Source organism: Giraffa tippelskirchi, chromosome 1 (genome assembly GCF_054371585.1).
Source record: "Giraffa tippelskirchi isolate mGirTip1 chromosome 1, T2T-mGirTip1v1.2.pri, whole genome shotgun sequence".
NCBI lineage: Eukaryota > Metazoa > Chordata > Mammalia > Artiodactyla > Giraffidae > Giraffa > Giraffa tippelskirchi.
Genome location: NC_137275.1, coordinates 195,080,646 through 195,152,734, shown reverse-complemented (window position 1 = coordinate 195,152,734; position 72,089 = coordinate 195,080,646). Strand labels below are relative to the sequence as shown.

Below are 72,089 nucleotides of genomic sequence, written 5' to 3'. Positions count from 1 at the left end.
GGGGAAAGAAAAGAGATGATGGCTTGGCTAGAGTTGAATTAAGAAATAATTTTTCAAAAGTTCAAGAGTCGTAACACACAGCTGAGTCCCAAGAAGGCTGGGAATCTAACTAAGAGCTTGTCTTATGGTCTCCCATGTCCTTTCTAGAAAACTATGAAGAGATTTCCCTCGTATACAGTTACCCCTGACACTTTGGAGAAATCTCTAAAAATGTTTCTGGATGGATTATGGTAGGTTCCCAACCTTGTTGCTGTTTACATTTTGGGTCAAAATTTTCTTTGTTGTTGTGGGCTGATCCAAGTGAGCACTGTAGGATGTTTAGCAGCATTCCTGGCCTCTACTCACTCACACCAGTAGCACCTCCCCACTGAGCTGGGCCACTGCTGCTCCCTCCTCCAGGGGACCCTTGAAATGTCCAGGTGAGGCTGAGGTCTCTGGGACATTAAGTGTGGAAGCCACAGTGCTCTGGGCAAGAGTGGAGAGGCTCCATCTCCTTCTCCTTTGTACTTTATCATCTGAGGGATAAAGCATATGGTGGTACTTTATATCTTTCAGAAGATTGTGCAGTATTCCTTGAATGTTTCCTTGATCCGGAATACAGTTTGAACCAATTGGGGCTGCCTCATAGGACCACTTTCCATTACAGACACCATCTTGCTTTTCTGATCTCCTTCCCCTCTGAGGAGCTTGTCCTTGACCATACTCTCTTTGATTCTTCCCACTCCTTCTTCTCAACCTCAAAAAGACAGAACTTAGTGTTCCCAGGTCTCAGGGGGTTACAGAGAAGGAAGAGAAGTTTCATGAAGAAACCTTTTTGCTGATTTTTGTTATTTAAAAATCTCAACTCATAATATAGGCTATGCTGAGTTCTCTTGAGAGAAGGGAGAAATATTTCCCAGGGAGAAGGGCATTAATGGTCTGTGTTTCCAGGGGTGTTTTTTTTTTTTTTTTTCCCAGCAGTGCCCCCAGGGAGGTCAGAGAATCTCCTAAGGAGGTGTACCAGATGTGCCTAAGGAGTTTTAGATTCTACACAACAGAATTCCTGCCTTGACAGTGATTTCTAAAGTATAGAGCCACTTGCCTTTATAACTCTGCCCATGTGACCCTCAGGGGGCAGATTGTATGTTCCAAAGATGGTCACAATGATATCTTCCATCTTGTACTCTGTTCTACAATGTGGTCTTGCCTATGTCTTACCAAAAAGTGGGATCTATTTCCTTTCCCTTGAATCTTGCTTGCCTGGCCATATGACTTTACTGAAACCAACAAAACGTGGTAGACATGATGCTACCTGACACCCAGAGTTAGATCAGAATAGGCTGTGTGACTTCTGCCTGGTTGCCTTGTTCAGTGGGAAGTACATGTAGAAAGTCCAACTGCCTTGTGATTTCCATATACAGGAAGATGCATGTAGATGCTCCAGTGGACATCCTTGCTGAGCTCCCTGTCACTACTGCCACCATGTGCTGTGGCATCTCAGAAATCCAACCCAGTGGAGTCTTCAGATGCCCAAAGCCTAAGTCATGTTTGACTGCAGCTTCCCTGATGGCTTAGATGGTAAAGAATCTGCCTGTGATGCAGGAGACCCAAGTTTAATCTCTGGGTTGGGAAGATACCCTGGAGAAGGGAATGGCAACCCACTCCAGTATTCTTGCGTGGAGAATCCCATGGACAGAGGAGCTCGGCAGGCTACAGTCCATGGGGTCACAAAGAGTTGAACATGACTGAAGGACTAAAACACATGTGAGAAAAGAAGAAAGAATGGCCCATCTCAGCCCTTTCCAATACCTGAATTATAGAATCATGAGCAGGAGAAAATGACTGTGTTAAGCCATTAAGTTCTGGGGTAATTCATTATGCAGCTATAATAACCTGAGTAACCTCCCTGAATTCTCAGCTCTCTTTGACAGCCCATAGCCCTGGGGATAGAAAGCAGGAACCTCTTTAAAACTCTTTGGGATTTCCCAGCCCCTCTTATACATTAGAGGGCTGAGTCAGATTGATAAGATTTTTACTTTTGATAAAATAATGGAACTTTCCCTCCTTCCATGAGCTTGTAAGGGAGAAGTCACATTTGCTATATTATGCTCAACTCTCTTTTCCCTTATAACAAGTTCTTCCCTTGTAACTCTTTATCCTTTCTGCACATGGGTTGCTGGATGGCCCACCCCAGAGCCTCATCTGACCTGGCAGATATATCTGAAATCTGCACCCAACTCCACTGAGACTCCAGCTGGAATCTCAGCTGCCCTCTCCACTCATGGGTTAAATAGAGAACTGGCACAGTCAGTCTATCTCGGGATGCCACCAGAACCTGATGCCCAAGGTGTCACTGAACCAGACGACAGCATGGACCCTGGTCATCATCGCCCTGTCTACTGAGCATTCTATGCATCTGACACATGCCTAATATTTAGCAGTCACTCAGTAAATATTAGTTGAATGCATAAACTAATGTTGAGAAAAAGTGAAGAAAATATGGAATAAGTGCGTGCATGCTCAGTTGCTTCAGTTGTGTCTGACTCTTTGCACTTGCATGGACTGTAGCCCATCAGGTTCCTCTCTCCATGGATTTTCCAGGTAAGAATACTGGAGGGGTTTGCCATGCTCTCCTCCAGGGGATCTTTCCAACCCAGGGATCGAACTCATGTTTTCCTGTGTCTCCTGCATTGCAGTGGATTCTTTTTTTTTTTTTTCATAAATTTATTTATTTTAGTTGGAGTAATTACTTTACAATATTATAGTGGTTTTTGCCATATGTTGACATGATTCAGCCATCCACTGAGCCACTTGGGAAGCTGGGTATAGCTGGGAGCCACCTGGAATAAGTAATTTAGGTTAAATTGAGGATTTAGAATTGAGGGCAAAAGAGCTAACAAATACTATATTTTTTAACTTGCAATTTGCTTTAGCACATACACACACACAAGTTTTTAATCTTTGTACTTCACCTAGAGGAGCTCCAGTCTTCATCCAAAAGGGAAAATAAGAATCCTTCAGCCTCTAGGGTTATTCATCAGTTGAATAATCCAGTAGTAACTTCAGATTTGTTCTTCCATTTCTATTTCTCCCTTTGTAAAGCTGATTACTTTACCTAAAATGTCCTTTCAACTCAAAGATCATGTTTCCCTTTAGAAATTGCCCTAGGTCTGTATTTATTGTTAAGCTTAATTGAAAAATAATACCCCAGGTTTCTGAAGCATTCAGGTTCCTACTTATATGAAGTTTAAATGAAATACGTAATTTTTTCTCTATAATATTCCTGCTTAGCGAATAAGTCTGAGTCAGCCATGTGCTACATTCAGATCAGGTTCCTTTCAAAGAGTGTTGATTATAGGTCTGGAAATAAAAGTGTTTATACAGTGAAATATTATCCACATAACTAACTTTTTACAATCATGGTTTTTGTCACTTTTATTATTGTCAAAAATAGTTCAGTTGTAATTCCTACTACTATCTGTTTATTTTCAACTTGAAAGAAAATTAAGTAAGTCAAGGAGAGGTTTAAAGCAATATTTACAGGTATGCCCTTTGTATGAGTAGTATTTGCATTCTAGTGTTTTCATACTTGATGTTTTGTGTATATTCTGTCAAGAATGGGGATGATAATGCCTCCTTCTTAGGATTATGATATGTGTATACAGAAATTAATTTCTTGATTTTTTTCTTGACCTTGTGCTGATGAATTAAATTTCTATCCTTTGAAATTTCTGCATTTTCCTGTTCTCATTAGTATTACCCAATGCATTTACAGTCAGCAGTGCACCGTTATTAATTAGATACCATCTTGTATTGTTTGTTAATATGTAAACTTTGTCCATCTTGATTTTGCAACTAGATTATAAAGTTTTAGACTTTTGTAGTCTCAGGATGAACAATATCAGGCCTCAATAAATACTTGCTGTTATTTTTCTACCTTTTTGTTTTCCAATCTGTGGGCTTGAAATCAAAAGATATTCTTGAATTAACCCCCCTCTGACTTAGTCAGTGAAGTGAAAGTCACTCAGTCGTGTCTGACTCTTTGTGACCCTGTGGACTGTATGGTCCATAGCGTTCTCCAGGCCAGAATATTGGAGTGGGTAGCCTTTCCCTTTTCCAGGGGATCTTCCCAACCCAGGGATGGAACCCAGGTCTCCCACATTGCAGGTGGATTCTTTACAAGCTGAGCCACAAGGGAAGCCCAAGAATACTGCAGTGGGTAGCCTATCCCTTCTCCAGCGGATCTTCCTGACCCAGGGATAGAACCGGGGTCTCCTGCATTGCAGGCGGAATCTTTACCAACTGAGCTATGAGGGAAGCCCCCTCTTTTATTTTGGTAAGCCTCGGAAAGGATGTGCCTTGTCTCCCAGCTCTTAGATACATGTTAAAGTGGAGTCATTGATATGCTTCATGAAACAAACAGAATTTTCATTAGGAAGGTGTTTATTAAATGAATATGTTTTGAAGAAAGCTGAGGAGACATATGAGCTAACTCTCATCGTTAGCAGTAAGACCTCTGACCCTGGAAGGGAGGAGCCAGAGCCTTCAGCCTGCCAAGAAGTGCTGAAAGTCAGCCTCAGAACAAGGAGCTAGAAAGAAAATGTGTCAACAGTGTGTGCAGCCAGACCCATTTCCAGATGAGACTTCTGAGGAAAACATGTGTGGTGAATCTAAGCGCATCTTCAAATAAGAAAGAAACAGACTTTTCACTTGCAGTCTTATGGCAGGGACTGTCTCCTAGGGATGGTCTTCTGGACGTGGTGGCCATGTTGAGCACTGAAATCAGTGTCCTTATGCTGCATCTTCATTTGGGCTTTCTGTTTGGGACCCTTAGTGCTGGAAGCGGTGCAACCGAATGATCCTGGTCATGGAGTTTTGGAGTCACTCTCTTTGGGGCTAGACATTTTACTTCCCTACTTCCTACCTGTCTAACTCCAAGAACTTTGTCTAATCTCTCTTCACCTTAGCTTTATCATCTATCAAATCCAGCTGACACTAGAAGATCGTTGGGATGATTAATTAGGGTAACATGTATAGGACTGTTCTGGTAGGTCTTGTCAATAAATGATAGTATTGCATGTATTGTGTCTGATTGAGATCTGCTCCCATGGTGCAAATGAGTTTTATTCTGTAGTGTCTCCAGATAGAAAGCATCCTGTGCAAAACTATAAAAGCCACCAGCCTAGATGCTGGGCTAGGCTGGCTATGGTGTTTCAAGCAGACTTTGGGAAGGGGAGACTTTCTAATACCAAAGAAAACAAGTTGTTTCTCTGAGGAGCTGAGATATTTTCTCTCTTTGTAACAAAAAGCGGCTCTCTGGACCTCTTCAAATAAATCATAGGACAAAGAGACTTCAGAACAAGAGATGTCATTCAGTTGCACTTTTTTTGTTTTTCCTTAGGGAAAAATGCTTTCATGGGATGTGTTTTATGAGAGATATTGAAAGGGTTCTGTTTATGATGGTAAATCTGCTTATAGAATACACTTTATTTCAATTGCTTATTCAGGCTTTTTCCCCAGACCACCTGGATGGAAATAAGCATTTGGGTTTTAAAAGTTGAGAGCATTTAGTCACTAACACATTTAGCTACCAAAGCATTTAGCCACTCCCACTCAGCCTCCTTTGAACCACAAATATGACTTCTCGTAGGGAAACCCCATCTCCTCTTCTTTCCTAGGCAGTTTAGCAGGGCAAGATGCTGCCATCCTTTTCTTTGAGTTTGAAATAAGCTGCCTGTTTTCCTTTTCATCACATCTATGGAGATTAGGGGCAAGCAAGGAGCTGGGTGCGCTCTCTGGGGAGATACTGGAAGTCTTGGTAATGAGTAGACTAAACCTTTAGTTTGTATGGGGTTTATGTAGAACACTGGGAGCGGGCTGAAAACTGAGACTTTCTGCCTATGTAGACTTCCTATCTTTGGTAGGTATACCTGATAGATCTTCAGGCAGGGTGAAACCACATTAACTTTTTTAGAAAATGAGGAGGATGACATTAGAGCAGGATGACTTCAGGGTTAGATGATGAAGGGAGAGAAATGGAGCCAGTGGAGGCTATGGGCATTGTGTGTGTGCTTTGGAGGCCCTCCTAAGCATTCTGGTTTTATCAGGTTGCACGAAAGCATCATCAGTTATTGATCACTGCTTTCTCTTGGGTGGAGAAAATCCCCCAATCTTGGTGCACGTTATTTTGTTTTCAGTCTCTGCTCAAGTGCAAAAAGCCCTGGATTCCTCTTTGCTCTTCTGTTTCTTTCCTACTGATTCTGTAAGCCTTCTTATGCTTCTCTGCCCCAGGTATTCAGGGATCTGTAAGAGACATTGACTGGGGGAGTGATGATTATCTCAGAAAATGTTTATGAAGAAAATAAAACATTCCTATAACAAGGAAGGATTGGGGGCAGGAGGAGAAGGGGACGACAGAGGATGAGATGGTTGGATGGCATCACTGACTCGATGGACATGGGTTTGGGTAAACTCCGGGAGTTGGTGATGGACAGGGAGGCCTGGCGTGCTGCACATGGGGTTGCAAAGAGTCGGACACTACTGAGCGACTGAACTGAACTGATAACAAGGCAGGAGGAACCTGGAGCTTCCATGACTTTTGGGTACAGTTTGTAAAGCATCTTGGGTCCTCTGACCCAGCCCAAGCTGCTCTTCTAGCTAAAACATAGTCACTGACCTATTGATTGCTGAGATATGTTTTTAAAAACATCTGGATCTGGGCAATTAGTTCCCGTTTAATGTAGAATGTTAAATCAGGGTCTCTGATTCTCTAATTGATCAATAAATTCATTATTTCCCTTGCATGGTTGTGTGGACTCAGGCCAATGGGAAAAATAAAGTAGAAGAAGAAGTGGATCCAAAGATTTATTAGCCCCACAAAGAAACACATTGTTGATCCATTCATTTCCCAGTAATTGCTTGTTTATTAAGGTGACCACTCAAAGAGAAAGTCAATAGCAGAGATTGTCAATAATAAAGAAGGGTTGTGTGTTTACTGTAAGTAGATGGTGTTGTGTTTCAGATATTAGAGTTCCCAGATCATAAAAAGCACAGTGAGAGGGCATACACTACAGAGTTAAATGTGGGCTATAGTCCATTATGAAAGGGAATTTCACTGGAACCCATGGGCTTTCAGAGAAAGCTACTCTGGGTAAGGGGAGTTACCAAATTGATAGTTATTTTTTAGAACCTGAGAGGTAGTATGTTACATTGCAAAGAGTGCAGGATTTTAGGTCAGTCAAATGTGGTTTCAAACATAAATACATCACGTATGAATTGCATTAACTGTGTAATGGACTTTCTTTAGCATCTTTGATCATCCTTATCTGAAAGGCAAAATAACATCCTACTTAAGAATGTGGATGTTGAGGCTTGGATGCTGAATAGGACTCCTAAGCTGCAAAAGAACTCTAAAATCCTGGAACACTCTGCCATTTTTTAACTATGGGATCTTGAGGAAGTTTAGTTCTCTGTGCTTCTGTTTTTTAACTCTGGTCAAATAAGGGTGATGATGGGTAGCAGAATTGATGCTCAGACCCAGATGGCCCTGGTCAGCCTAAGTTTACCTGCAGGTGAGCTTCCTGTGTGCAACGTCCCATCTCAGGCATCTGGTCTTTCTTCCCTAGAAGAATGAGGGCTTTCTTCTGGCACCAGGCAGCATGCTCCACTGCACAGGCAAGGTCTAGCCTGATGGAGCTGACGCTTCTGGGGTAAGCTTCCAATGAGGATAGGAGTCTTGGATATTCCAGCTTCCTTGTTCTCTGCTGGAACAATTCTATGAGCATCTTACTAGGTTCCTCTCAGTGTCTCTGGGAAGATTGAGCCCACTTTCCCACAGTAATATTTCCTTTATTGAACAGTCTCACATTTATTTGTTCACCTCCCTAAATCAACTCCCTTCACCTAAGCCCTTGCCTCCAGTACTATTTTCTAAGGTAGCTGTACCAGTTTACATTCCTACCAACAATGTACAAGGGTTTCCTTGCCTCCACAATCTCAACACTTCTTTTCTCCTGTCTTTCTGATAGTAGACATCCTCACAATTGTGAGGTAATATTTCATTGTGGCTTTGATTTGCATTTCCTTGGTGATAGTGATATTGAGCACCTTTTCATGTACCTGTTGGTCATTTGTATGTCTTCTTTGGAAAAATGTCTATTCAGTTCCTTTGCTCATTTAAAAAAAAACTGGATTATTTATCATGCCACTTACAAAGACAATCTTATTTTTTCTTTCTGATTTAGATGCATTTGTTTTATTTTTTCTTGTCCAACTGCTCTGGCTAGGATTATTGGTATCATGTCGAATAAAAATGGTCAGAGTAGAGAGTATATATTTGTCTTGTTCCTGGTCTTAGGGGGGAAAAAGCTGAAAAATTTTCCTAATTGAGTATGATGCTAGCTGTGAGCTTGTCATATATAGCCTTTATTATGCTGAGGTAATTTTCATCTATACCAAATTTGTTGAGAGCTTTTATCTTGAAAGGATGTTGAATTTTGTCAAAGTGTTTTTCTGCATCTATTGAGATGATACTATTATCCTTCTTGTTGTTTATGTAGTGTATCAAATTTATTAATTTGTATATGTTGTGCCATCCTTGCAACTCAGGAATAAATCCTACTTGATCATCGTGTGTGATCATTTTAATGTATCACTGAATTCAGTTTGCTAATAATTTGTAAAGGATTTTTGCATATGTTCATCAGGAATACTGGCTTGTAATTTACTTTTCTTGTAGTGTTCTTACCTGGCTTTGAAATCAGGGTAATTCTAGCCTTATAAAATTAGTTTGGATGTATTTCCTCCTCTTCAATTTTTGTAATAGCTTGGGAAAGATTGATATTAATCTTCTTTAAAGGCTTGGTAGAATTTATCAGGTTATCTGGCCCTGATCTTTTCTTTGTTGTGAAGTTTTTGATTATTGAATCAATCTCCTTATTCACTATTTGTCTGTTCAGATTTTCTATTTATTCATGATTCAGTTTGATACATTGTCTATTCCTAAGAATATATCCATTCTCTCTAGATTATCAAATGTATTGCCATATACTTGTACATAGTAGTCTCTTATGATCCTATATCTTTGTGGCATCAATTATAATGTCTCATCTTTCATCTTATTTATTTAATCCTTCTCTTTTTTTCAGTTAGTCTAGCAAATGGTTTGCCAATTTTGCTTATCTTTTCATAAAACTAGCTCTTAGTTTCATTGATCTTCTATCTTCCTAGTGTCTATCCATTTACTTCTCTGCTATTTGTTATTTCCTTCCTTTTCTAACTTTGGATTTAGTTTGCTTTTCTTTTTCTGGTTCCTCAAAATGTAAGTTAGGATGCTTTTGATGCATCCCATAAGTTTTATTGTATTGTTTCAATTTTCATTTATTTAAAAATATTTATTTCTTTTTTTATCTTCTTTGGCCCATTTGTTAAGAAATGTGCTGTTTACATTCTACACACTTATGTGTTTTCTGGTTTCCCTCCTCTTATTGATTTCTATTTTCACACCAGTTAGTCAGAAAAGATAATTGGTCTAACTTCAATCTTCTTAAATTTGTTAAGATTTGTTTGGCATCCTATCATATGATCTATCCCAGAGATCATATGCACTTGTTCCCAAATGTTCTATTTACTCTTGAGAAGAATGTATATTCTGCTGTTGTTCCATGTATATGTCTGTTAGATCCATTTGATTTAAAGTATATCCAAATCCAAAGTTTTCTCATTGATTTTCTGTCCAGATGTTTTATTAATTGTTGGAAGTGAGATATTTTAGTTTTCTATAATTATTGTATTGTTATTTATTTTTCCCTTTAGATCTATTAGTATTACTTGGTATATTTAAGTGGTTCAGTGTTGAGTGAGTGTATATTTATAATTGCTATGTCTTCTTGGTGAATTACCTCTTTATTACTGCATAATGATTTTCTTTGTCTCTTGTTACAGTTTTGGATTTAAAGTGTATTTTGTCTTATATAAGTGTAGCTACTCCTGTCCTCTTTTGATTTCCACTTGCATGAGATATATTTTTCTATCACTTCACTTTGAGCCTATATATGCCCTTAGAGCTGAAGTGACACTCTCGCAGTGAGCATAGAGTTGGGTCCTTTGTTTTAATCCATTCAGCTATCCTGTGCATTTTGATTGGAAAATTTAAATCCATTTATATTTAGAGTAATTATGATAGATGAGGATTTACTCAGTTCAGTTCAGTTCAGTCGCTCAGTCGTGTCCGACTCTTTGTGACCCCATGAATCGCAGCACGCCAAGCCTCCCTGTCCATCACCAACTCTCGGAGTCTACCCAAACCCATGTCCATCGAGTCAGTGATGCCATCCAACCATCTCATCCTCTGTCGTCCCCTTCTCCTCCTGCCCCCAATCCTTCCCAGCATCAGGGTCTTTTCCAATGAGTCAGCTCTTCGCATGAGGTGGCCAAAGTATTAGAGTTTCAGCTTCAACATCAGTCCTTCCAATGAACACTCAGGACTGATCTCCTTTAGGATGGACTGGTTGGATCTCCTTGCAGTCCAAGGGACTCTCAAGAGTCTTCTCCAACACCACAGTTCAAAAGCATCGTTCTTCAGTGCTCAGCTTTCTTCACCGTCCAACTCTCACATCCATACATAACCACTGGAAAAACCATAGCCTTGACTAGACGGACCTTTGTTGGCAAAGTAACGTCTCTGCTTTGAAATATGCTATTTAGGTTGGTCATAACCTTCCTTCCAAGGAGCAAGCGTCTTTTAATTTCATGGCTGCAATCACAATCAGCAGTGATTCTGGAGCCCCCAAAAATACAGTCTGACACTGTTTCCACTGTTTCCCCATCTATTTCCCATGAAGTGATGGGACCAGATGCCATGATCTTAGTTTTCGGAACGTTGAGCTTTAAGCCAACTTTTTCACTCTCCTCTTTCACCTTCATCAAGAGGCTCTTTAGTTCTACTTCACTTTCTGCCATAAGGGTGGTGTCATCTGCATATCTGAGGTTATTGATATTTCTTCCAGCAATCTTGATTCCAGATTGTGCTTCCTCCAGCCCAGCATTTCTCATGATGTACTCTGCATATAAGTTAAATAAGCAGGGCGACAATATACAGCCTTGACATACTCCTTTTCCTATTTGGAACCAGTCTGTTGTTCCATGTCCAATTCTGACTGTTGCTTCCTGACCTGCATACAGGTTTCTCAAGAGACAGATCAGATAGTCTGGTATTCCCATCTCTTTCAGAATTTTCCACAGTTTATTATGATCCACACAGTCAAAGGCTTTGGCATAGTCAATAAAGCAGAAATAGATGTTTTTCTGGAACTCTCTGCTTTTTCGATGATCCAGCAGATGTTGGCAATTTGATCTCTGGTTCCTCTCCCTTTTCTAAAACCAGCTTGAACATCTGGAAGTTCACGGTTCACGTATTGCTGAAGCCTGGCTTGGAGAATTTTGAGCATTACTTTACTAGCATGTGAGATGAGTGCAATTGTGGGGTAGTTTGAGGATTCTTTGGCATTGCCTTTCTTTGGGATTGGAATGAAAAGTGACCTTTTCCAGTCCTGTGGCCACTGCTGAGTTTTCCAGATTTGCTGGCATATCGAGTGCAACACTTTCACAGCATCATATTTCAGGATTTGAAATAGCTCAACTGGAATTCCATCACCTCCACTAGCTTTGTTCGTAGTGATGCTTTCTAAGGCCCACTTGACTTCACATTCCAGGATGTCTGGCTCTAGGTGAGTGATCACGCCATCGTGATTATATGGGTCATGAAGATCTTTTTTATACAGTTCTTCTGTGTATTCTTGCCACCTCTTCTTAATATCTTCTGCTTCTGTTAGGTCCATACCATTTCTGTCCTTTATTGAGCCCATCTTTGCATGAAATATTCCCTGGGTATCTCTAATTTTCTTGAAGAGATTTCTAGTCTTTCCCAATCTGTTGTTTTCCTCTATTTCTTTGCATTGATTGCTGAGGAAGGCTTTCTCATCTCTCCTTCCTATTCTTTGTAACTCTGCATTCAGATGGGAATATCTCTCCTTTTCTTTTCACTTCTCTTCTTTTCCCAGCTTTTTGTAAGGCCTCCTCAGACAGCCATTTTGCTTTTTTGCATTTCTTTTCCATGGGGATGGTCTTGATCCCTGTCTCCTGTAGAATGTCACAAACCTCTGTCCACAGTTCATCAGGCACTCTATCAGATCTAGTCCCTTAAATCTATTTGTCACTTACACTGTATAATCATAAGGGATTTGATTTAGGTCATACCTGAATGGTCTAGTGGTTTTCCCTACTTTCTTCTATTTAAGTCTGAATTTGGCAATAAGCAGTTGATGATCTGAGCCAGAGTCTGCTCCCAGTCTTGTTTTTGCTGACTGTATAGAGCTTCTCCATCTTTGGCTGCAAAGAATATAATCAGTCTAATTTCGATGTTGACCATCTGGTGATGTCCATGTGTAGAGTCTTCTCTTGTGTTGTTGGAAGAGGGTGTCTGCTATGACCAGTGCGTTCTCTTGGCAAAACTCTAGTAGCCTTTGCCCTCCTTCATTCTGTACTCCAAGGCCAAATTTGCCTGTTACGCCAGGTGTTTCCTGACTTCCTACTTTTGCGTTCCGGTCCCCTATAATGAAAAGGACACCTTTTTTGGATGTTAGTTCTAAAAGGTCTTGTAGGTCTTTATAGAACTGTTCAACTTCAGCTTCTTCAGCGTTAACTGTTCAGGGCATAGACTTGGATTGCTGTGATACTGAATGGCTTGCCTTGGAAACGAACAGAGGTCATTCTGTCGTTTCTGAGATTGCATCCAAGTACTGCATTTCGGACTCTTTTGTTGACCATGATGGCTACTCCATTTCTTCTGAGGGATTCCTGCCCGCAGTAGTAGATATAATGGTCATCTGAGTTAAATTCACCCATTCCAGTCCATCTTAGTTCGTTGATTCCTAGAATGTCCACGTTCACTCTTGCCATCTCCTGTTTGACCACTTCCAATTTGCCTAGATTCATGGACCTAACATTCCAGGTTCCTATGCAATATTGCTCTTTACAGCATCATACTTTGCTTCTATCACCAGTCACATCCACAGCTGGGTATCGTTTTTGCTTTGGCTCCATCCCATCATTCTTTCTGGAGTTATTTCTCCACTGATCTCCAGTAGCATATTGGGCACCTACTGACCTGGGGAGTTCATCTTTCAGTGTCCTATCTTTTTGCCTTTTCATATTGTTCATGGGGTTCTCAAGGAAAGAATATTGAAGTGGTTTGCCATGCCCTTCTCCAGTGGACCACATTCTGTCAGACCTCTCCACCATGACCCATCCGTCTTGGGTGGCCCCACATGGCATGGCTTATAGTTTCATTGAGATAGAAAAGGCTGTGGTCCGTGTGCTCAGATTAGCTAGTTTTCTGTAGTTATAGTTTCAGTGTGTCTGCCCTTTGATGCCCTCTTGCAACACCTACCATCTTACTTGGGTTCTCTTACCTTGGACGTGGGGTATCTCTTCATGGCTGCTCCAGCAAAGCGCAGCCGTTGCTCCTTACCTTGGACAAGAGGTATCTACTCACGACGGCCCCTCCTGACCTTCAACGTGGAGTAACTCCTCTCAGCCCTCCTGTGCCCACGCAGCCACCGCTCCTTGGACCTGCGGTAACTCCTGCCGGCGGCCGCCCCCAGCCTCCAGCCCAGGCTAGCTCCTCTCGGCCGCCTCCGGCCCGGGCTAGCTCCTCTCAGCCACCTCTGGACCGGGCTGCCGCCCCCGGCCGCCGGCCCCAGCTAGCTCCTCTCAGCCGCCGCCCCTGGCCACTGGGCCCAGCTAGCTCCTCTCGGCCTCCGCCCCCGGCCTCCGGCTCGGATTTATTAATGTCATCTTATTAACTGCTTTCTGCTAGTTTGTAGTTCCCTTGTTCTAATGAAATATTTTTTCATTTGTTTTCATACTAGTCTTTGAAAGTCATTAAGTGCTTTACAGCATGTCTCGATTTATAGTGGCCACATTTCATATACTCAGTAGCTACAGGTGTGTGGCTATTGTCTTTCATGATTGTAAAGCAAGTTTCTTCCTTAATATGTATTATTTCCTCTTCTAGTGATATCTGTCCTCTCTATGACAGCTCAGTGAGCTTCTTTTGTCTTTCAAAAGAAAGTTCAAGTTTGTTTTCTCTAATTTATCATTAATTGATTTGAGAAACAGAATCAAGAGTGTGTTCTTTTGTACCAGATCACCAGATTCCAATACCCTGGGAGAGTTACATTTGTATCTCTGTGTTTTATCTGAGAAGTGTAGATTGCAATGGCACCCACTTAAATGAGTGAATTATGTAAATACAGCACATGCAAATAAATGCCTAGTGAGTGTCAGCAATTATCTTCATCATTGTTTTTATTACAAGATTTCATGTTAGACACTACACTGATGAGGACTAGGAAGACTCATGACCTTCACTTAATGAGCATTAAGCTAAAGGTAGTATGATATAGGAAAAACAGTGAGGAAGTTTGGAGGTGCTTTTTGGTTATTCCTCTCAACTCAGCATTGTATCTGGCACATAGCAAATCTTCAATATATATTTGAGGAATTAATGAATCCACTAAACAAAACATTTTCAACTATGAAAAATATGATTCCCTTGTCACTTGTTCCCTCTTCTTTCTAGGAAGAATAAACAAATTCAGATATCAGGAAGCAGGTTTAACTTCAATTTTGTATTCTTAGTTAGAACATCTCTATTTTTTGTTTTGACAGACACAGTAAGGTCACATACTTCACAGGGGTTTTCATAATAAACATCAGTGATGCATTTACTAATAGAAAGCTTTATCTCCAAAAATTAATAGTAGGAGAGTTCCTACTATTCCAAGAATAAACATGAAAAATTAAAAGGACCAACTCCAGTTAATTATTGCAAGCCTGTTTGCTCTTAGGCTAAGCAAATTGCCCAGCAACTCATATTTATTTCTGGTTAAAACATACTTCAATAGCAGCAGCTTGTTCCTGTCTGGAGACCAAATGGCTATGCAGTAAGTATGCAGTGAACAGGTGATTCTCAGTGAATAAATACACAGAGTGTGTGTTTGGAGGGAGAGGATGGAGGAAAAGAGAAATTGGTTTAAATCAATTGTAGGGAAAACATTTCAGTAGTTCAGATACACATCTCGTTGGGGCTGTTAATAAGTAAGTTGTGGCCCTGTTTAGCCTTTGGTGAGACTAATGCTCAGTTCCTCTTCTAGAACAGCCCAGATGAATCTAAGAAGCAGATTAGGAACAAGTATTGCACACAATCATGAAAACATTTCTGGAGCCCACATCTGCTATATTGCAAGTCTTTTCTCACTAGTCTTGTAATACAAACGTGGTTTTCTGGCTGTTGTTATAGGTGACTAACATGTGGTTTTAGTAGCCCTCTTCCTGGATGACCCCCCCCCCCACGCCCCCGTTTGCGCCATGTTCCTTAAAAGGAAACTATTTCACAAGTAGAAATTCTTCCCCCGCTTTGACACTCTGTAGGGTTATTGAGTTCTGTTATCTTGAAGGCAAGTAACTCCAACCACACGCTAAAAAAAAAAGTCCCATCATACTTCACTAAGTAGCTTATGAGATATTTAATTCTTTAATGGGATGGAACTTTGGGGATCATGTGGCATACTTGCAAAATAGTTGACATTTTTTACTTTATAGATGATTATGGAAATACTATTCTTGAAAGTCACTCTTTGCAACTCCATGGACTATAGCCTAGCTGACTCCTCTGTCCGTGGGATTCTCTAGGCAAGAATACTGGAGTGGGTTGCCATGTCTTTCTCCAGGGAATTTTCCCTACCCAGAGATTGAACGTATGTCTCTTACGTTTACTACATTAGCAAGCAAGTTCTTTACCCCTAACGCCACCTGGGAAACCCTATTCTTAAAAGTCAAGAGTTAGTGCAGTAGATAGTAAATTATAGTTATTAAAGACAGAAAATATCTTTCCTCCCACCATGTCACTGGTTATAATTTATTGCATTTAGGTTGACATAATCAATGCTTAAGACTAAGTTTATATCTTTGCAATCAATTCCATTAAATTGTAGCCAATTAAATATTCACGAAAGAGCTATATGCTCCAGGGCAGTGTTCCTCAAGTATGTCTATCATGGGCTATGAAAGTCTGCTGATAGACTATAAAATGAATCAAAATATTATTATGCTTTCTGCTAAGTCGCTTCAGTCGTGTCCGACTCTGTGCGACCCCATAGGCGGAAGCCCACCAGGCTCCCCTGTCCCTGGGATTCTCCAGGCAAGAACACTGGAGTGGGTTGCCATTTCCTTCTCCAGTGCATGAAAGTGAAAAGTGAAAGTGAAGTCGCTCAGTCGTGTCCGACTCTTAGCGACCCCATGGACGGAAAATCCTCTGTCCATGGGATTTTCCAGGCAAGAGTACTGGAGTGGGGTGCCATTGCCTTCTCCAGTTATGCTTTCAGTGTATATCTTATAAGTACAAGCATACAATTCCATTGATATTTTTTCTCTTCAATGGCAATTGGGAATGGGTAAGTAGAGTAAGGCAGGAGGAGAAGGGGACAACAGAGGATGAGATGGTTGGATGGCATAGCTGACTTGATGCACATGAGTTTGAGCAAGCTCCAGGAGTTGGTGATGGACAGGAAAGCCTGGTGTGCTGCAGTCCATGGGGTCGCAAAGAGTCAGACACAGTTGAGTGACTGAACTGAACTGATCTGAACTGACTGAAGTAGAGTAAGCCATCAAGGTCTTTTTTCTTTATTATTTTTGGCTCTATTGATATGTGTTACTGTCAATATTATTTGAGAATCACTAGTCCAGAGTAGCATTTCCAAACCTAAACCAAAAATCAATCTGGGAACGCTGCTCCTTGTGGCCTTACTTGGAGATGTATGATGCATTTGAGACTACAAATGGTCAAAGCAAGGGTTTAACATCATTTGATTAATCCTTTTCTTCCAACCACTTTGAAGCAGAGACACGTTTGTTTTTTGTTCCTAAAACATATAATTATATCTTAGAGATTACTGGGGTTCCAAGGAAAGCAGTTTGGAAATTGAAGACTTTAAGAGAACTGAAGAGAACACAATCTAAATCTGTGTATGATCACAGCCAGCCAGTAACAGACCCCCAAATTTGGCTTCATTGACTTAAATGTGACTGCCCCATTTTCAGTCTGTTGTTTGGTGATTTTAAACTATGATTATTTTGAGTGTGGTTATTAAAGAATGTGTACTGAAACTCCAGTCCTATAATGGAAGACCTAAAAATGGCTATAATACACAAGGCAGTTTACATGAACACACACACACACAGACACAGAAAGGCATGATTTCTCAGGGGAACAATTCATATTGTATTCATTGTGAAAGTCACTCCCTAGAGTAAGTCACATATGTGCAAGTGTGCATCAGTTCACACATGTGTGCACATACACACAAAGAATTAGGAAATAAAAATGATGAGAATGAATGTTTGACCAGAGTAGGGGCTGAAACAGAAGTATAACTTCTTACCCCGACAGGTGAGGGCTGAGAGAAAACATTTTCTCTTTGCCTCTTCACATTTCAAAACTCTTTTCCCTATGAAAAACCCCTTTCTTGCATGCAGTGTTGTTTAAAATAGTTTAATAGATATTGTCTCATATCCTTGGGTTATATATTGATATCTTTAAGATGCACTCTGTTGTTAAAGCAAGGAGAAGCTTCTGATTGTGGTTATCACAATTTAAGATAGTCTCTTGGCTTCCAAGTTTCCATGAAAGAGGGTTTTATTAATAGAATTTAGAATATTCTGATGGCTTCCCTGGTGGCTCAGATGGTAAAGAATCTGCCTGCAATGCGGGAGATCTGGGTTCGATCCCTGGGGTGGGAAGATCCCCTACAGAAAGGAATGTATTCTTTTCTGGAGAATTCCATAGACAGAGGGCTACAGTCTATGGGGTCACAAAGAGTCAGACACAACTGAGCAACTAACACTTTATGTCTTTATGACTTTGGAGTACTTTAGAGCAGGGGTCCCCAACCTCTGGGATCTAATGCCTGATGATCTGAGGTGAAGCTGATATAATAATAATAGAAATAAAGTTCACAATAAATGTAATACACTTGAATTATCCTGAGATCATCCTCCCTCCCCTGGGTCTGTGGAAAAATTGTCTTTCACAAAGAATTTTCACAATTCTTCTGGTGCCAAAAAGATTTGGAATCTCTAAAGTTTTTTGTTTTTTTTTTCACTTGGAGATAACCAGTGTCCTTACTTCATATAATTTCTTTTTTGCTTAACTTTTACCTCTTATTTATGCATTTCTAAAAAAATAGAGTATTCTTGAATGACTTTGACCTTAATATAATTGGAATAATTCTACATGACTTCTTTATTTTTCGCTTATTGCATACAACATTGTTTGTAAGATTCATCAAGCTGCTGCTGCTGCGAAGTCACGTCAGTCGTGTCCAACTCTGTGCGACCCCACAGATGGCAGCCCACCAGGCTCCCACATCCCTGGGATTCTCCAGGCAAGAACACTGGAGTGGGTTGCCATTTCCTTCTCCAATGCATGAAAGTGAAAAGTGAAAGTGAAGCCAACTCTTCGCGACCCCATGGACTGCAGCCTACCAGGCTCCTCTGTCCATGGAATTTTCTAGGCAAGAGTACTGGAGTGAGTTGCCAGTGCCTTCTCTGCATCAAGCTGCTGAATAGTCTAATTTATTCATTTTCATTGCTATATATTATTCCCAAGTATGAGTACACCAAAATATCCATTCTACTATTAATTCATATTTTGATTTTTTCACTTTTTGAAAGAAGCCTGCATTACCAAGTAACAGCTTGGAGGGTAGCCATCAAGAAGATCTGCCCAACTGGTATTCAAGTGTGAAATGAGGGAAAAACAAATCTTTGGTGCCCTACACACTGATGCTTTGGATGTACTTATTACTATAGAATAGCCTATCTTACCACAAATAATATTACTAATCATAAAAATACATTATCATAAGGAAATTCTAGACTCTTGTGGCTTTGCTTAAAGTTTTAGCAAACATTCAAGGAAGCAAAAACCTTCAGTTTAACATTAACAGTTTCAGAGACTAGGGGAAGAGAATAAACTCTCTGGTTTACTGGTTGTAGTGGGCAGGATAATGGCTCCCCAAGGATGTCCATGATCTAATCCTTAGTATTTGGGCATATGTCACATGCATGGCAAAGGGACTTTGCAGATGTGATTAGGTTATGGTCCTGGAGAAAGATTATCCTAAATCTTGACTATCCTAAATGACTTTAGATTATTCTAAATGACTTTAAAAGCGAGGAAGCTTTCTTGGCTGAAACAGAGGCTCTGTTTTCCCTGGATAGAGCAAGATGTGATCAGGAAGAAGGATCAGAGAGGTATGACAAAACAGGGCTCTGGCTTTGAAGATGTAGGATAAGTATTTTCAGGCAAATACACAGAAGCCTCTAGAAGCCGGGAATGACACTGTGTGTGTACAGCCAGAAAGAAAACAGGAATCTTGGTCCTATGATCTGAAGGAATTACATTCTGCAAGCAACCTGAATGAGTAGGAACCAGACTCTTCCTTCAAAAAAGAGCGCAGCCCTGACTCCTTGATTTTACTTTAGCCCAGTGAGATCTGTGTCAGGTTTTTGACCTCAGACAGTAAGAGAAGAGATATGTGTTGGTTAAGCCACTAGATTTGTGGTGATTTGTTATGGCAGCAACAGAAAAATAGTATATGTGTGTAACCTTGATATCAAAACCTGGCAAGGACATTATGAGAAAGTAAAATACCAGGGCAATTTCATTTATGAACATAAACTCTGTACTAAAAAAAATTAGCAAACTAAATCCAAAAATAAATAAAAAGAGAAAAGCATTATGACCAAGTTGTATTTATGCCAGGTATGAGAGGTTGCCTGAAAATCAATCAATATAATTCACCACATTGACAAATTCAAAGGATATATTATGTGATGTCCTCAGTGGATGCAAAACAGCATCTGAGGTCTAATAATTTAGCATCCATTTATAATTACCTTGTGAAGTATCAATGATGTGTTCTCTTTCTAGAACTGCCACACTGAAGAAATGATGGGATTTTAAAAGTGAAATTTCAAGGGGGAGAATGGGATGATTTGGGAAAGGTGAGAAATTCTTACAGGGGATCCCTTGAAGTCCTAGATGTTAGTGAGCAAGACCTGTCTGTACAGTTTGAGAATCAGTTCATGCCTCTTTATTGCTCACTGTTCAAACACCCCTATGCACCCTGGAAGAGACCAGAACTCCTTTTTATCAGGGTAATCTGTTGTCAACACCTGCAGTGGCCTGCATTCTATAGCTCTTGTGGTTTTAATCTTTTCAGAAGCCTGCAAAGTTCATTTTCATCTCTGAGTTGAACTTAGTCATTCTTGAGCCAACAGTTACAGTTAGGAGCAGTGTTAGAACACACTTCTAGTCACTCAACTTCCATGCCATCTCATTTGCTTTCTTTGCTTAAACAAACTAAAAATCAAAAAAAGAAAATCCCTTCTTTTTTGTCTTGTCCAGTGTCTCTGTTTTGTCTTGTCCAGCGCCTCATTTTCGTTTCAGGTTCAAAGGATTTTTTAACAAAATAAACCACTCGTTATACACAAATAAATAATGCAAATATTTATTGGAGAATTATCTAGCTTACTTTCAATATACTAACATTAAAAGAAAAGAGAAATAGAAAGAGCAGAGGATACATCACCACATTGGGTTTTGATCAACATCTAGACTCAAACATTGCTGGGAAGTCCCATGTCACAGCACATCTGGAGTCCCAACTGGGAAAAGGTCCTGGGCAGCATGTTGGCTCCCTGGGTGAGCCTTCAAAGATTGCAGTTTGGGGTTCTGGTTTATAATCCCAGAATGCAAACTGCTATCATCATCAATCTGTGAGCAGAACTACAGCTCTGGTGTTCTGTTAATTTTTTAAATGCTGTTTGCTTTGTTCTACAAATCTTGGAATGTTGCTAAATCAGGGAGTCGTTGGCCAGACCTCCTCCTGGGACTTAACAAATTCCAAGATCCCTCCCTATCTATCTATTGTGTTTCTCTGACTTCCCTGGTGGCTCAGATGGTAAAGCATCTGCCTACAATGTGGGAGACCCAGGTTGGATCCTTGGGTCAGGAAGATCCCCTGGAGAAGGATATGGCAACCCACTCCAGTACTCTTGCCTGGAAAATCCCATGGATGGAGGAGCGTGGTAGACTACAGTCCATGGGATCGCAAAGAGTCGGCCATGACTGAGCGACTTCACTTCACTTTCCTCACTCATGGCAGGTGTGACTGGCACCCACAGGTAGGTCAGAAGCTAGGTCAGAGGCCTGCTCTGCTTTGTCTCTGAAGTCTAAACAAAACTATTTATTTAATTTCCCTAACAGTCTCCTTTAGACCTGTTTGCAGGAGATGCTATGGCATTGATCTTCCCTCTTTAATGGGCATCACTGTTTCTTTTAGGATGGATGGATATACAAGCAGTTGGCCACAGACTTTCTAATTACAATAAGGCGTTATACATCATTCTGAGGGTGAATAAAGCTGCCAGTCTACTTGCAATATATTTTTTATACTTTACTTTAGAGTTGAAGATTTTCAGTGTCTAATTCCTTTCTCTTATCCTTATTAACAAAATAATTGATTAATCAAGTTGGTCTCTTGATCAAAACCTTAACTAATGAAATTCATATGAAATGAAATTCATAATGAAAGTCTTATGAATTCAGGAGTAATTCCGTCTATTTATTTTGGAAAAACTATGGAATTTTGTAAAAGTTTCTGTCTCTAGGTGTTTCCAGTTTTCCTTGTCTTAAAATTCTGACGTTATTTGTTTATTGTGTTTTTTCCTTTCAGATAAAAGTATATTATATATGTTGTAACCAAAAGGGGAAGGGGGATGTGAAAAGGAAACAGCTATTATACGTAACTTTGTCTTGATTTGGCTCTGACATACCCTTTGGTCACTGGAATCCTAATTGCTTCCTCATGGAAGGACAGACAGCAGGCCCCAGTGTTCACACTGCTGGTTTTGGGGTTGGTTTGGGGGCCAGCCTGGATTCCATCCCAGATCTTCAGCTTCCTACGTCTGCACACTGAGTAAGTACTGTATCTCTTTGATCCTCAGTTGCATCATCATGGAGAAAAGTCTGTGTCCCTCACAGGACTGTGGTAAGGATTGCTCATATAGTGCCCTGGGTACAGCATCTGGCGAAGTCTAGTCTCCATCAGTGCTTGCTTCCATCCCTTCCAGCTCTGTCCCAGGCCTGGAAGTGAGGACACCTGCATTTCAGTCCCGGCAGACTTCCACCAGCTAGGGCTCTGGCAGGTCACAGTACTTCTCTGAACCTTTGTTTCTTTCTTGAGGAAATAGAGGGGAGGGCTTCACTGTCAGGAAGCTGACTGCAGCTTTCAGAGCCCCAGAATCCCAGGTTACACTTCATTTCCTGCCTGCCTTCCCACGTCTGTGACCCATGACTCTTTCCTTTGCACCTGGCACATCAACCTGCTAATCTCTGCTGCAACTTCCCTCCATCCCAGGTCAGCTTTCTTCCTCCTCCTCAGCCACCCCACCTCCTCTTCACCCCCACTGGCACCCCTGAAAGTGCTCTTTCTTTCTCCTTTTGACTCTTGCCTTGGTTGACCCGTGTGTACCAGGCAAAATTGATGGGACTGGAAAATCTAATTTTCCCTACTATAAAGCATCATAGTTCTCCCGGCAGCTGAAATAAACAGAGCGGTTTTCTCAGGAGGACCCTGAATGGACACACTCTCTCTTCTCAGCAGCCCCTTACCTAGACATTCCCTCAGGCACACACTTACCTTTGGCTCTTCCGGTCCAAACAGCAGTGATCAGCCTCTCACTGTCACCTCTGATACTATAGAATCTAGCAACTCAGCAAACACCTTCCTTAGAGTCTCTATTAAAGTTCCAGTTAAAAGTTCTTATTTTGGCTTCTCTCTGAATTTTAAGATAAGATCTCTAAATACTTTTCCCCATCTGTAGTGCATTTTGGCATTTCCCCTCCCATCTGTCAGATAATTTTAGTCCCTTCCCCTCTCTAAGGTGTGCGGGAAGAGGCCTCCTGTCTCCCCACCAACCATATTTCTTCTTATCTATTTTCTTTGCTTACTTAGATTTATAGCAATTGTCATCAGTTACGTGTTCGAATTTTAATATCACAACTTTTCAGCTAGGTCAAAGATAGGTAGGAGTTTGTCTAGTAAACAAAAGAGAGAAAGCATTCCAGACAAAGAGATCACAGTTAGAATTGGGGATCCATCTCTGCTATTACTTAAACATGCTTTGATCCTGTGCAAGTTACATGACATTTCAAGCTTCCATATCCTCACCTGTAAAATTCTTTTCCATGTCCAAGTTGAGAAGAGTAAATGAGAGTAATGAGTAAATTACATAAAAATATAATTTGGTAAACTTGAATATGAATTCAAATACAGGCTATTACAATTATCACAAAGGAAATTGGAGATAGACTATAACTATAGTGAAATAGGCCCTGAGGATTTCACTTCTAAACACTAAAGTCTGATTACTGCAAAACCCTTTCTTGCTTAGGAGTTCTATTCTGGCTGCTGGAACACAGCAAATAGGTGAGCAGGGCAAACTGAAGATGTATGAATCAAACGAGCCCAGATCAGCAGAAATACCTGATGAATTCACAGATGTATGAGCTAAATAATTATTCTTTTGAGGCACTGAATTTTAAACCTCTAAATATTATGCAGCAACAGATCATTAATATACCATGTTTCTAGCCTCTTGCTGCCTCAGCCAGCCACAACACTAAGGGCTATGATCTGGAGCCCCCAGGTCTGTATATTTTCTCTTCTGAAGGCCCACAGAGCACCCCCGACTCCCTAGGGCCATTACTAATTGTGTATATTAGAGAAGGAGATGATAAACAAAATGTTAGTAGAGGTTACTTTTCCTTTTGAAGTAAGCTTAGACAGAAATATTGCAATCTATCAGACATGGTATAAATTTGTTTTCTATTACTCCAAAATGTTTTAAATAGGAAAATTTGGAAATTATGTGAATTGTGGAGCCAAACAACTTGAATGGATCTGATGGAAATTTAACTTTTGGTTCAACTAGTAAAAGATAATTAATAGCTACATTTAAGTACAGTTGCAAATTCATAACCAGTTGCAGGAATCATAAACATAATGAGTTCACAATAAACCGAATATACCATTTTGAAACCTTGGTCATGCCTGAGTGTGCTGGCTGCTTACCTCCTCCCTGTATGACAGCAAAATTTAAATGATCTCTGAGGACAACAGGTGTGTCTGAGAAAAGTGGACAGAGTTACTGAAGCAGGCCTTCTCCCAAGAATGACCATTTCTCCTTTCATCTGGTGAGCTGTACACTTTCAGGGCATAAACCAAACTTGAATTTGTAGGAAGGAGTTACATTTTCTAGGTACAAATCAGTTTCCTGACATTCAATGTTATAGTTACGATGGGATGAGAAGGTATACCCGTATGTTTTTTATCAACTTCTGTCATGGCCTCTAATTCTACAACAGGAAATGTATCAAGTTGTTTCCTCCCTTTTCATAGGCATGGTCACAAATTATCTGAAAGAGATGGAAACATTTTGCTCTATTATACTTATGCAAATACATGTTTTAGTTAGAGGTTAATATTTTCATAAATCTTATGATTCTTTTTATTTGTGTGATCTAATCCAGTGGTATTCTGATTTCTGAACAAGTTAAGTATATTTAGTAGTTCTAATATGGTTTTCTTAAAGCAGTAGGAAAAAAATCAGGCTGGACAAAACATTTAAAAAAATTCCCAGGCAAAAGCTGGAATAGATCTTGACAGACGAGCAGTAAACAACTTCTATTTCTCAGATGCCTCAATTATCCTTTGTTAATCCTTTGTAGTTATTCCAAAATATTTGGGGAAGAAAGTATAATGGTAAAAACATTGTCTTATTTTTAAATACTTGTCTACATTGACATTTAGTTTTCATTTGCAAGCAAATGTTCATGATAATTGTCAAATCACGTATGCTTCGCACTGGCAGAGTATAGATCACGTGCTTAATCCTTTCCGTAAAATTCAACTATTAATAAATGGTCATTCAACTTATGCTGGATGCCTGCCAAGATAGAGAGCCTATCATCCTATGTGAATCCCACTATCTCTTCGGACATCTGACCATTTGGAAGACCTTTTTTATATTAAATGAAATGAGTTTCTATAAACTTTCTATGATCTATTACTGTTTGTAGAATTATCAAAGATCAGAATTATAAAGGACTTTCTAGATGTCATATTCCAATGTTTTCCAAACTGGAGAAACCACTAGCATATATAAAAACCCTTTAGTAGGGCTCAACCAGCATTTTATAAAAATGAAACAGAATAGGATATCAGAATACATCAGCTGTAGCAAGGACATATTTTGCTTTGTAAAATTTTGTTCTACATATGTGTGTGTTTGTGCTTCTGTTGGAGAATGCAATGGCAACCCACTCCAGTACTCTTGCCTGGAAAATCCCATGGACGGAGGAGCCTGGTAGGCTGCAGTCCATGGGGTCACTAGGAGTCCGACACAACTGAGAGACTTCACTTTCACTTTTCACTTTCATGCATTGGAGAAGGAAATGGCAACCCACTGCAGTATTCTTGCCTGGAGAATCCCAGGGGGAGCCTGGTGGGCTGCCGTCTAGGGGGGTCACACAGAGTTGGACACAACTGAAGCGACTTAGCAGCAGCAGCAGCAGCAGTGCTTCTGTTGGGTTGCAATGCAAAATTTATTTACCATTGATACTTACAAAGACTTTAAAAGATACTGATATAGTTAATGCTCATTTCGTAGATGAAAAAAGTTAGGCCCAGAAAAATAAAATGACTTTCTCAAGATCCTACAACTGGCCAGCAGAGGAATCCAGTTGGAATTCTCTTGACCTCCATCTAGTATTCTTTCTGTTATAACATTTGTGTTAGGGAACTTGCTGAACAAATCTAATTCCTTTCCGCATATATTGGTCCTTCAACCATCAAAGAGTCTTCTTGCCTCCCTGCTCAAGTTTTCTCTTCTTCATGGGATACATTTCAATTTTCAAAGATAATGCCTCAAATGAAATCACTTTGAAGCCATTAATTACCCTCATTTGCCTTCTTCTATAGATGCTTCAAATAGTTTCCACCCTTTTTTAAGTGTTGTACTCAGAACAGAAAAAAAGTTCTGACGTGTTAGTGTGGTCATCATCTTCATTATTCCAGATGTGCTGCTTCTATAAAGACAATCTGAGTTTGTATTTTATTTTGGGAAGCCTTGTCATATTATTAAATCTTACTGAGTTTATTCTCAACTCAACTACCTAATTCTTTTTATTCATGATGGGAAAACAAGGAAGAAAAAACGAAACTGTAATTTATTAAATGCCTACCATACTCCAGGTATTTTCACCAGTGTATATATATTCCTTTTTCAGAATAATTTTGTGAAATGTTCATTAGTATTATTTTATAAATAAATAAGCAAAAATCATGAATGGAATGCTTCCCTGGTGACCCAGGTGGTAAAGAACCTGCCTGTAATGCAGGAGACCTGAGCTCGATTCCTGGGTTGGGAAGATCCCCTGGAGCAGGGCATGGTGACCCACTCCAGTATTCTTGCCTGGAGAATGCCCGTGGACAGAGGAGCCTGATGGGCTACAGTTTATGGGGTTACAAAGAGTTGGGCGTGACTGAGAGACTAAGTACACACATGAATGGAATATCAAGAAACTTTCCAAGATCACTTAAAATGGCAGAACCAGGGATTGAGAAGGGATTTGAATGTAGTCTGTAATTCTACTACATAATCTTAATTATCTCCTCTGGGAATTTAGAAGGTCGGTTTTAGGAATGAACACAGTGTCTTATTTTTCTCACTCTTCTAAGGTAGATGGGCTGGGGATGCCCCACTACTCAGCGTTCTGGTTAACACTGGGTAGAGTTCTAGTTCTACAGCCTGGTACTGTCTTGATGATCCCTAAGAGTTCTTTGCTTTCCTGAAAAGTGAAAGAGTTAGTTGTTCAGTTGTGTCCACTCTTGGTGACCAGACTCCTCTGCCCATGGAGTTCTCCAGGCAAGAGTACTGGAGTGGGTTGCCATGCCCTCCTCCAGGGGATCTTCCCAACCCAGGGATTGAACCGCATTTCCTGCACTGCAGGCAGATTCTTTAACATCTGAGCCACGAGAGAAGTCTGCTGCTGCTGCTAAGTCGCTTCAGTCGTGTCCGACTCTGCGTGACCCCATAGACGGCAGCCCAACAGGCTCCCCCGTTCCGGGATTCTCCAGGCAAGAACACTGGAGTGGGTTGCCATTTCCTTCTCCAATGCATGAAAGTGAAAAGTGAAAGTGAAGTAGCTCAGTCGTCTCCGACTCCTAGCGACCCCATGGACTGCAGCCCACCAGGCTCCTCCATCCATGGGGTTTTCCAGGCAAGAGTACTGGAGTGGGGTGCCATTGCCTTCTCCGGAGAGAAGCCTAGCTCTAGCTTAATTATGCTTTCTCTCACTACTGTATTCCACACTGTGTGAACTATCAGACTCTACCTGGACCCTAAAGACTACAAAATTAGCCTTTCCCTTGGTTTAAACTAGAAACCCTCTCAGTGTATTTTATCACTGTATGCATGCTAAGTCGCTTCAGTTGTGTCTCACTCTTTGTGATCCTATGGGCTATAGGCTACCAGGCTCCTCTGTCTATGGGATTCTTCAAGCAAGAAGACTGGAGTGGGTTGCTATTCCCTCCTCCAGGGAATCTTCCCAAGCCAGCGATCGAACCTGCATCTCCTGTATTGCAGGTGGGCTCTTTACCACTGAGCCACTGGGGAAGCCCAGTATGGGTATGTTAATGCTTTAATGTATATTAAAGTCCCCATGGTGATAACAGGCAGGGTATATATGGTCTAGATAGTCTTCTCCACTTAACTGGCTTTATTTCAGCTTCCCCCTCCCTAGCACAATCTAAAAAAATTTGCATTCTTTGCCATGTAAGGAGGTTCTACCCACAACTGGGTTGCTTGGGGACCTCAGTTTCTTTCTCATGGAATTTATTCTAAACAAATACAGCACTATCCTTTCAAAATGTCTACTGAGTATAATTTTCTCTCTCTCATTAGGCCATTATTACATTTCATATTATTTTATAGTATTTAAAATGAGACCTTTTTTCTTCAGTTTTGGCTGAGTCTACAAAAGCTGTGAATAATAAAGCAGGCCTCAAATACCCAAATTTCCTTGACAAAATGATTAGAGCACATATGCAGAATGCAGACTACTCAAAGATATTACAGACATCTGGCCAGCACTAGCCTACCACCCATCACCAGGGCAGAAAGAAGCAAAGTGGAGGAGGGTTTTTGCAGTTCCTGGCACTGACTTCCTGCTCCCATTGAGAGAGGTGTAGAAGTATCTCAGTTCAAACTGTCTGAGAGGAGCTTTAATGCATCCCCTGGAGATTGGGAACCTAAGGACTGGGGCTGGATTCTTGCCAGGAAAAGTCTACAGGCAGGAGGGCATGTGCAGAAAAATGGGATGCCCCAGAGCTACATCTGGCGCAAACTGCTCATTCAGTGAGCAAGGGCAAAGGTCCATGCGTTCCATGACTTAGGTGTGCACCCTGCAAAAGAAAATTGGTCTGGGTTGTCTTAAAAAGTGTCTTGTCCAATTGAAGTCTTAGAGGGTGGACTAATACCAGAGGGACTAGCACCAGAATCCCCTGGGGGAAAGGGAAGGAGTCTTAACTGATAAGCCACGAGAAAGGCATTTTCCAGTCAAGGGACCTGGCAAGTGGGAGTCTCCAGCAGAGAATCACTGAGGAACTCTCAAAAGAGAATTAGCTTTGGACTTCCACCATGTTCAGAGAGTAACAATGACGATAACCAAGTGCCACTCAAGATGGAACTCTCAGCCCACATTTCTCTTTCCATTTCATCTACTGCATCCTCACAGGGACCGGAAACTAGAGAGGCCAGAGTCATTGAGCAGGAGTGAAGCTGGAAAATAGTGAAGAAGCCAACCCACTCACTCCCTCATTCTAGACTTCTATACCTAAGTCAGATCTGAACTGGGTGGAGATAGGAAAAAGCTTTAATTATCATAAGGTTTTGATAATTATCCTGAATTGAACTGAGAATTGTGTGGCTATTAAACTTGTCTGGATGTTTTCACACCCTAGTGAAGTAACTATTTGATTACTTTCTGAGTGATCTGAAATGCTATAGGACAGGTCCAGGATTTCATCCAGAGACAGTGCTGAATGAGTTAATGGAGCAAGTTTAGAAGGGAGTGGTGGGAAACAATTAAATTGTTTGTTTTGTTATGCATTATCAATGTCAGTTGTTCAGTTAGTAATGAACACAATAGGAATAGTATGCTAGCCAAGAAAGATCTTTTGCTGTTTTATTTTTCTCTCTCCATGTATTTCCTTTCCCATCTGGTTTCTTATCACTCAGGATTTAATAAGCCTTTTCTATTAAAGTTGCAAGGAGTTATTTCATGAGGCTGGCCATTGGCATTGCATGGCGTTGTATTCTTTTTGTATTGTAAGGGCAGACTGCCTAGTGACAATGAATAAATTCCATTGGAGAGATCCTATATTTGTGTAACATACTAGTCAAATACAGAGGTCTACTTGTTAGAGAAAGTACTCGCTTAATTAGAAAATGCTATAACAAATGTTATTACCTATGTAATTTTTCTTGTCATTGCTGTCACCATCTGAATATAGTTTGAAAGGTATATAATGGTTACTTAATCTGTTTGGATTAAGCATCACTGACTCAGTGGACATGAACTCGATCAGACTCTGGGAGACAGTGGAGGACAGGGAAGCCTGGTGTGCTGCAGTCCATGGTGTCACAAAGAATTAGACACGACTTAGCAACTAAACAACAAAAATCTGCTTGGGTTGCTATAACACAATCTCAGAGACTGGATAGACTATAAACAACAGAGATTTATGTCTCACAGTTCTGGAAACTGAAAGTCCAGGATCTGGGTGCCATTTAGTTGGGTAGGAGCCCTCTTCTGGGGCTCATAGATTTCTCATTGTATCCTCACCTGAAGGAAGGAACTAGGAAACCTTGTGGAGTCTCTTTTACATGGGCACTAATCCCATTCATGAGGTCTCCAGCTGCATGACCTAAGCATCTCTCAAAGGCTTCACCTCCTAATACCATCACAGTGGGCATTAGCATTTCAACATATGAGTTCTGGAGGGTACATAACATTCAGACCATTGCACCAGGACACAATCTTAGAAATTGTTCAATCTTTTTTGTGAAGCAATAGTAGTAAAATGGCTAAGATATACAATATTGATTATTTTTCTAGCTGAAAGTTAATTTGGAGGAGTAAGTGACTATTTTAAGTCTAGTTTAGAGTAAGTGTTGGCTATCTATTTCTTTAACTACAAAATCTGTTATGGCAAGAATCACAACTTGTATTTAACTGAGTTCAGTACCTGGCAGTGTGCTGGGCACACCTTGAAGATGTTAACAAGAATTCTGCATTTAAATTAAATGCTTAGCTCCCAGCCCTGTTCTGCCTTTCTCAGAAGGTACTCAAGCTTGTATGCCTATCTCCTTTAAATCATGTTAATCTCCCTTTCCAGACAAACTACAATATTTAAAACTGTTAGAGGTTCCACTACCAAGGGGTTAAAATTCTTCTTTGAGAAAACATTATTACTGAATTTCAGAAGGGTGTTGTTCAAATTCAAAAACTAGTCTTGTACAAATATAATAGTAGAAGATATGATCCTAAGAAATTACAAACACCTCTGGAAATACAGAAGCTCAATTTTATTTATTTGAAAAAATTCTTTTTTTATATCTCATTTATATCCTAGTTTGTTGTCTTAGCTGGGTTCTCTCAAAAGCAGACAGTGAAACAAGGACTCAGCTGCAAGTAGTTCATTTGAAAGTAGATCCCAGGAGACACCAGAAGGGGATTGAGGAGACTGGGAAGGGATGGCAATCAGGTAAGACTGTGTGACCTCAAGCAGGTCCCTGGGGAGCTCAGTATATGAGTAAAGCCCACCTCAGCAGGATCTCCACACTGTTGAGTCACCAGCTGGGGGCTGTTCCAGGGGCACTGACTCTCTGGCGGTTCTGGTCTGTCCAAGGTCAGCTGAGAGGACTCCCATTGTCAGAATACAAGAGCTTGAGGTCAGTAGTACATCTTTGCTTTAAGCAGACTTCAGATGATTTAGACTGGTCAGGGGCATACACAGCATCTGCTACACTTGAGCTAGTAAGAAATGAAAAGCCACTGCTGAAACTGGGAGTGGTGCCTACTAATAGAAACCACCAGAAGATAATTAGTTGTTGCTTTCACCTTTCTTGAGGCAAATAGAATGAGCAACGTTTATGTTCAGAAATGACTACTTTTGGAATAATAGAGGTCATTGAGATCAGATGACACTGTGTGAGGACATTAAATCTGTGTGGTGAAATGCCACATGATCCCAAATTAAGGAAATAAAGATAATTAAGCCAGAACTAGGGGTAAGTAGGGGCATGGAGGAAGGTCTGTGAATACCTGAGTGGGTGTGTCTGTTAACTGTACACTCAAAAGAGTTTGAAAAATCAAAAAGATTTTATGTCCTATTGTGTAGAATTTGGTGAGAATATTTTTAATTTTAATTATACATTTAAGAATAGGACATATTATAAACAGGTTGGAAGTTTTTCTTTCTCTTCTATTATGACCGGTGAGTTGGAATCTTGACTACCTCTACAAGCTAATATATGTCCACAAGTCATTGCTGTATTCATTGCCAAGGTAACATGTAGAAATCTCCGCCCTGTCCTCTGAACAGCTGTAGCAACCAAGAATCTAATTTGGTGCCTCATAAATGATCGCATTCCATCTCCTGACATTTATTTTTAAATTCTACAAAAACACCAGCTCACAGGATGTTGTGGTTTTTTTTTTTTTTCCTCCAGTATTTCTGCTGTTCCCCAGCTGTTTGAAACATGTTGTGGCTTTGACTTCTTCCAGCTACCTCCTGTGATGAAGATTACCTTAATTGCTTGTTTGTGGAACATTCAGTCAGAGACAGAATATGCTGTAACAATCACCAATAGATGAAGGCTGACATTTTACATTCCTTGTTATTCCATTAGCAGTTTCTTATGAATTTTTGTTGTTGTTTTTTCCCTGAAGCCAGAATATCCTTTGAAGTCATGTGATTACCGTTCATCATTCATCTACAAGGTCACATCATGGTCAGAAAAAAGGCTTGTTTTTCTTTCAAACAGTCCATAAGCATTTACTGAGCATCTATTGTGCGCCAGACACTAGTTGTGGAGAATACAGATGTGAATTTATCAGACTGAGTCTTGCCCCTCTAGTGCTTACATTCTAGTGAAGGAAACAGGAAAGTTTATTGAATCAATCAACCTGTGAGGTAATTTCACATAATGACAGTGCTATGAGGAAAATAAAAGAGCAACTCATTTTATTTTTTTTTGATGTTTTCTCTCTCACAACTATTTTATGCACATATAAAAATGTAAACACATATTCTGTTTTTGCTCCTTTTCTGCAAAATGGTAGCACACTATATATATGTTTTACTGCCTTATCTTTTTTTAATTGTGGTCTTACTGACATATTATTTATTATTATTATTATTTTCAGGTATTCAACATGATGATTTGATATTTGTGTATACTGTAAAATGATCACAACAATAAATCTAGTTAACATCCGTCACCATACATAGTTACGATTATTTTTCTTCTGATGAAAATCCTTAAGACCTACTCTCTTCAGTTCAGTTCAGTTCAGTTCAGTCTCTCAGTCGTGTCTGACTCTTTGCAATCCCATGGACTGCAGCACGCCAGGCCTCCCTATCCATCACCAACTCCTGGAGTTTACTCAAACCCATGTCCATTGAGTCGGTGATGCCATCCAACCATCTTGTCCTCTGTCATCCCCTTCTCCTCTTGCCCTCAATCTTTCCCAGCATCAGGGTCTTTTCAAATGAATCAGTTCTTCGCATCAGGTGGCCAAAATATTGGAGCTTCAGCATCAGCCCTTCCAAAGACTATTCAGGGTTGACTTCTTTAGGGTGGACAAGTTTGATATCCTTGCAGTCCAAGGAACTCTCGAGAGTCTTCTCCAGCACCACAGTTCGAAAGCATCAATTCTTCTATGGTCAGCCTTCTTTATGGTTCAACTCTCACATCCATACATGACTACTGAAAAAACCTTAGCGCTTAGTGTATAGACCTTGGTCAGTAAAGTGATGTCTCTGTTTTTTATTATGCTGTCTAGGTTGGTCATAGTTTTTCTTCCAAGGAGCAAATGTCTTTTAATTTCATGGCTACAGTCACCATCTGCGGTGATTTTGGAGCCAAGGAAAAAAAGTCTGTCACTGTTTCCATTTTTTCCCAATCTATTTGACATGAAGTGATGGGACTGGGTTTCCCTGATAGCTCAGTTGGTAAAGAATCTGCCTGCAATGCAGGAGACCCCGGTTCAGTTCCTGGATGGGGAAGATCTGTAGGAAAAGGAATAGGCCACTCACTCCAGGATTCTTGCGCTTCCCTGGTGGCTGAGCTGGTAAAGAATCCTCCTGCAATGCAAGAGACCTGGGTTTGATGCTTGAGTTAGGAAGATCCCCTGGAGATGGGAAAGGCTACCCACTCCAGCATTCTGCCCTAGAGAATTCCATGGACCGTATAGCCCATGGGGTCACAAAGAGCCAGACGCAATGGAGTGACTTTCACTTTGGAACACTTGGATGGGACTGGATGCCATGATCTTCATTTTTTAAATGTTGAGTTTTCAGCCAGCTTTTTCACTTTCCTCTTTCACTTTCATCAAGAGGCTCTTTAGTTCCTCTTCACTTTCTGCCATTAGTGTGTTGTCATCTGCACAACTGAGGTTATTGGTGTTTCTCTTTGCAATCTTGATTCCAGCTTGTGATTCATCCAGCCCAGCATTTCACATGAAGTGCTCTGCATATAAGTTAAATAAGCAGGTAGTCTGAAGCTTATATCTAAGAGAGAGTTGAAGTAGGGGACTGTACTGGAGCTGGAAAACTTGAAATTTCCATCAGTGACCAAGATTTAAACAAGCACATTAAAAAATTACAAGGCTTGGTATAATTCACTGGAATAGAATAGACCCATCTTTTTCTCTGGTTGGCTTAGTGGTTCAAAGTCAAGAAATTAAATGCAATCATAAAACCAAATATAAACCTAATATTTATATATATATGAAGGGTGAGTCTCTGATCACACCTGCTTTTATACTATCCTCCTATTTCTGTAGGTTTTTGAGTGATGGTGAACTTCCCACATCTCTATCATGGAGCAGAGGTGATCTTATGGACAACTGTGACAAAGGTGGATAACTGACCAAGTATCACTATTTTCCTTTTCAGTGGCTGCCCAGCCAGAGAACACATATCTCATGTTCCCCTTGCATCTTGGTAATGTCATGTCATTAATTTTCTTCCAAGGTGAGTGAGCAGAAGTGATACATGCTATTCCCATTTGAGCTGTTAATATTGGATGCATATCCTCTGTACTCAGTCCCCTCCCTGTGAAACCATAGCTACAGGAAGGAAGCAGCCTGGATCCCTGAGTCATGACTTGGGGGAAATCTCATTTCAAACTGAGTCATGAGCAAGAAATAAATTTTCAAAATTGTGTTAAGTCATTGAAAAATCAGAGTTCTTTGTCATAGTAGTCTATACTAATTAATGCATATACAGACACATTTTGTCTACTTAGGTAAAGAGCCGAAGCTCATGGGAATTCTTCTTGTGTTACTAAGATTGCTACCTATGAAAAAGATCACCAATATTCTTTTATCTAGGTGCACATTAAATTTTGGAGTCACTTTTTAGGAAGCTATTGCAGTAGAGCTGTATCCCACATCAAAATAAAAAGGCGGGGTGGGAGGAGGACACAGACTGATACCAAGAGGTAAAACATAATTATTCTTACTATACAGGAGGATCATTCACTTCACTGAATCATTGCTTTTATCATTTGAAACATCAGGCTTCCTTAGGATGTTTGGAAATAAATTTAGCTTAACAAGATGAGTATTACTTCCACACAAGGACCCCTTAGCTCATGCTTCCTATGAGCCATCAAGGTCACCTGGAATGTGGCACATCTGGAAATTTTACTCCAGAGGTCCAGGAAGGGCCATTCCTGCTCACTTGAATTTCTCTCAAGCACCCATCACATTGACAAGTAACACTATGGATTACAGTTCACCAGAGTGCAAATTGGGCAGGACCGATGAAAAACCCTAGGCCACCACAAGCTCAGAACATCCATTTACTCCTGTGGGACTTAGGTTCTATATCTCTTCTCTGGATTGTACCAGGAGGTCCTCTGATATATGTCACTTAAGTTCCCTTCAAGAGTCACCCCAGACACACCCACTAACCATTTCTGTCCACTCACTCCCATAGCCTTGGTCTTTGTAGAGATAAGAAAAGTCTCTTAGAATCATCTCACCTCTCGTCACTACTTTTTGACACTCTTATCTTGGGAGAGGCTGAGGAAGTAAAAGGAATTTCCACATTCCAATGGGTCAATGGACATTCCAAATTTCTGAGCATTAGCAACAGATCAAGGTATTTGAAGATAATGTTGGAGACTCATGATAATTCTATAAATGTACTGAGTGTAAAATATGTACAACTGTTGAGAGAAACAGCTAATATTTATTGAGCACTTACAGTGTGCTAAGTGCTGCTCTAGTTCTTTAGCAAGTATTAATTCTTTCAATCCTGCAGTGAATAATTGCCTAATCTGTTCAGTTCAGTTCAGTTGCTCAGTCGTGTCAGACTCTTTGTGACCCCATGAACCGCAGCATGCCAGGCCTCCCTGTCCATCACCAACTCCCGGAGTTCATCCAAACTCAGGTCCATTGAGTCGGTGATGCCATCCAACCATCTCATCCTCTGTTGTCCCCTTCTCCTCCTGCCCTCAATCTTTCCCAGCATCAGGGGCTTTTCAAATGAGTCAGCTCTTTGCATCAGGTGGCCAAAGTATTGGAGTTTCAACTTCAACATCAGTCCTTCCAATGAACACCCAGGACTGATCTGCTTTAGGATGGACTCTTTGGATCGCCTTGCAGTCCAAGGGACTCTCAAGAGTCTTCTCCAACAGCACAGTTCAAAAGTATCAATTCTTCGGCACCCAGCTTTCTTCATAGTCCAACTCTCACATCCATACATGACTACTGGAAAAACGATAGCCTTGACTAGATTGACCTTTGTTGGTAAAGTAATGTCTCTGCTTTTTAATATGCTGTCTAGGTTGGTCATAACTTTCCTTCCAAGGAGTAAGCATCTTTTAATTTCATGGTTGTAATCACCATCTGCAGTGATTTTAGAGCCCCCAAAAATAAAGTCAGCCACTGTTTCCACTGTTTCCCCATCTATTTGCCATGAAGTGATGGGACCAGATGCCATGATCTTAGTTTTCTGAATGTTGAGCTTTAAGCCAACTTTTTCACTCTCCTCTTTCACTTTCCTCAAGAGGCTCTTTAATTCTTCTTCACTTTCTACCATAAGGGTGGTGTCATCTGCATATCTGAGGTTATTGATATTTCTCCCGGCAATCTTGATTCCAGCTTGTGTTTCTTCCAGCTCAGCATTTCTCATGATGTACTCTGCATATAAGTTAAATAAGCAGGGTGACAATACACAGCCTTGACGCACTCCTTTTCCTATTTGGAACTAGTCTGTTGTTCCATGTCCAGTTCTAACTGTTGCTTCCAGACCTGCATACAGGTTTCTCAAGAGGCAGGTCAGGTGGTCTGGTATTCCCATCTCCTTCAGAATTTTCCACAGTTTATTATGATCCACACAGTCAAAGGCTTTGGCATAGTCAATAAAGCAGAAATAGATGTTTTTCTGGAACTCTCTTGCTTTTTCAATGATCCAATGGATATTGGCAATTTGATCTCTGGTTCCTCTGCCTTTTCTAAAACCAGCTTGAACATCTGGAAGTTCATGGTTCATGTGTTGCTGAAGCCTGGCTTGGAGAATTTTGAGCATTACTTTACTAGCCCGTGAGATGAGTGCAGTTGTGCGGTAGTTTGAGCATTCTTTGCCCAATAAGTGTTGACTATTTTCAGCCAGTATCCTTATCCAAATGGTCTTGTCTTGTCATTGTGATTCTTCTGTCCTGGGAAATCCACCCCATTTCTGGATTCCTTGCTTAAGGCTTTGTTCATCTGGCCTCTAACTAAAACATGCTTTTACAATTAATAATACTAGTTTTCATTCTCCATCTGCAGTCTCTGCCACGTTTTCTCTCCCACACCACCACTCTCCCTTCTACACAACTTTTCCCTCAGTTGTAATAAAATATATATACCACACACATGATTTACTATTTACAGAATGATTTTTAACATGATGGAATCACAAGATTTTGGAAGTGGAAAAAAAAAACTCATAAAACTTTTTGCTTTCTGCAGATATGGATGGAAATTGGACCCAAACAGGTGAGGTTAGTTGCTCAAGATTATAGACTTGTAATTGTTCAGCTGGTGCTATTCTTCAGAAAGGCTGCTTTAAATTGCATTCTCATAACTTCATGCCCAGTGAACGGTTTTTTTAAAGAGAAAAAGATTTCATCTTAAAGCTTGTTTCAAAACATGAAGTGGAAAATAATAAAGTCAGTTAGTCAGTCTGTCTGTCCATCAATCCTCCCATCATCTAAATTGCTTAGGCAAGTTTTCTCAAAGTGCAGCTGGCCATAACTTTCACATTATCATACCTGTATATTGCCAATTAATATGGAGGTATTAATTAATCAAGTGAATACAGTTTAGTTATAAACGATAGAAAAATGCAGTGACTATTAGCAAGAGTTGAACACCTTTCTGTGCACATTGCTATTTAATTATAGAATTTTATGCATTTGGCAGGCATAGTCACCTTTTTGAAGGGGAAAGGTTTTAAAATATGTGAAAATGGTTGAACCATGTACAAGAACTCTATGAAGCTATAGAAGAAATGTTTATGAGGACAGATCCAGCTGACTATCAGACTGAAATGAGACTCAGTGTTGACGTTGATACAGCTGGGTAGAAAAAATGAATAATGAGAAACAATTAGGAATGTTAAGAAGAATAAAGTACAATGGATTGATCAAGAAATATACAATCTTAAAGCATTATATGTAGGGAATTTGTTAAGACTGAGAACTTGAGAACGAAATATTTGTGGAACAATCTTTACATATGTTGAGTAAATTCCCTCAATGCCATCAAGATGAAAAGGTTGCTCTGAGGCCACTGTTTGAGGCAGCCACTCAATAATAAAATTTTGTGTATATATGTCAAGAAAGTAACCCACAAAGTATTTACTAAACAACATAACTCAGCAAAGACTTTCACATCACAGGATTCCAAGGTGAAGTCACTACCTGAAATGTTCCAGGCTATTTTCAAATATTTGGCCAGATAAACAAGTGCATCAGTATTTCATTAATATCTGTTAAGTTCTATTTAATGCATGTGATATATGGTGGATGGCTATATTATTGTTAACTCCCAGATGGAGAAACAAATGTTTGGCAGAGCTATCAACTTGTTAGGGTACCACATCTAGAATTCTGACCAAATGTGGAGTGACCTCAGAGTAAGAGGAGCTGAAAGAATATTAGCTGGACCTAAAATACAGGTCACATAAAATTTTAGACTTATTTTCTAATGTTATTTCCTCTATTTGTTGACCTTGGGATCCAGGCTGACTTCAGGAATCAAATTTTAGGTGAAATATCGATAAACAGCTGAAGACATACGGGATGTGGTAAGGGAGCAACCAGGATCGTGGATGAGGAAAGTCATATGAGAAAAGACTGAAGAAGCTGGTTTCATTATTAAACATAGAATAATGGTGTTTCTGAAATGTACCAGGAACTAAACTGTCCTCCAGGGAGACAGTAGTAGGTAAGGCAATGGAATGTCCTTCTTCACAAAACTACATTTTAGTGGTAGAGACAGACAAGTGAATAGATAATTTTAATGCAGTGCATTAATATTTAGAGCATGGATTGAGCAGAGTGCCTGGGAGGGGTGCCTGATTCAGCTTTGTGAGGGGGAGAGCGAGAGAGGAGCCTGAAAAGATGAGCAGGAATGGGCTAGTCGACAGGGAAAGAAGATATTACAGGCAGAGGGCATGTATTAAGGTTCATGTGGGAGAGCCAGATGGGTTTGGGAACTCAAAGTCATTCAGAGTTTGATAGATATTGTGTGATGATGAGTGATGAACCTGGAGAAATAAGCAAGAAGTAGATAATAAAAGGCTAACAGGGTTTATAAATTGAGCTTTATCTTGAAGATGACAGTAAGAAACTATTTGAGGTTGTTTTTTTTTTTTATTTTAGAAGATGAAAATGTTGTAAACACTTTTCAGGCTAACATATTAAGAATGAATTGCAGGAGGTAAAACTGGAGGCAGAAAAATCTCCCAGGAGACCAGGAGTAAATCATGGGAGACGATATCATGGAAATGAGAATGGAGAGGAATGGGGAGTTACCAGATGTGTTAAGGAGGTGGACCTGACACAACTTGATGTTTGATAAGATGACAGGGAGATATCTTCATATAACTGGAACACTGTCATTAGCAGGTTCTTCTGACTCCATGGCAGAAGTAAGACCATTGGGTGGAATTGAGTTTTTTCAGCAGAGAGCAATTTCACCCAGTGGGCATAGTTCAACAGTGGGGTGCACTGACTTAGCAGACTATGCGTGCTAAGTCGCTTCAGGTCCAACTCTTTGAGACCCTATGTACTGTATCTTGCCAGGCTCCCCTGTCCATGGGGTTCGCTAGGTAAGAATATTGGAGTGGGTTGCCATGCCCTCCTCCAGGGGATCTTCCTGACCCAGGGAACGAACTCCTGTCTCTTACATCTCCTGCACTGGCAGTCTGATTCTTTACCACTTGTGCCACCTAGTAGACCATGGAGTTCTGGTAATCACTGCACCCCATGGAGGTTTGAAGTAGAATTTGGGATAAATGCTTGTCAGTGATGTAGTAGAGGATATTACCATATGGCACTTAGTCTAAATGACTTTGAATGTCCACTCAGATTTTGAAATTCACTTGTCATGGTTGACATGACTCCATGTGGCATTCCTCTCCAGGCAAGCAATGATGCCCTGAATTCACCTGTCACTCTTCGCTGGGAAAGATTGAAGGCAGGAGGAGAAGGCGATGACAGAGAATAAGATGGTTGGATAACATCACCAACTCAATGGACATGAGTTTGAGCTAGCTCCAGGAGATGGTGAAGAACAAGGAAGCCTGGCATGCTACAGTCCATGGGGTCACAAAGAGTTGGACACAACTGAGGAACTGAACAATTTGGCTTGTTAGACCCGTGCTGCTTGTTCTGAAATGGAGGTATTTAAGGAAACACAGAGAAGAACAGAGAAGTAAGGTATTAAAACTTACTTTTCTCTATCAAAGGCATTTAAAACTTAAATGTTCTAAATCTGCCCACCATGGTGATGCAGCGATGATGTCAGGAATGACCTCTAAGCTTCTAATTTGCTGTGCTCTGTCCACTGGATTTATTGATCCCAAATGCTAAAAGATGGTTGAAGCAGGCATTAACAGCATATAATCCATAACATTTCTTAACCCTGGTATCCTCCAGATGTTCCTGAAAGAATATAATGTAAAAACAGATAAAACACTGAGGGAAATTTCACAGCTATCACACCACAGTGTAGATATAACAGTTGAGGAGTGAGTCTTGACCTGAAGAAAAGAAAGAGTATTCATCCCTGTGTTTAAATTGCATGGTTTTTTTTTTTTCCCCTCTATAGATTCTCAATTCTCCAACTCATCAACTCATGTTGGGTTTTCTTCAGTATTAGAAAAATTGGGTCATGTTCCTTCCCATCCCCTCTCCCTAATTCATAAGAGTTACCTCACTTAATGCAAGCTATTTGAAGGTATGAACTTCTATGGCATATAGTTTGACTTGGGTAAAAACACACAGATTTGAGGGGTTATGTTAACAAATGTATCAAAATGGGACTATTCTATGACAGAAACCTAAATTTTGGAGGTTATTAAAATCTTTAACAATTTTTAAGAAAATGTCACTATCTTTACTTCAAGAGTCTTCATTGGATACAGAATTTGCCTTCCAAAATGCCTTTCTCAGCCACCTCTGCTGTTACTGTGAAGATGTAGGATTCAGTTCACCAGTAGAAGGTGCCCCAAACTTTAAAATGGGAGCTAGTGGAGACCAGGAAATACCCATTTTGGTGGTGGTGGCAGAGCAGGGGGGCTGTCTTTCCAGGGGAGTGGTGGAAATGAGGGTCACAGTGATCTCTAGTACCCCTACAAGCAGGCAGGTGGTGAAAGCTGCAACATCGTGGGTTTGAAGCCATTGACATTGGTGACCTCACTAGTTCCTTGGCCTGATTTGAGGCATTCTTTCCCACACTGTTTGAGTTTGGCTGTCATTCGCTTTTGGTGATTATGTGAACTACTCAATATTCTCATAGTAAATTCAATTTCTGCTTCAAATCAACCAGAGTTGATTTCTGTTGCTGCAACTAATAATCCTAACTGAAAAAGGGTGATGCAAAGGAATTTTTGTGCTCTAATGATTTAATTCTAGTAATTGGAAAAAAAGTCACATGGACAAATTCTTTCTCTGTTCACTGTTAAGCTCTCCATAATACAATACTTGTTCATAGACTATTAATATATAAGAAACAGAATAAGAAGTGTTGAGTACAACTGAATTGCTTACTATTCTGTTATTCTAAGTGGGCAAAGGATTCAGGGGGAAGTGCATGGAATAGAAGCTAATTCACACTGGAGTATAAACTACCCTACTCTGTGATTAATTATATTTGAAAATAGAAACTTGTATTTCAACCAAATCTTTAATTAGGGCACAGTGAAAAGTGTTTTAGCAAGCTAATGGGCAAGCCAACAAGTTATTTCATTGCACCTCAAAATCCTAGCTACCCAGAAAAGTATTCTATATAGGAATAGAGATGAAGAAAGACATGATAATATAGGGAAGAGTCATCTCGTTTCCCCTAGGATTTCCTTTGTCAGAGCTTCTTCCAGAGAATAGAGTCCTTTGGTCTATTTTGGTTAATGGGAGCAGAGTCAGGTGAAATATTTAAATATCCCAGGGTGAATTCTTGAGATCTCTATGGCCACAAGAGAACACTGAGAGCCTTATGCTGTTAGTACCTTGAATGCTTAGCATGGAACTGTAGAGTTCACCATTCTTTCTTCAGTTCAGTTCAGTCACTCAGTTGGTCCGACTCTTTGCGACCCCATGGACTGCAGTACACCAGGCTTCCCTGTCCATCATCAACTCCCAGAGGTTTCTCAAACTCATGTCCATTGAGTTGGTGATGCCATCCAATCATCTCATCCTCTGTCATCCCCTTTTCCTCCTGCTTTCAATCTTTCCTAGCATCAGGATCTTTTCAAATGAGTCAGTTCTTCGCATCAGGTGGCAAAGTATTGGAGCTTCAGCTTCAGCATCAGTCCTTCCAATGAATATTCAGGACTGATTTCCTTTAGGATTGACTAGTTTGATCACTGTGCTGTTCAAGGGACTCTCAAGAGTCTTCTCCAACACCACAGTTCAAAGCATCAATTCTTCCAGTGCTCAGCTTTCTTTATAGTCCAACTCTCACATCCATACTTGACTACTGGAAAAACCATAGCTTTGGCTAGATGGACCTCTGTTGGCAAAGTAATGTCTCTGTTTTTTAATATGCTGTCTAAGTGGGTCATAGGTTTTCTTCCAAGGAGTAAGCGTCTTTTAATTTCATGGCTGCAGTCACCATCTGCAGCGATTTTGGAGCCCCCCCCCCAAATAAAGTCTGTCACTGTTTCCATTGTTTCCCCATCGATTTGCCATGAAGTGATGGGACCAGATGCCATGATCTTCATTTTCTGAATGTTGAACTTTAAGCCAACTTTTTCACTTTGCTCTGTCACTTTCATAAGAGACTCTTCAGTTTTCTTCTCTTTCTCTCATAAGGGTGGTGTCATCTGCATATCTGAGGTTACTGATATTTCTCCTGGCAATCTTGATTCCAGCTTGTGCTTCATCCAGCCTGCATTTCGCATGATGTACTCTGCATATAAGTTGAATAAGCAGGGAAACAATATATAGCCTTGACTTACTCCTTTCCCAATTTGGAACCAGTTTGTTGTTCCATGGTCAGTTCTAACTGTTGCTCCTTGACCTGCATACAAATTTCCCAGGAGACAGGTAAGGTGGTCTGGTATTCCCATCTCTTGAAGAATTTCCCACAGTTTGTGGAGATCCACCCAGTCAAAAGCTTTGGTGTATTCAATAAAACAGAATTATATGTTTTTCTGGAACTCTCTTGCTTTTTCGATGGTCCAGCGGATGTTGGCAATTTGATCTCTGGTTCCTCTGCCTTTTCTCAATCCAGCTTGAACATCTGGAAGTTCATAGTTCATGTACTGTTGAAGCCTGGCTTGGAGAATTTTGAACATTACTTTACTAGCATGTGAGATGAGTGCAATTGTGTGGTAGTTTGAGCATTCTTTGGTATTGCCTTTCTTTGGGATTGGAATGAAAAGTGACCTTTTCCAGTCCTGTGGCCACTGCTGAGTTTTCCAAATTTGCTGGCATATTGAGTGCAGCACTTTCACAGCATCATCTTTGAGGATTTGAAATAGCTCAACTGGAATTCCATCGTCTCCACTAGCTTTGTTCTAGTGATGCTTTCTTAGATTAAATATTTGTTTTTCATTGCTTTTTTTTATTTGTATGCTTAATTATTATCATCATATTTACTGAAAAATATTGTAAGAATTACTGTCATGTTCCTAGTCTTCTGGTCACAGGTTCATCATCTGTTTAAATAGAGGTTTTGGTCTTTAACAGGGTTGTTATTATGTGAAAAGATACTGGCAAAATGGGCTTCCTGGGATGAGATAAACATGTTTTCAGGGTTCACTGGTTAGGCAGAAACCTTTTCTAAAATTAATTAATTAGTTAATTAATTGGGATATGGTTGCTTTACGATGTTGTACCAGTTTCTGCTATGAATCAGTTATATGTATACATAGATTCCTTCCCTCTTGGCCCTCTCTCCCAACCCTGACCCCATTCCACCCATTTAGGTGATCACAGAGCACCAAGCTGAGCTTCTTGTGCTGTTCATAAAATAGGTAGTTAGCAAAAACCTTTAAACAAAGAGTGATACTTGAATAGAGTAAGGCACAAATACGGTAATTGTATTTCCCCTGTAGGGGTCATTAACCAAGATTTCTTCTTTAGTTTCTTCTACGTGAAACAATTAAAAGGAAAACTTTGATTCCATTCATTCATTCTTTCAACAGGTAACAAGTACTGAGTCCTTGCATTGTGTCAGGTTCAATGCTAGGCCCTGAGGATTCATGGAGCATGAGACCCAGTCCCATATCTCCAAACGCTCAAGACCCAATTCTGGAAAGATGTTTAGGTTCACATAGGCTACAAGGTAATTGGTATTTTTTAGTTGCATGCACTAGAATAGCTTTAAATTCTTGCTACTACTTTAGAAAGCACTGAAAGGACTTCAGGGGTTGTGTTCACTGTGGGGGAATTACTCATGTACTCTCATTAGTGCAAATGGGGAAGAGGTGTAAATCTACAGTGATCTAGCTGAGAAAACAAATATTCCCTCTTTGACTTCTGTTGTTTGTTTCTATTTGTTCCGGGTTGAGTCAGGGAAATAATCAGGAAAATTATATGTGTTCAATTGCCTGGTTGTTCCAGAACCCTTGGAGTATCTAATCATGGTTAATAATTAAAACAAGGAAGGAGACTCACATGCTGGATTTAAGTACTATCAGGAGGGAAAGAAACCATTTGAAGGGGAAAGGATGAGGAGTGCTTTGCCATAGATGGATTTTTACAGACAGAAACACAGGCTATAAAAGGAGAATGTTTTTTTAAAAAATTGATGTGGAACATGAGTGATCAAAAATAAATATATGCTAAACTCCAACTGTGTCCCTAGCTCTGTTTTAGACCATATGGGGGGACAAGGGATACGTTTCACATTTCATCAGGGAAAATACAATCAACAAAATGTATGTGATCAACAGAAATGGGACTTGTGTTTTAACAACGGGATAGGCTATTTGAAATTAGAGAACGGATAGAAATGGCAGGACATGTGGCCACAGCTTCAGGTAATATCAGTTATCCTGATATTATTCAGCCAATACAAGCTATGCTGCAGCCATAGATAACCACCAAATCTTAATGGCTTGTGGCAGCACAACTTAGGGGCCTTTTTCGTATCTCTTTGCTCCAGGATCAAGGCTGATGGGGTAGCCATATTGTTCACCATCACTATGAAGGGGAAGAGAATGCACTGCAGGGTCACACTGTAACACCTAAAGCCCCCCCCCCCCTTTTATAACTCATTGGCAAGCTTGTCATTCCAATCAACCACAAGAGGGCCAGGAAATAAAACTGCACTATGTGCGCAGAGAGCAGATAGCTAGAAATATCAGGTGACCAGCCTAATGACTATGCCTCTGACCTCACCAGGCAGAGTGTTCAAATGAGGAGACACTAAAAGTGATATTTTACATGATGCCCCTTACCTGGCTGAGACTTTATGGAAGATCTAGTGAGCCTCATATTTGAGTGTGCATTGGAATCATCTGGAGGGCTTAGTAAACCACAGATTGCTGAGCCCCGCCCCTTTCAGTTCTGGGTTCAGTTAAGTGGGATGAGACCCAAATATTTGCATTCCCAGGGGATACTGAGGCTGCTCAATTGGGAACTGCACTTTGAGAACCATTGGTCTAAGAAAATCCAATGAAAGGTCCCTCTCTCAAGCCTTCAGTGACATTGTATTAAATGTAAGAGCCTGACTTGTGTTCTGAGAAATGAAAGGATGGTTTGGATACTCCATCCAAAGGGCTAACTGCTTTCAGAACCCACAGGCTCTGGGTCCGGCTCATCAGGTGACCTTAGGGTCTGCTTCTCTCCTTTTTCCCTTGGATGCCTCCTTATGGCAGAGGACATCTTCTTCTCACAGGCTGGAAGACTCCAGAAATATGCCTCCATGTTCCACAACCAAGAAAATAGGGCTTAAATGAGAAGAATTTGTTATTCTTCTTTCTAAGGTCAGGTTTCTAAGTCTGAATTTTCTCTCTTATACCCTCCTTTTCCTCAGGTCATTGACGATTTAAAATGTCTGTGTCCCTATTGGGACACCCCGACCCAAACTTACAAATGTGTGGTCCCTACAACACAATTACAATAATGACACATCCTTAAAATAAAGATAAACAAGAAGTCAGGATGGAAGGAGTAGGAAGCTATTTGACTGCATCTCCCCCTACGTATTACAAAGAAAGCATGATTCCTTTCATTTAAAATGTTTTCTTGACTCTGTGTTGTTTAGAGTGAAGTAAAACCATATGTGGGTCATTAGCCCTTTAGTTCAAGTTGAGATCTACCAAGCCCACCCAAGATTTTTTTTTTTTTTTGGTCTTCTCTTTAGGTCATTCTTCTTGTCCTTCCTGCACTCTTCTGATTCTCAGAGTTCTGATTTCCCATGAGCATCAGTTAAAAGAAGAGTACTCCCAGAAGCTCACCATGAAGCATGTCACAGTGGAGAAGGCAGAGAAACTTGTGGATCAGATCCAGGAGCAGTGTGGCACCTGGGATGAAGTTTCTCTGACTCTGACTGGTGGGTAACCGATGGCTTAGACTTTGACAGTGAGAAACTGGAGAAGAAATTGGACATCCTTCTTTAGGACACCACCAAACAACCTTTGGATCTGCCTGATAACCCCCAGGAGACATTTTATACCAACAGTGTGCCTAACCCTAGGATCTCAGAAGCTAAACTTGAAACTGAACTTAAAGAATGGTCCTTATCAGAGGGAGGTTTTGTCCCAAGCAGTAAATCTTCCAAAAAGACAATTGGAACTGACTCTCTAAAGCCGTTGTAGGATTCTCAAGTGAAAGACTTTCATGTCAAAGAGAGACCAGTCTTGTGTGTGTGTGTACATAGTTAATTAAACGAGAAACTTGGGATGTGTTGGGAAGGGAAGGAAGGACAACCACTCTGCTATGTCTGGATGCTGCCCCTTACTATGGGACAGATGGGATTTCTGGAAGCGTGCACCTGAGGCGTGCTGCTAGCTGGGGTCATGGCCCTGTCTTCTCATCTTTCTAGTGTCACAGTTTATATGGTTCTGTGTGTGCTCTGTCATCTTTCATAGCCTGTAGTTCCTGCCTTGGGCTCAGTTAGGTTTGTCTTCCCCCACCAGCTTTGTTCCGGCCAGAAGGCAAAAGATTTGTGCAGCTTTGCCAAATCAGAGTCTGTCCTCATGCCCCAAACCCACTGTCTCTAGAGCAGTTTATTCTGTCTGTTGGTCCATTATACAGCTCCCAGCTCCGCTCCATTCCCATTGGTAATGAGAAAAAGGAGAATTAAACAGCTGCTACGTTATGGAGAAATACACAATGTAAAAGGTTCTTTCCTGAGGTCAACTGTCAGACTCTCCAGGTGTTCAGAGTGAGAAAGGTCACTCCCAAGTGGTTCAGAATCACAATTGAAGAAGGAACTTGTGGGGCTGCTGAAAAGATATGCTGACTAGAGAAAGGGGTGCTCTTGGTCTTTTGAACCTGACGGGGAGAAGCCCAGGTAACTACAGGGCCCCAGGTGTTCAAACCCCATGTGAAGAAGAAGAAAGTGTTAGTCACACAGTCGTGTCCAACTCTTTGTGAACCCATGGACTGTAGCCTGCCTCTGTCCATAGAGTTCTCCAGGCAAGAATACTGGAGTGGGTTACCATTTCCTTCTCCAGGGGATCTTCCTGACCCAGGGAGAGAACCCAGATCTCCCACATTACAGGCAGATTCTTTACCATCTGGCTTCCCTGATAGCTCAGTTGGTAAAGAATCTGCCTGCAATATGGGAGACCCCAGTGTGATTCCTGGGTCGGAAAGATCCACTGGAGAAGGGATAGGCTACCCACTCCAGTGTTCTTGGGCTTCCCTGTGGCTCAGCTGGTAAAGAATCCTCCTGCATGCAGGAGACCTGGGTTCGATTCCTGAGTTGGGAAGATGATCCCCCAGAGAAGATAAAGGCTCCCCACTCCAGTATTCTGGCATGGAGAATTCCATGGACTGTATAGTCCATGGGGTTGCAATGAGTTGGACACGACTGAGCAACTTTCACTTTTCACTTTCTTTACCATCTCAGCTACCAGAGAAGCCCCCGTAAGTTTTCTTAGAAAGGCATCATCTTTGCCTTGCCCCCATGGTGAATAACTTACATCAGAAAAAGCCATACAACAACATACCTCCCCTTCTTGAGGGTGGCAGACAGCAGCAAGTTCTTTGAATTTCAAAAGCCTCGTAAGATGTAGTCCACTGCTCAGGCCATGGGATCTGAGCCAGGAAGTGCAACAGAAGCAGAAGACACTGGCCTCCACCACATCTGCTGTGTGCTTCCCCAGTCCTGCTCTGTACCCAGCTTTCCCCTCCTGGATGTGGGGAGGATACTATCCTTGATGAATAGGGGAGGATAGCCTAGGGAAGCTTGCAGGAGAGAGTCTGAATGAGCTGGCAGCGGGGAGGACAAAAGAGACCAACCACACCGCCTCTCTGCTGCGCAGTCCCAGATACCTGCCTGGCCCCTGGTCCTGCTCCTCCTGCTGGGGGTGGTGGAGAGCAGAGGTGGGGAATGTGCTCCAGGGTATCACTGTTCCACAGATTTGTCTCCTACTCATCCTTGGGAAACTGACATGTTGGGGGTGAAGAGAAACGATCACTATTTTGTTTTCTTTTTTTATCTGGTAAATAATTAAAAGAAAATACCTGATTAAAAAATGAGAGTGCTCCTAGCTGTTAGGAAACAAGCAGGGTGAGGCACGGCACCATCTAGGAGAGGCATCAGAGAGCTGGTAAAAAGGTAACTGGCTACAACACTCACCTCTGCATGATCACACAGGGCCCTCGGCTTTGCTGAGTCACTATTTGATTGGCCTCTGCTTGACACTTGCATGATGTCCTGCCCATTTGAGTTGACTTCCAGAAAAAGGAATACCTGTGTTGGAGGTGCTTTCAAAGCTCTGCTTACTGCAACTCAGAAAACTGTAGGTTAGCAATGGCAGTTTTTTCCCAGCTTCTGTCATCACTGTTAAAATTTCAAAATCTTAAGGCTGTCTCAAGCCAGAGGTCAGGCTCAGAGTACCATGTGGCCTCTTTCTTAATAGTCCTTTCAAATAAAATAGAATAAAGTAAAACCCAGCTTTTATTATGAACAAAACAGAAATAGTAGCTTATTCCTGTGATGTCAGCAGGGAAAGAACCACTTATGCTTTCTATCATATGATTAATTCCTTCTCCCACAATTCCCACAAGTGTGGCACATTCATTAGAAATGATGAACCTACAGTGATACATCATTATCACCCAGAATCCATAGTTCACATTAGGGTTCAGTCTTGGTGATATGGCTTCCCTATTGGTTCAGTTGGTAAAGAATCTGCTTGCAATTCAGGAGACCTAGGTTCAATCCCTGGGTCCGGAAGATACCCTGGAGAAGGGAATGGCAACCCACTCCAGAATTCTTGCCTAGAGAATTCCATAGACAGAGGAGCTGGGCTGGCTACAGTCCATGGAATAACAAAGAGCTGGACACGACTGTGAGACTCTTCCACTTTTTCACTTGGTGATATACTTTCTTTGGATTTGGAAAAATGTGTAATGACATATATTCACCATTATGTGTCATACAGAGTAGTTTCAATTGCTCCAAAAATCTTCTGTGTTCTACCTATTCTTTCTCCTCTCTCAACCCCTACTGACCACTCATCTTTCTAATGTCTGCAGAGTTTTGCCTTTTCCAGAATGTCACATAGTTGGAATCATACAGCACAAAGCCTTTTCACATTGGTTTCTTTCACTTAGTAATGTACACTTTAGTTTCCTCCATGTCATTTCATGGCTTAGTAGCTCATTTCTTTTTAGCTCTGAATAATAATAGTCCATTGTCTGGATGCATCACAGTATACTTATGCATTCACCTACTGAGACACATCTTCTTGCTTCCAAGTTTTGATAGTTTTGAATAAAGCTTCTATAAACATCTGTGTGCATATTTTTGTGTGGATATAGTTTTCCATTCCTTTCGGTAAATACCAAGGAACATGATTGCTGGATCATATGTTAAGAGTATGTTTAGCTTTATAAGAAACTGCCAGATTGTCTTCTAAAGTGGCTGTGCCATTTTGCATTCCCAGCAGTAGTGAATGAAAGTGCCTATTGCCCCATGTTTGCCAGCATTGGATATTCTCAGTATTTTGGATTTTTGCCATTCTGATAGGTGTGTAGAATGTTATTTTAACATTTTAATTTTACTTGTTTTAATTTGCACTTCTCTGATGATGAGTGATGTGGAGTGTCTTTTCATATGCTTATTTGTCATCTGTATATCTTTTATAGTGAGATGTCTGTTAAGATCTTTGGCACGATTCTCATTTTTCATATTAGATATTCTAATTGTTTGTTGTTGATACACAGAAATAAAATTGTCTTTTGTGTATTGAACTTACAGCCAGAAACTTAGCTTAATTCTCTAGTTAATTCTAACAGGTTTCTCCATAGACTTTGATTTTTCTCTGTAGACAATTAAATGTAAATAGTGACAGTTTTGTTTGTTCCTTTCCAATTAGTGTATGTTTATATTTCTCTTTTTTCCTCCTGTGCTGGCAAAAGCCTCCAAGAAAATATTGAAGAGAAGCAGTTATCCCTGTCTCATTTCTGATAGAAAAGAGAATGATTTTAATATTTCACTATTGAATGTGTATGTTATTTTGGTAAATACACTTATCAGATTAGGGAAAGTTCCTTCTTTTTTCACTAATGTTTCTCTCATGAATGAAAACGAAGTTTTGAATGCTTTTTCTTCATCTCTTGAGGTCATACTTTCTTCTTTTTTCAATCTTTTGATATGGTGAATTAATGGTTTGTATAATGTCAAATCAAACTAATTCTGGAATAAATCAATTCATTCACAATGTATTATCATATTTATAACTTGTTGGATTCAACTGTATAATATTTTTATTCAGAATTTTGTATTGCTATTGTAAAATGAGATTGGCTTATCATTGTCCTTTTCTGTAGTATCCATGTCTTGTTGTGATGTTAAGAGTATTAAGATTCAAGAATGTGTGTGTTTATGAAAGAAATACACTAATTATTAACAGTGATTAATTGAATTAAAGGTGATTTTGTTTTCTTTATAATTTCCTGCATTTACTACTTTTGTGCAATGAGAAAGGATTATATTTGATCACACATTATTCATGTAAACAGATAATCACAGACACACACATAGAGCCTACTGCAGGATTTGACAGTTGGTGCCAAAACACTGGATTGTCTATGTTTTGTTCTGAATTTTATGGTGCTCCCTGAGCACCTAGAAGAAAGAGTGGTAGGCAAAGTCCTTTAGGAATTCTCAAAACTAACATGGAATGTTAAGATGTACTACAAAGAAATTCAGGGGACTTGGAAGCCCAGGTTTATATATATAGCAACATTTTTAAATTTTCTCACTTGCATAATGAGGAAAATAATTCACACTCATGCTTACCTCATAAAGTTGTTGGTATTCTGTAAGTATTGTGAATGCGAAAATGCTTTATAATTTTGTCTTTACCCACATCATATGTGTATGAATATGTACATCCGTACTTTGTGTATATAGATATAGAAAATAACTTAAGGGACTTGAATAGAGCTTGATAAGGCTTTATGCAACTGATTCCTTGATTAAGGGAGCAGTTGAGGATCTAGGGACTCCCCACAGGAAGTCGGGGTGGAGTTTTACAAGATAGGAGACGTTGAGGCCCTGTCCTTGCCATTTTGCTTTAGGTAGCAGCTTGTAACTATAATTGAAACCCTTAGTTGAGAGTCATTCCTATTTTAGGTTCTATACTTGATAACTACCAGAAAAGTATTCTCCAAGAACTGTTAATTCAAGTTTGCAGTTTATTGCCTATTCCAAGTTCACGAGCTAGAAGAGGTGTTTGGGAAAAAGCAAGAAAAGAGGGTGAAGATAGAAGTCAAGGAGAAACTAGGAGCTCTCTATTATGTATGTTTCAGTGCTTTACCAATAGACATTGGTAGATACAGATTGATAGACAAACCAGTATTCACTACCTTCCTCCCTTCAGATGTACACCCTCCTCACTGTCCCCAGCACACACATATCTCACTATGACTCCTCAAGGGAAGAAAAGATGCTTCTGGATAGCATTTGTTGAGAGATTCCATGTAATGGAAAAATGAACAACTACCAAGCCCCACCCTCAAATGATAGAGTCTTAACTGATCTTAAAAAAGCAGCCATTAGGGGACCGGGGAGAGGTACAAATTGTGAGGGTTGAAATTTAGAGAATTTTGAGGTATGGAAAATGAAGAGTGGAAAAATAAAGTTGTGAGGTAACAGCTATCATTCCTGTAATGATACTGAGAAGACAGAGTTCGAGAGAATTATGAAAATGGTTTTCTGTGCATAAAGGTCCAATGAACTAAGAGAAGATTTGAGGTGTTTTAAGTTCCTTTTTGTCTACTCATTAGAACCAGTTGTTTCTTTTAGTGTAACACCATCTGGAGACTGGAGCACATGGGATCAAAGATAAATTTAGGTTACTGATAATTTTTTTTCTTTTAATGGAAGCCAAATTGGAAAATAAGAAGTAAAATTATCACTGCTTGCAGATGACATAACACTGTACATAGAAAATCCTAAAGATGCTACCAGAAAACTATTAAAACTCATCAATGAATTTGGTAAAGTGGCAGGATACAAAATTAATACACAGAAATCCCTTGCATTCCTACACACTAATAACAAATGATCAGAAAGAGGAATTAAGAAAGCAATCTGATTTACCATCACAATAAAAAGAACAAAATGCCTAGGAATAAACCTACCCAAGGAGGCAAAAAACCTGTATGCAGAAAACTATTAGATATTGATGAAAGAAATCAAAAGACGACACAAACAGATGGAGAGGTATACCATGTTCTTGAATTAGAAGAGAAAATCAATATTGTGAAAATGATATACTACCCAAAGCAATCTACAGATTCAATTTACCAATGGCATTTCTCACACAGAACTAACATTTTAAGGTTTGTAAGAAAGAGTCTCTTCAATAAATGGTGCTGGGGAAACTGGACGTTACATGTACAAGAATGAAATTAGGATACTCTCTCACACTATACACAAAAATAAACTCAAAATGGATTAAAGACCTAAATGTAAGGCTGGATACTATAAAATCCTTAGAGGAAAACATAAGCAAAGCACTCTTTGAAATAAATTGCAGCAAGATCTCTTTTGACACACTAAAAATAAACTCAAAATGGATTAAAGACCTAAATGTAAGGCTGGATACTATAAAATCCTTAGAGGAAAACATAAGCAAAGCACTCTTTGAAATAAATTGCAGCAAGATCTCTTTTGACACACTTTCTAGAGTAATGACAATAAAAACAAAGACAAACAAGTTGGACCTAAGTAAACTTAAAAGCTTTTGCATAGCAAAGAAAATCATTAACAAGACAAAAGACAACTCTCAGGATGAAGTAAAATATTTGCAAACAAGCAACTGACAAGGGATTAAGCTCCAAAATATACAAATTGATACAGCCACTATGGAAAACAATATGAACATTTCTTTAAAAACTAAAAATAGAGCTACCATATGACAGAGCAATTCCACTCCTAGGCATATATCCAGAGAAAATCATAATTTGAAAAGATGCACATATCCCGATATTCTTTGCAGCACTATTCACAATAGCCAGGACATGGAATTAACCTAAATATCCATCAGCAGAGGAATGGATAAAGAAGATATGATACATCTATTTAGTGGAATATTACTCAGTCATAAAAAGGAACAAAATAGTGCCATTTGCAGAGATATGGATAGACCTAGAGACTGTCATACAGAGTGAAGCAAGTCAGAAAGAGAAACATATTCTACAATATTGCTTATATGTGGAATCTAGAAAAAATAGTACAGATGAACTTATTGGCAAAGAAGAAATAGAGTCACAGATGTAGGAAACAGACTTGTGGTTGCCAAAACAAGAAGGGGAAGTGTTATTTGGTTGCAAATACAAGACAAGAATTTTACCCTGAACTCCCACCAGTTCTGCACGAATCCTCCCCTGTGGTCCAAACCTCATCAAAATAATTCTTAATCAGATTTGTTAACATCACTACATGCTCAAGGGCTCTCCCCTATATTCTCTGCTCTTACTGTTGTTGTTGTTCAGTCGCCAAGTCGTGTCTGACTCTTTGCGACACCACGGGCTGAAGCACACCAGGCTTTTCTGTCTTTCACCATCTCCTGGAGTTTTCTCAAACTCATGTCCATTGAAATGGTGATGCCATCCAACCATCTCATCATCTGTCGTCTCCCCTTGTCCTCCCTTCAATCTTTCCCAGCACTCTTTTCCAATGAGTCAGGTTTTTGCGTCAGGTGGCCAAGGTATTAGAACTTCAGTTTCAGCATCAGTCCTTCCAATGTATATTCAGGACTGATTTCCTTTAAGATTGACTGGTTTGATCTCCTTACTGTCCAAGGGACTCTCAAGAGTCTTCTACAGCACCACAGTACTACTCCTCTCAGTACAGGATAAAATATATCTAACTTACAAATGCTTGGAGAAGGTGAGAAAGACCTGCAGAGGACATGGTCTGGGAATGCTGAGCAAATACAAGGTGGGATGGTGCAGCAGCTTCTGTTAATATCCTGTCAACAAATTGTGGTACACACCATTCTAGTACATACCCACAACTTCCTACTACAAGCCTGCAACTGTGGTTTTTCAGTTGCTAACTTGTGTCCGATTCTTTGGCTTTCACATGAGGGCTTTCTTTTAGCCTCCTTTGGGGATGCCAGAAGAGTTGGGTATTTAATTGATCTGGGAACAGCCAAGATGCCAGTCAATATGGATGAGTTTGATGGGTGAATACCCCAGCTTCCTTGTTCTTTGTTGGGATGGGGGTTTTTGCTTCTGAGAGCAGCCATCCTGAGACAGGTAGGTATGGAAGGCACTTGCAAAAGAAGTGAAGTTATCAAATAGGTACCTATTGTACCACCTATTGTGGGGCAGGAATAGATAGATGAAGTTATAGAGAAGGGACATGTGGACACAGGGGGAAAGGGATGAACTGGGAGATTAGGATTGACATATATACACCACTGTGTGTAAAATAGATAGCTAGTGGGAAACTGTTGTATGGCACAGGGAGCTCAGCTCCATGCTCCGTGTTGACCTACAGGGGTGGTATGGGAGTGGGTTGGGAGGGAGGTCCAAGATGGAGGAGCTGATTCACTTCCTTGTACTGCAAGGAATAACACAACAATGAAGAGCAGTTATACTCTAATGAAAAACAAATGGCATCTACTTCTTCACTGTGCTTCTCTTCAGATCTTCTCTTTCTCCCATATTCATTTTCCATGTGAGGTTTTGCAAGCACAGCACTGCTGTGCTGTGGAAGCAAGTTAAAAAAAAACCCCCAAAACGGAATAATTGCATGATGAGCATTTAATGGATGAGATGTCATGTTTAAAAAGACAAAGACTTGGAGGGAAGTCTGTGCTTTCTATAGGACTCTGAGAATAAAAATCCATTTCTGATTGATTTCTTTCTTAACAGTCTACCCTCTCCCCCTCCCTCCACCCCACTCCCCAGTTAAATGCTCTGGGCAGCTATCTACCTCGTGTTTTCGGCCATGTGCCTTTGACCTGGTATTGTCTTCCAGAAATCTTGACAGGAGAAGTCTTTTTAAAGACTTCGTATCATATCAACACTATATTTAGTGTTCCAATAGTCTGTCAGAGATTCTTTTACTAGGGTATTGAAGACAGCAGTTAGAAAATGAATAATTAGGAGGCTGCCCATGACAGTTAATGTTCAATACTTTGAGAGCCCAGAGATACTAGTAGTAAAGAAGGATTCCTAATAATTACTGGAAATAATGTGGCTAGTAGAATGCTGTTACATGTATAATGAAAAATCATATTACTTTGAACCTCACTGATTTGGGGGTGTGAAATTTTTTGGAGCAAACTTAGGCCCAAATTTACCTTCCTTACCTTTTCTAAAACAATTTTTAAAAAGGACTATACGCACCCGGATTTCAGGGTGCACAATCCACCATTTCCTCTGAGTCCAGGTGGAATTTAAAAGTGGTACCATAATAATCATTTTCTGAGGATATCCACAAGTTCTCCTCCAGCACTGCCTTTTCTCTACCAGCCCCAGCATCATCACCTCTGCTCTTCATTTCTGTATCTCTCTCTGCCTTTGAGTAATGGGCTTTTCTAAGGAAATGGTTGTATCTTTAAATTTGAGACAGCAATGGATAGTCCTGCTTAGTCAACGATTGCTGAATTTTCAAGTTTTTCATGTTCTCATCTGAAAGCAAATAATTGATACTAAATGATTTTGACCTTTTCATGAAAGCAACTGGCTATAGATCTCTTGCCTTTCCAAACTTTGTTCATTTTTCCTTTGTGCAGTTGGTGTAAGAAACTTGCAGCACTTCAATTCTTAGTAATTATTCTATAATTTGGACTTGTCACTATTTCATATTGTCCTTCCTCTCTTTTCATATTTAGTGGTATTTTAATGCACTTCCAAGGGGGAAAATAATATTTGAAAGGCCAAAAAGAATTAAAATTGAGAATAAACGGATGATTAAAATTATGAGAAGAAGAGAATTTCAAGGACAACATGTTTGTGAAAGTTTGTATAAATTCAGTATCATTTAGTCAACACTAACTTAAAACTTACTGAGGGATTTATAGGTTAATAATAGTTCTCAACATGCAACTAAAACCCTCAAAATTGATCATCTTTACATAGCACAATGATTGATGGGGGTAAATTGGATAGGATTTTGGAAATACAGTTGTTAATCAAGATCCATGAGGAATTGCTTACAGGATCAGCCATGGATATCAAAGTCCTTGGATGCTCAAGCCTTTTAATAAAATGGTGTAGTTGCATATAACCTATGCACATCCTCTTGTATACTTTAAATAACCTCTATATTACTTATAATACCTAATGCAATGTAATGGGGCTTCTCTGGTGGCTCAGTGCTAAAGAATTTGCTTGCCAATGCAGGAGACATGGGTTCAATGCCTGGTTTGGGAAGATCTCCTAGAGAAGGAAACAGCAACCCACTCCAGTATTCTTGCCTGGGAAATCCCATGGACAGAGGAGACTGGTGGGCTATAGCCCATGGAGTTGCAAAAGAGCTGGACATGACTTAGTGAGTAAACGACAATACAATGTAAATAGTTGTAAATAAGTGCATAATAAATTCAAATTTTGCTTTTTGGAACTTTCTGAAAATTTATTTTTCAAATATTTTCCATTCGAGGTTGGTTGAATGCACAGAAGAGAAACCACAGATATGGAGAACCAACTGTATCATGTTTAAAAAATGATAGTCTATTTGGAAAGGTATAGTTTATATATATTTATATGATGTAAATGCTTCCCTGGTGGCTCAGATGGTAAAAGATCCATCTGCAATATGGGAGACTTGGGTTCAATCCCTGGATTGGGAATATCCCCTGGAGAAGGGAATGGCTACCCACTCCAGTATTCTGGTCTGGAGAATTCCATGGACAGAGGAGCCTGGCAGGCTACAGTCCATGGGGTTGCAAAGAATCCAACATGACTGAAGGACTTTCACTTTCACTTTTCATATGATGTAAAAAGGAAACAGGCAAAGAAGCCTAAGAAGACCTCGCCAGTTGCAGGTGGGATTGGGAAGGAAGTTTACTTTTATTTTATATCCTTCCCTTTGATACAGTTATAATTTGCAATTTTTTTCTGTGTAAGCATTATTTTTACAATAAAAAATGTTTTAAAAAGTGGAATAAATAATTCCCAGTTCTCAGTGGACTCAAAATGACTTCACAGAATACATGATTATAGCATGATCACTTACAGTAAATCACCTCCAAATATGGCCGCCACAAATTTGTTCTATTCATGGATGTCTATGTGCATCAAGAGATGCACAAAGGGAGCAGATCTTAAAAGTTGTCTTCACAAGACAAAAAAAGTTATAACTGTATTTAGTGATGGATGTTAACTAAACTTACCCTGGTGATCACTTCACAGTGTATACAAATACTGGATCATGTTGTATACCTGAAACTTGTATGTTATATGTCAATCATATTTCAAAAAAAAAAAGAGAGAGATGGAGTTGATTTCTCCTACACTGTTACTTGTAATGAATATCATGCTGTGTTGGATGTTCAGTCCATAGTAGAGTCTTCAGTTCAGTTCAGTTCAATCATTCAGTAGTGTCTGACTCTTTGTGACCCCATGGACTACAGATGCCAGACCTCCCTGTCCATCACCAACTCCTGGAGTTTACTCAAACTCATGTCCATTGCGTAGGTGATGCCATCCAACCATCTCATCCTCTGTCATTCCCTTATCCTCCTGCCTTCAATCTTTCCCAGCATCAGGGTCTTTACAAATGAGTCAGCTCTTCGCATCAGGTGGCTAAAGTGTTGGAATTTCAGCTTCAACATCAGTCCTTCCAATGAACATTCAGGACTGATTTCCTTTAGGGTGGACTGGTTGGATCTTCTTGCAGTCCAAGGGACTCTTAAGAGTCTCCTCCAACACCACAATTCAAAAACATCAATTCTTTGGCACTCAGCTTTCTTTATAGTCCAACTCTCACATGCACACGTGACTACTGGAAAACGCATAGGCTTGACTAGATGGACCTTTGTTGGCAAAGTAATGTCTATACTTTTAATATGCTCTCTAGGTTGGTCATAACTTTTCTTCCAAGGAGTAAGCGTCTTGGAGAATTTTGAGCATTACTTTACTAGCGGGTGAGATGAGTGCAATTGTGTGGTAGTTTGAGCATTCTTTGGCATTACCTTTCTTTGGGATTGGAATGAAAACTGACCTTTTCCAGTCCTGTGGCCACTGCTGAGTTTTCCAAATTTGCTGGCATACTGAGTGCAGCACTTTCACAGCATCATCTTTCAGGATTTGAAATAGCTCAACTGGAATTCCATCACCTCTACTAGCTTTGTTCATAGTGATGCTTCCTAAGGCCCACTTGACTTTGCATTCCAGGATGTCTGGCTCTAGGTGAGTGATCACACCATCATGATTATCTGGGTCGTGAAGATCTTTCCTGTAGAGTCTTAAGATCTTTAAGTAGAGTCTTAGTAAATATTAATTCTCATCCCTTCCTTTACTCCTTGTGTATGCGAACAGAATAAGCTTCCAATTCATGCCAAGAAGCAGCGTGAATGAGAAAGAAAGAGAACTAGCTGCAAAGAGAAGAGATTCAGAGGGACCTGAAAAATCTCAAGCCAAAGATCATACCAGTGAGACTGGAACCTTGTATGAAACACAGGTGTGATGTTCCACGGCTTTCCTGGGTCCTACTTAGATTTGGGCATATTCTCCACACTTTTGAGTAGGATCTCACTTTTCTGAGACTAAATATTTAATATTCCCCTCACTTACCACCTCTCTCTTACATCTCTCTTTCTTTGATCTGTTTCTTATCTATTGCCAGCCACCCAAGATGAGAAAAAAAAAAAAATGAGAAGCAGTTCACTACCTGCATGCATGCCCGTGAGTGCATTCCAGAGCTGGGGGCTGGAGGCTCAAAGAACAGAACTATGGCCTTGTTTAGTTTTGCTGGAGTGAAGGAAGATCCTCATTTAAGATGCAGTGATTTTTTTTCAGGGTACGGCCGACAGACACAAGAATCTGTGAATTTCCAAATACTTGCCTTTCAAGGGGTGGAGACTCCTGTATTATCTTCAGTAAGACATGGCCTGGGGATTCATGCATGCACCTGAGGACAATCTCTTATTCTGGCTGGAAATGAAATACATCACTCTACATTCATGGGGACATTGTTCAAGGATCACAGCAAAAAAAATATTATCTCTCTTGGTATGTGACACATTGCAACAACTCGTATAGGATCTCGGGTCTATACTTTCAAAGCTGTACAACTTCATTCAAAATATTTGATTTTTGTTCAATTTCCTTATCTGCATAATGGCAATAATATTTATCCCATAGTATTGCTTTAAGTGTTAAATTCAAACATGTATGGAAAGAACCTGGCCCATGATAGGTGCTCTAGGAATATTTGTAAGATAAAGGAATAGCATGTGGGTGGCACTCAGTAAATATTATCCCCCCCCACCCATCAAGAGAGGGCTACTGGGAGGGAGGGGAGGGGAAGAGGAGCAACTGTTGCTATCAATATTCATTCAGGTACCAGGAATCTATACACAGAAGTCTACATGATCCGGGCAGCTGAAGCCAGACTTAAATTTCTTGACACATCTCACCTTGAGAGGTATTGTCTAGGTCCCTTCAAGGTGAATCTGGATGGATTTATGGATGGTTTTCTTAGGATGCTTGCTACAGGAGGAGCCGTCACTACATGAGAAGTCCTATTCTCCTCAGTTGTCATGCTACAGAGGTTACCAATGGGTGCTCCAATCTACAGCCCCAGCTGAACCCCCAGTGAGCATCTCTTGCATCACCTGCAGCCCTGTGAGAAGCCATGTTGGATCTCCAACCCAATCAAATCTTCAGATAACTGCAGCTTAGCCAAACCCGCCTGAAAGAAAAATCCAGAACAAAATAAAATAGTTGTTTTAAGCCACTAACTTTTGGAGGCAGTTTGTCACTCAGCCATAGATGTCACCAGAACAGGTGAGTACCTGGGCCCATGTTGTAGCAGAAAGTGTGCCTTGTCTAAAGGGGCCGTCATCAGTCGGGTCACGCAAGTGCTGTGCTCCAGGGATTCAGGTCTGGGATGGCCATCTGTGATCTAACAAAGAGATATTAGCTCTGGAATTTTGTAACATCTCCAAATGTTTTAGCTATCAGTTACTAATTAAAAATTTTTGAGAACACCGTGTACATCACACAAAGCTGTCTGTGTGCCGATAAAGCTTGTGTGCTACCAGCGTGCCACCTCTGTTGTGTTTAGAAATGGAGAGAGCCTGCTTGCCCCACCCTACCCAAGGCCTTCTTGTAAACTGGGGCTATCTGCCCAGCTAGTGGCCTCCAGCCAGCAGGGTGCTTCCATATAATGGATTAGCATATGAAAACTAGCGTTTCAGTAAGGTTTGTACATTCCCACATCTAAACCAAACAAACTGCCTCTTGTTTCACCAATGATTGGGACTTTGACCCATTTAAGACTGACAGCAAAATAGGGATTAGCAGGGGGTGTTGTTAGTGGTGTTTTGATTGGGAGGGGATGAGAGAAGTTGGAAGCAGAATGGTGGGAGGAGGGACAATGAAGGAGAACTTCCTGGAGGACAAAAGTTCACCAGTTTTCCCTTGAAATAATTTAAGGGCAATGACATCAACAAAAAGTGCTGTGAATTAAGTGTTTTTTGAAAAAACAGCCCTATTTATTATTTTTGGCTTTTGCTGAGAATATTTGCTCTGGGCCCTAAATGAATTCACCTTTAACTGTGGAGGGTAGAATTGCATATCATTCTTTATCCACTTCTTGTGGACTTTCTGCAGGATGTGTGTGAGGCAGAAGACAGTGCTGGGCTGACACAGACATTCTCTGTGCCAAGGACCAGGGGACATTTGTGGACTATGAGTGGAGGACCTAAGAGGTGGAAACAGGTGAGAATTGCAAAGCCAGAGTATGTGCAGTCACGCAGGGAGAAAGCCAACACTAGGAGGGGACAGCTTGTCAAAGACAGCAGAAGTGTCACTGGCCATTGGGGTGTCTATGGCCTCAGTCTTCATCGACAGGACGAATAAATATATGCATATTCCCCAAAGTGCTCTGATATAAAAAAAAGGGTTCTATAGTGTATTTAAAAACTATTAATGTTTAATCTTTTATGAAATTAATTTTGAAATCGTCTAAAAGGTAAATAGTGAAATGTTTCTCTCCTATCCCAATAACCTCATCTTGCTTTATGCCTTCATATAATCAACATAACCTAGTATTTGTGTATTTTTCCAGAGATACTTATGCATATACACAGTAGAAAAACTATTGTTTTCATTCAAGTGGAAGTAGACTATGCTTATCTGTTTTCTCATGACTCTATGACTTAAAAAACATTCCATATTTCCACAGATGTTCATGAATGTGCCTTCATTCTTTTTTATAGCTCCACAGTACTTTGTTTTACAGGTATATCATAATTTATTTAACTAGTGCTCTCTTGATGGACAAGCATTATTGTCTCTATAGTCATTTCCTTATGAAATAATTAAGAGTAAGTTCTGTGATATGTGTATAAGTAAAAATTGATCTGTGACATATAAGTGATTAGTCAGCATTTAAAGTAGCCTGATGAATACTTAGAACTTCAAATGTCCTTATTGAAATCTACATCAGAGAGTTTGCTAATTAGCATATAGGATGAAATGAATGGAGTTGAAAATAGATGGTTAGTTAGGAAGATCTATACAGCTCCTGTTCTTACAGACTATCTGCCTGCCTATCTAACTGACTGAATATCTGACCAACTAACTGTTTGTTGATTGACTGACTGACTAATTGTCTGAGTATCTGACTTAATGATGGGCTGGCTGACTGGTTTGGATAATCAGAGAAGTAATATATTGCAGAGGAACTTGAGGCAACTCATTGGGGTTGGAGTCTCCTTTTTAGCTTCTATACTATCCATCTATTGAAAGCTTTTTTTTTTAATTTCTAGTAAAAAGTCAATTGTCCCTATGAAGAAGAAATAAACACTACCAAAAGAAAACTAGTTCCTGAGTTGTTCTTAACAGGTTTATGGTGTATGCAGAAGCCTGATCAAGCAAGAACAAAACAAACAATTTTTAAACCCTCAAACTTTCTTAAACCAAGTTTCAGATCTCAGTCAGCTTCTGTTGCCTGCCAATAGGAATTCTCTGAGGCAAATCCATGATGTAAGAAAATTTCTTTCCCATGAACTTTCCCTCTGGTGGAGACCCTTTATCATCTTTCAGCTGAACAAGGCCTTGCCCCCTTCACCTCTTTTTTCTCTCAAAACAGAGCAAGATCTGATAACTAGTTACTGACTTTCGTTCACTGATGGATTATATTTTGCCTGGAACTCATATTCATCAACACCTTGTCTGAAATAGGCTTGTGAAAGTGAAGACTTTTAGCTATAATTATCGGATGAAAAGTGTTTCACTCAAGTCAAAAGAATTTCACGCATCAGCAAACAGGAAGGGAGAGGTGAAGGTCTATTCAACTACCTCTGAATGTGGTCTTGATTCGTCTTCTTTTGGGGGACGTTTTTCCCCATAAGAAACTTCTGCCACCACTGTGAAGAATAATTCAGGGGCCAGCAGAGACAAAGGTGTCAGAGGTCTAGCACAGGGATTGTTTGGAACAGAACTGTCAGTGGCTTCTTCTAGAAACTTCTGTAACTATGCAACTCAGATTTGGTAATTGAACCCACATGCTTCCCAGGTGGTACTATGGTAAAGAATCCACCTGTCAATGCAAGAGATGTAAGACACTCTGGTTCAATCCCTGGGTTGGGAATATCCCTTGGAATAGGGTATGGCAACCCACTCCAGTATTCTCACCTGGAGAATCCCATGGACAGAGGAGCCTGGTGGAGTACAGTTCATAGGGTTGCAAAGAGTCAGACGTGACTGAAGTGACTTAGTAGGCATGTTGGGACTCAAACCAGTCCAAACCCAGGCTAGGACTTGAACACCACAAGTCTTTTAACTGAGATCACACACTTTGTCTCAAAATTTAATGAAGCTCAGGTTCTTGATGTCTCATTTCAGGCAGAATTCAGTGAGAGACAAAGTTATAGGTAAGAAGGGGATTTATTTAGACAGAAACACACTCTACAGACAGAGTGTGGGCCATCTCAGAAGGCCAGAGTATGGGGTTGTCAGTTTTTATAGGGCTGGGTAATGTCATAGGCTAATGAGTGGGAAGAGTATTTCAGCTATTTTGAGGAAGGAGTAGAGATCACCAGGAATTAAGCCTCTTCCCACTTTTGACCATTATGGTTAGCCTTGGAACTGTCATGGTGCCTGTGGGTGTGTCATTTAGCTTGCTGTTGTATTACAATGAGTGTGTATTGAGGCTCAAGGTGTAGTGAAAGTCATCTTGTCTACCATCTTGGACCCATTTGGTTCTTATCCATTTATGTCATGTCCTTGGGCTTTGTCCTTAAAGGGAGGGGATATATGTATACCTATGGCTGATTCATGTTGAGGTTTGACAGAAAACAACAAAATTCTGTAAAACAATTATCCTTCAATAAAAAAATAAGCTAAAAAAAAAAAAGATTGTGCTCTATCCCCTTCCCTTCTGATTCACTTTTAGATCTTGCTCCCACCTTCCCTACTTGACCAGGGACAGACTTGTTCCTTACTACCTCAACCAGATTCCTAACCTTGATCCATCTGCTCCCAGTCTCTAAGACACGTAATTTGCCCATACTAGGCATGTTGATAGGTTAGAGATTAAATTCTTTTCCTTTACATGAATCCTGTGTCTGCCAATCTGAAAGCATTTGGCCAATGGTATATCTACTTCAGATTAGGAACCTTCTGGCACCCCACTCCCGTACTCTTGCCTGGGAAGCCCCATGGGTGGAGGAGCCTGGTGGGCTGCAGTCCATGGGGTCACAAGGAGTCGGACACGACTGAGCAATTTCACTTTCACTTTTCACTTTCATGCACTGGAGGAGGAAATGGCAACCCACTCCAGTATTCTTGCCTGGAGAATCCCAGGGATGGAGGAGCCTGGTAGGCTGCCGTCTATGGGGTCGCACAGAGTCGGCACGACTGACGCGACTTAGCAGCAGCAGCAGCAATCACAACAGAAGGCATGCCTTTAATATATAGTTATTTTATTAATTAGAATTTGAGGACATGGTTAATGAGGGAATGTGGGAATGAGGACTCTGGGTTTCACTGTCCCTTTGGGATCTGCACGTTTGAAGGAAGGGGTGGCTCTGAGTTTTAATAACAAAAGGGGGTATTATCCTCATTTTCATGGACTGTAGCCCACTAGGCTCCTCTGTCCATGGGATTTCCCAGGCAAGAATACTGAGTAGGTTGCCATTTTGTTCTCTATTATCCTCATTTTACCTGTGAGGAAATTATACTTGGCTCTTTATCTTTCCAAGACTACTTAGCTGGTAAGCTGTAGAGCCAGTATTTGAGCCCAGTTCTGCCTAACTTCCAAGTCAGCTCTTTCCATTAGAGCATGACAGCAAAAAATGCTTTTTTTTTTCCTCCGAGGACTTTCGTATCTATAACTACTCAAAGAGATAGCGATCAGTTCTAATGCTAGGCTGAAAACTATAGGACTTGTATGAAGGTAGGCAATGAGTATCTGTTGCCTACCTTTATTTAAAATAAGCTATTTAAAAATTTTTATTATTATTTTCCACTTTTTTCACAGTCCAAAATTTCCTACAAGGAGCATTTTCAATAGTATTCTGTTTATAATAGTTTTTACACTTGCCAGAGGCTGGCAAAACAATACCAGTATACTAAGTAGATTGTATTACTTTTAAAGCAATAATTACTAATGTAAAAAAAAAATGAGAGAAAAATGAGAGAAACAAAAAAAACCATGAACTCTTGTCCTGTCTTGGTGGACATATGTCTTAGGGAGTAGGTTAAAAGTTTACCATAATACACTTTGGTTATCTGTTCAATTTCAAATCCAGGATCGATAAAGCTTATCAGAGCATTTTTATGACTCCGGGGAGGTTATCGCTATCTTAATATAGTGATGAAGACAAAAGCCAGACCTCAGGAGAGGTCAGAACTGAGCAATCAAATTAACATCTGTCAAGAATGACTTGGTCCAATCTTCAAGGTCAACATATTCACAGATGTCAAAGTGTCTAAATGGAGAGATGATAATCATTGACCCTGAAACCTTTTGGGGCTTGGCAGGCAGCTGTGGGGGAGATAAGAAGCTTTCTGTTGAGATAACAAATACATGTTCAAATGTAACTTCCTTATTTTCCTTTTGTGAAATTAGAGGAAATGCCAAAACCAAGTCTCAGTTAACCAGGATCCTGTTGGATGGAGATAAGGCAGATCACTGAGGGCCTCCTTCTTTACAAACACTTTCTCCAGAAATATAATTCAGGGTCCTTGACAGATATGAGTTCCATGATCTTTCATTTATTTATTAGCCCTTAAAAGGGCTGGGAAAGAAGTGGGCAGTCAGAAAAAGAGAAAAGAAAAGAGCTTTGATACGGCTACTTCATGGAGAAATAAGTGAAATTTGCAAAGAAAAGCTTCAAATTTCATATAGCTTTAGTGTGCTATCATTAACTAGTTAATTTCTTAACAAGGCCTATAAACTGAAAAATTTTCCTTCTTCAGGTCAGAAATTGAGTTTCTAATTTTAATATGAACATGAAATTGAATTTATTAAAAACAAACACACTTAATAGAATTGACAATGGTGTCATTTACAGCTTACAATTTTATGACCTAAATGAATATTATCTACTAATAGTACAAACTCCTATGGAAAGCAGCATTATCTGTTCTGTTCATCAATATATTTCCAATGCCTAGAGAAGCAGAGAGGCATATTATCTTTGTCTCTATCTTAAAGTCTCCTAGTGCATTTTCTCTCATTTTCTCAAGTGAAGCAAACAAGTCACCAGGAATGTGATAAACTTTCTTGATGGTAAGCACACTTCGACAAGGAGATAAACTGGACTAGAGACTCTGGTCCTCATGGACTCTCCTTTAAAGAAGTTCTGATTTGTTGGGAGTGAAAATCAGGCCCTATGAAATTTTTTTTTCATGAGTGATAATAAAAAAGTAGTGCTGCCTAGATATTAAAAGGACCCATAGCAAAGTAGAAAAAATAATTGCAATCAGCAAACGGTAATTGGCTATGTCTATAAGACTTGGCCGGAGAAGGCAATGGCACCCCACTCCAGTACTCTTGCCTGGAAAATCCCATGGATGGAGGAGCCTGGTAGGCTGCAGTCCATGGGGTGGCTAAGAGTCGGACACGACTGAGCGACTTCACTTTCACTTTTCCCTTTCATGCACTGGAGAAGGAAATGGCAACCCACTCCAGTATTCTTGCCTGGAGAATCCCAGGGAAGGGGGAGCCTGGTGGGCTGCCGTCTATGGGGTCGCACAGAGTCGGACACGACTGAAGTGACTTAGCAGTATAAGACTTGGCCAGAGTCTTGTGGTCCACCTGGGAGAGACAGCATGGAGTAGTGGGAAGAGCACTAGGATTGGACAGGATGGGAGGCCTGGATTCAGGTGCTATTTCTGTCACTTACCAACTGTGTTACTGTGAGGAATTTGGTTAAGCTGTCTAATTCTTGATTATTTATCTCTATAGCATTAATTCTTCCAAAGGGAGATATTGTTACTCAAAATAAAACTCCCAAGGAAAGATACTTTGTCATCTCTCAGTTATTAGCCTATAAATTATCCATAAGGCAGACTTCCTAATATACTTTTCGATCTGAAATTGGCTTCTCCTATTGCTGCTGGGATACTTCCAAGCAAGCTCCCCTTGCCAAACGGCCAGTATGTTTATGGGAATAAATCGTTAGCTGAATTCTCATACTCTCACTGTTCAAGAAGAAAAAGTACACCTTCCAAACTGTGTGGGGAGAAACCCTCCCAGTGGCCTCTCTTTTCTTATCCTGAATTAAGCATTCTTAGTCCTACAAACAGAGAAGGCAATGGCACCCCACTCCAGTACTCTTGCCTGGAAAATCCCATGGACGGAGGAGCCTGGTAGGCTGCAGTCCATGGGGTCGCTAAGGGTCGGACACTACTGAGCGACTTCACTTTCACTTTTCCCTTTCATGCACTGGAGAAGGAAATGGCAACCCACTCCAGTGTTCTTGCCTGGAGAATCCCAGGGAAGGGGGAGCCTGGTGGGCTGCCGTTTATAGGGTCGCACAGAGTAGGACACGACTGAAGCGACTAAGCAGCAGCAGTAGCAGCAGTCCTACAAAAAGCCATTAAAGGCCCGCTTCTGCTAATTCCTATCACCACAGACTCTAATAATAATGAGGATAATAATAATCCTGTTCATAATAACATTGCAATTAGGTCTCTGGCTCCCCAGCAAGCTCAGACTTTTGTTTACAAGTAGATACTGGCTTCCTTTAACCCCATTTTCCAAGATTGCATTAACTGTCATATTGATGAGATATGTTTCATGATGGGGTTAGGTGCTAACCCAAGATTTGATAAGAGTTAGTATATCTTTGGTAAATATTCTTATTAGAAAAAATCTCTGTAAAATTTCACTTTGCTGACAAAGGTCCGTATAGTCAAAGCTAGGATATTTCCAGTAGTCATGTATGGATGTGAGAGTTGAACTATAAAGAAAGTTGAGCACCAAAGAATTGATGCTTTTGAACTGTGGTATTGGAGAAGACTCTTGAGAGTCCCTTGTACAGCAAGGAGATCAACCCAATTAATCCCAAAGGAAATCAATCCTGAATGTTCACTGGAAAGACTGATGCTGAAGCTGAATCCCCAATACTTTGACCACCTGATATAAAGAGCTGACTCATTGGAAAAGACCTGATGCTGGGAAAGACTGAGGGCAGGAGGAGAAGGGGCACCAGAGGATAGGTGGTTGAATGGCATTACCAACTCGATGGACATGAGCTTGAGCAAACTCCGGGAGATAGAAGGAGAGAGAAGGACAGGGAAGCCTGGCATGCTGCAGTTCATGTGGCTGCAGAGTCAGTCATGACTTAGCCACTCAACAACAACAAAATATGACAATTCTTGGTATAAATGCCTTTTGTTAAATAGAAACCTAAGATTTTTCTCAAGCTGTTGAATTAAAAATGGGAACTGGATAAAAAATCAAATTGATCTCATACTCAAGAAATGGTGTGTTGGGCCATATTTTCCTCTCAACTTTCCCCATCATGCACTTCCCCACTTGCATATCAGTAGGCATTTTACAAATTTCTTTTTAGAACATCTACCTTGCTGAGCGAAATAGCAGAATAAATGAGGGACTAATCTATTGAACATTAACCATATGCCAGTTTCTTTGGTGTAAGGATCAATTTCCTCACCTGCAAATTATTTTAGGATAATAATAGTTTATGAATTTTCAAGTTGGTGTGAACATTAACTAAGATCACCCTCATGAATCTAGTAAGTCAAGTTTATCCTGAGGGCAGACCCTTACCACTTGAATCCTTCCCAGCATTCTGAGCTGCCTAGTTTCCTGAGATCTGACCAGAGGTCAAAGTCCCCTATTAAGGAAGAGCTGTGCAAACACTTTTTCACTAACTGGTAAGTGACTCATAAGTTCTGAAAGTGAATCATTTTAGGAAGATTCATATTTGATTGGGATGGAAGCCTTAAAAATGACACTCAAACATTTTTAGGAGTGAGACACCCGGTAGGTAGAGATTCCTTTTGGAGGGGAAGGAATGAGAGGGCCAAGTCAGCTTCTCCTGACAGCCTCCCTTGATCCCTCTCATCTGTGAAGGAGGGCGGTGGCTGAGAGGTGTCGTGTGTTGTGCTGGCTCTGTCTTGGAATGTACCAGGCTGTGCATATTCCGTGGGAGATGCTTCCCAGCTCATCCATGAGAGGGCACTGGCGCTCTAGATAGTCTTGTCTAAAGAGAGACATTCATCCCATTACTTTAGGAGCGATTATCCACTTGTACCACATCTGTGGCTGCATTTGATAGAAGTGATATAGATCAATATATGCCGTCTATGGGGTCGCACAGAGTCGAACACGACTGAAGAGACTTAGCAGCAGCAGCAGCAGCATACGTCTCTGTCATTTTGTCCAACTTTGTACGTCTGTGGTCTTCTGTTAAACTCCTGCCCATGTGTGAAAGAGCAGATCACTGTGGGCAATGAGTATTTTAAAAATTAGGGCAAGTCTCTAATACAGGATTATACTAGAAAGGGGCGCCAGGACCCCCTGGAGGGCCCTCCAAAGGAAGGAAAAGGGTCTCTTCCAGTCTAAGGAAAGACAGTATAGGAAGCAAAGAAAAAGGAGCAAGCAGGTAATCTCCAGTGAAATGGGTAATGTCCTGAACTCCTCACTCTGATTTGAGAAAAGTCATATGATATGGGGTTCACAAAAAAGATGGCAAAGGGTACTTATATACATCAATTCTCAATGGGTACAATCAACATATCGTAGTTTAAAACCAGTCACCTAGTGAAACTTCTTACATCCTGCAGAGTCACTCTCTTTCATACCATCCCATTGTTATTTTCTTGATAATGTTTGGCACTATCTGAAATAATCATAATCATTTATTTATTTGTGTGTGCCTATCATCTTTGTTAGAGTATCAACTCTATGAATGCTGGAACTTTGACTACCAGGTTCACCACTGTAGCTTCAACTCCTGGAAGTATTGCCTGGCACAACAGGCACCAATAAACTTTGGATGAGTGAACAATAATGCCCTAAAAAATGGAAGTGAAAGTCGCTCACTAATGTTGGAGTCTTTGTGACCCCATGGACCATACAGTCCATGGCACTCTCCAGGCCAGAATACTGGAGTGGGTATAGCCTTTCCCTTCTCCAGGGGATCATCCCAACCCAGGGGTTGAACCCAGGTCTCCTGCATTGCAGGCAGATTCTTTACCAACTGAACTATCAGGGAAGCCTCAATGCCCTAAAAAGGAAAATGTTAGTCACTCAGTCCTGGCCGACTTTTAGCAACCCCACGGACTGTAGCCTGCAAGGCTCCTCTGTCCAAGGGATCCTCCAGGCAAGAATACTGGAGTGGATTGCCATTTCCTTCTCCAGGGAATCTTCCCAACCCAGGGACTGAACATGGGTCACCTGAATTGCAAGCAGATTCTTTACAGTGTGAGCCACCAGGTAAGCCCTAAGGTATCAACATTTCACTAGTAGGGTCAAAGTGATTATGTTCAGTGTAGAATTATGGCTTCAGAGGAACTGAGAAATGATTCATAATGCACTGCTCCTCAGTGAGTTTTGAATGTAGATGAAGTCAATGGGTTGTTTTTCCGACCAAGGTGATTGTGTGGTCACCTCAATGGCTGTATATGTCTATGCACACATTGAACAAGCATCTGTATTTTTATTAACTTCTTAATATATAATTGTGGAAACAGTGTTTGTATGTTGAGTAGTCCTAAAATTTGGAGTAAATTTGTTATTCTACTAGGCAACTTTCCGCGAGACAAATTACCTAGGGAAGTTCATATGGATTTATAAGTGGAACTAACCCACCTGTGGAAAGAAGTGACCATATGGCCACAATTTTATAGGAAATACCCATATGTCTTTATTTGGGGTTCAGAAGATTTAACCATTTTGGACATGAATTTGAGCAAACTCTAGGAGATGGTGAAGGAAAGGCAAATCTGGTGTGCTGCAATCCATGGAGTCTCAAAGAGTCTGTCACGACTTAGCAACTGAACAAAAAAAACAACAAAAAGAAAATAGTAATCAACTTCAAATAGAAATATGATCTTTTAAGTCAGTCTCAATTTAGATTGTGAGTTCTGAATAACAAGGCAATGAGGTGAGGGTGATCAATTCTGCGTAGGGTGTCAAAAATTCACAACCAGCCTGACTGGGGGAGCACCAGACTTCCTGGAGCCACCCAGTGGGTTTGCAGTAGCCATCATGAATTTATGCCTACTTTCTAATTTCAGTATCAAATGGAATAGAACAATCCAGAAAATCAATAAAGCAATACATTTTTGAGTTAAGTTCACATATTTGTACTAGGTTCAGAACTTTACTGAATATTTTCTTCTTGATGAGGTTAAGTTATGCTGAGGAAATATGACAGTCTTCTCAGTTCCTTATTAATGAGGGTTCTCCAGAGAAAGAGAACCAATAAGCTATACCTCTATCTATCTATATCTATCATTAATCTATCTAATATATTATAGCAATTGGCTCCCATGACTATGAAGTCAAAGAAGTCCCATGATCTGCTTTCTGCAAGGTTCAGAACCAC

The 72,089-nt window shown here is 40.3% G+C and overlaps 1 protein-coding gene across 8 annotated transcripts; it reads left to right on the top strand.

Annotated features, from left to right (window-relative positions):
• Positions 1-29,918: 29,918 nt before the first annotated feature.
• LOC145520986 (uncharacterized) lies at positions 29,919-60,794 on the top strand. Of its 8 annotated transcripts, XR_014066242.1 has the most exons (8): positions 30,186-30,572; positions 30,864-30,995; positions 34,301-34,374; positions 40,160-40,455; positions 46,550-46,738; positions 57,232-57,379; positions 59,371-59,512; positions 59,851-60,063. XR_014066242.1 is itself a non-coding variant. In XM_081528997.1 (7 exons), exons 2-5 carry the CDS (start codon positions 31,040-31,042, stop codon positions 59,373-59,375), a joined length of 411 nt encoding a protein of 136 aa, XP_081385123.1. In that variant the 5' UTR covers positions 29,941-30,572; positions 31,020-31,039; the 3' UTR covers positions 59,376-59,512; positions 59,851-60,063; positions 60,394-60,794. The 8 variants fall into 8 exon arrangements, 2 of the variants coding, with proteins under 2 accessions (XP_081385970.1, XP_081385123.1); XM_081528997.1 differs by lacking the exons at positions 30,864-30,995; positions 40,160-40,455; positions 57,232-57,379 and adding exons at positions 31,020-31,182; positions 60,394-60,794 and having other exon boundaries at positions 29,941-30,572; XR_014065633.1 differs by lacking the exons at positions 57,232-57,379; positions 59,371-59,512; positions 59,851-60,063 and having other exon boundaries at positions 29,932-30,572; positions 46,550-47,033.
• The last annotated feature ends 11,295 nt before the right edge of the window (positions 60,795-72,089 follow it).

Excerpts from the sequence above, each read along its gene's own strand:
- LOC145520986 (XM_081528997.1), top strand. The coding sequence starts at position 31,040 with ATGAGTAAAGCCCACCTCAGCAGGATCTCCACACTGTTGAGTCACCAG. Across the intron at positions 31,183-34,300 it reads TCAGAATACAAGAGCTTGAG|GTTTTTGAGTGATGGTGAAC; the intron begins GTCAGTAGTACA and ends CTATTTCTGTAG. Across the intron at positions 34,375-46,549 it reads TATGGACAACTGTGACAAAG|GTCATTCTTCTTGTCCTTCC; the intron begins GTGGATAACTGA and ends TCTTCTCTTTAG.